The 71,930-nt window shown below is 37.1% G+C and overlaps 3 protein-coding genes across 6 annotated transcripts; all 3 read left to right on the forward strand.

The window, feature by feature from the left end:
- The first annotated feature begins 546 nt into the window (after nucleotides 1-546).
- Nucleotides 547-18,852, forward strand: itga2.2 (integrin, alpha 2 (CD49B, alpha 2 subunit of VLA-2 receptor), tandem duplicate 2). Its single transcript, XM_055039495.1, has 30 exons — nucleotides 547-601; nucleotides 2,410-2,533; nucleotides 4,379-4,479; nucleotides 4,652-4,743; nucleotides 5,749-5,863; nucleotides 6,754-6,881; nucleotides 6,959-7,107; nucleotides 7,750-7,900; nucleotides 8,684-8,849; nucleotides 8,998-9,074; nucleotides 9,366-9,504; nucleotides 10,232-10,377; nucleotides 10,489-10,632; nucleotides 10,740-10,943; nucleotides 11,991-12,121; nucleotides 12,201-12,364; nucleotides 13,399-13,550; nucleotides 13,644-13,754; nucleotides 13,857-13,936; nucleotides 14,836-14,974; nucleotides 15,179-15,262; nucleotides 15,353-15,429; nucleotides 15,532-15,615; nucleotides 15,700-15,802; nucleotides 15,883-15,993; nucleotides 16,105-16,212; nucleotides 16,722-16,835; nucleotides 16,919-17,008; nucleotides 17,216-17,332; nucleotides 17,910-18,852. Exons 1-30 carry the CDS (start codon nucleotides 547-549, stop codon nucleotides 17,997-17,999), a joined length of 3,546 nt encoding a protein of 1,181 aa, XP_054895470.1. The 3' UTR covers nucleotides 18,000-18,852.
- Nucleotides 18,853-26,261: 7,409 nt separating this feature from the next.
- fsta (follistatin a) lies at nucleotides 26,262-34,779 on the forward strand. Of its 4 annotated transcripts, none has more exons than XM_055039812.1 (6): nucleotides 26,262-26,443; nucleotides 27,636-27,833; nucleotides 27,999-28,217; nucleotides 29,829-30,053; nucleotides 31,403-31,633; nucleotides 31,740-34,779. In XM_055039812.1, exons 1-6 carry the CDS (start codon nucleotides 26,350-26,352, stop codon nucleotides 31,754-31,756), a joined length of 984 nt encoding a protein of 327 aa, XP_054895787.1. In that variant the 5' UTR covers nucleotides 26,262-26,349; the 3' UTR covers nucleotides 31,757-34,779. The 4 variants fall into 4 exon arrangements, with proteins under 4 accessions (XP_054895787.1, XP_054895786.1, XP_054895783.1 ...); XM_055039811.1 differs by having other exon boundaries at nucleotides 31,800-34,779; XM_055039808.1 differs by having other exon boundaries at nucleotides 33,656-34,779.
- Nucleotides 34,780-35,578: 799 nt separating this feature from the next.
- On the forward strand, nucleotides 35,579-56,481 carry ndufs4 (NADH:ubiquinone oxidoreductase subunit S4). The gene is made up of 5 exons (XM_055040006.1): nucleotides 35,579-35,681; nucleotides 38,453-38,531; nucleotides 54,085-54,257; nucleotides 54,371-54,444; nucleotides 56,279-56,481. Exons 1-5 carry the CDS (start codon nucleotides 35,599-35,601, stop codon nucleotides 56,380-56,382), a joined length of 513 nt encoding a protein of 170 aa, XP_054895981.1. The 5' UTR covers nucleotides 35,579-35,598; the 3' UTR covers nucleotides 56,383-56,481.
- The last annotated feature ends 15,449 nt before the right edge of the window (nucleotides 56,482-71,930 follow it).

Consider the following 71,930-nt stretch of genomic DNA (forward strand, 5'->3'; position numbering starts at 1 on the left):
TACGTCATTCCATATGTTCCGTAAGTGCCTGTCTGAAGTCCTATTATAGAGCTACTTCTATTTCACACCTTAAGCTGAACTGATATCTGCAACATGACCAAGACCAAGAAACCCCTTAAAGCGTACTTCAAAATGAGTGAGAGATTAAAAAACAAAAACAAAAAAACAGCAATCAGAGCATCAATCGAGTAATTATTGATCAAGTTCCCATCCTGACAGAGACTGGTAAAAGTCTGTAAGATACAAGAAGTATGACATTTGGTCCAATAAGATCAATTTGTCGTAATATCTAATTTACAACACACATTTAAATAATGAATAAAACATTGTAAAACATTGTTGTTCAATTCACCTGCAACTTCCCTCTCTGCTCTTTAATGCTGAACCAGTAACCTTCTCCTAATAACTAACTACTGCGAAGTTTGTGCCTGCAGGTCAGTAAAAAGGCTCGAGTCCTTATAAGGACATCCGGTTCGTCACCGCCTGTGGAGCCGAGCCTTTGACCCGCCCGGAGACGTTGTTTGATCACCATACACACATGTAACAATGATCGTGATGGATCACGTCTGGAGGAAAGTCTTCTTTGCTGTAATAGTTATTTGTAAGTATAAATCATGTTGTTGGTTTTTCTTCGACATTAAACTTTTTTACTTTTTAAGCATCGCATTGTCGAGGTCCCATAATTTGCATGGGAGTAAGTAAGTCATTTTTTAAAGAATTTCTAAGGATTTGAATTTTAATTATAAAATTGATGGGAGTTTTTTTGTGTGTGTTTCTAATAGACTTTGTTCGCATCGGATGAACGTCAGTATAAAATTCATGAACTGATCATTAATGATTTTAGTTTCTGATATGTTTTGGTTTACTTGTGATCCGCGTGGCGAAAAGTTCCACTATTTCTGTGTTTCGCAAGTATTACTGCTTCATAAGTCGCAGACATGCCGCCAGATATTGACCTCCGCCATGAGTACATTGTTTCTAATACTCAAATTAAATAAAAAAGGCACATTAATAAGTATTGGAGTCTGCGTAATGAACGTGGCTGGTGCGCTGCAGGTAAAAACAGGCGTGCAAGGCAGGGCTGCTGCTTGTGAAGGTTTTCCAGAGTTCCAGGACCAGGACATTCCTGGTCCTGGTGATTGCAGAGGGGAGCGCAGCTCTGCCTGTTTAGGCTTGTGACAGAAACAGAATGGCTCAACCTGCTTCCACCTGAGGGTGTTAGAAGCCTTTGTTGATTATTATTCTGTGAAGCCCTGCAGTTATATCTGCAGCACTTCATTAAATGAATAATCTCCTTGTGTTGCTGCTTTTTGTGTGTTCTTTTCTTGCTCCTTTGAGTCATGCTTTGCAGGTGTTAGTTATTTTTTGTCACCTCACGAGATTAACCCACACTTGACTCATAGAGGAAGTGGTGATTTTAGATGGCAACTCATTTATCAGAACAAAATTCAAAAAGCAATCTGTATGGGTTGACGATATATATGCATAATTATTTATTTGTGTATTTATTTGCATTTCTTTGATAAGCCAATATAAATTACTGAATAGTTGCAAAGACAAAAAAAGTATTTTTTAAAATAATATTTATTTATTGTATTCGGCTGGTTCAGCTCACCTTTTGCTTTTGCACAAAACTTTTTAGAATATTTCTCTCATCTTTGCATGTAGAGATTGTCATTTTGCCCATTCTGCTTTGCAGAGCTGGCCATTCTCAGTCAGAATGGATGGACAGGGCCACTCTAATGCATATAAATGCTTTGACCCAAACCTGCTATTGTAGCTGTCTGTGTGTTTTGGTACACACCCTGCTGCAAGGTGAACGTCTCAATCACAAGTTTTTTTGCAGGTTTTAATTGCTTTTCTTCAAGGATTGTTGTATATTTAGCTTCATCCAGCATCATGCTGCACATCAACTATGTTCAGCATGATGCTGAGTTGATATGCATTGTTCATTTTCCAGCTTGTACACAGCCCAAACAATTTTACATTTGGTCTCACCTAACCGGAGATCCTTATTCTACGTGATTGCTGTTTTCCCTGCAGCAAATTTTAAACAAAACTTCTAGCTTTTCTTTCACAACAACAACCTTATTCTTGCTCTTTTTCCAAATAGGTTAGATTTGTGAGGGATAAAACCAACAGATTTCATGCTGACAGATATTATTTCTTGCAGTGCAGATTATTTCAATATCTGCACTGCATCTTATTTGCAGATATTAAAGATGTTAAGTGCCTCCCATTTGTTACACAAATTTCCTCACTTGAGTTATAAAATGCACTAAGTTTTGTGGTTGCAGTATGACAAAATGTGCAAAAGAATTTAAGAGCTATGGATAATTTTGCAAGGCATCGTAAGAACTGTAAGAGTCTCAGAAGTCTTAATGGAACCTTCTTTGTTACTTCTACCAGCTGACAAGATTAGCCAATCGCAGTCCTTCAATGTTGGCACCGCAGGAGCTAAGATTTTCCTCGGCCCAGCTTCTGATGAATTTGGCTACACTGTCCAACAAGCTTTGAACTATCAAGACAAATGGTAAGAATGTGATCATTTACTAATAAACTCTAAACTGATTTTTAAGTTATGTTCAAAAGGGTTTAAGAGCTTTCTCGAAGAACTTCATTAATGTGATCAAAACAGTAAAACAGAGGAAAATATGATGACATTTATAAATACGCAGAACGATCAGTATTTCATGAACTTAAATCTCTTCACCTCTGCTTCATGTCAGGGAGAGTTTTCCTCAGTTTGGAAATCAAAGCCTGTTGCTGCCTGCAGAATGATGCACACATGGTTTTTGGTTGTCTTTCAAAATTGCAAACAAGTCTTGACATTCTTGATCCTCATCAGTTTTATTCACTTCAGCCCCTTTGATTTTTTTTCTGATACCAAAGTTTGACCTTATTAGTCATTTTTTCACTTGATCTTACAGGTTTTTATTTATTTTACAATGCCCTACACAATTATTGCCTCTCTTTTGAAAAATAATTATGAAAAAAATTATGAAATGTCTTCAAATAAGTACATTCATTAATGCATTCATCACTATGATTAATGCAGTTCTCCTCCAGTGAGTAGAAATATGTTTTTTTCAACCTCCTTAATCATTCTTACTCAAACTACAACAGTATAACAAAACAATAGAAATGGTTTGAAGAGAACTGATGAAACTGAGTCAGGTTGTAGGCCGCTTTGATCACACACACCTTCTCAACTCAGTCAACAAAGATTTTCATGGGATTTATATGGTGCATATTTTGCCTTTTGAAACTACAGTGTCCATTTCAAATACCAATTTTATGCACTTTATTTTGAGATTTTGCATTATTACTGTATTCCTCGTGATGGCATGTCTTTTGTGAAGATCACCAGATAAACACACCCAGATCATGACTGAATTCTTCCATCATTAGACCACAGAGTGTGTGGTGTGATGACAGTTATACCACACACTTTCTTTAGCCTTGTGTGCAACTCTGTTTTCACAAGATCTTGTTCTTTTGTTCTCTGGTTGATTGACCTTTCCACACAAAAACACATGAACAAGACAGAACTTCTCTCATATATTTAACAGATGAATGTGGTACCTTGAGTCATCTGGGTATTGTTTGTATGTTTATAGTTCCATGATTATTTTCCTGATATTGTCACTAAATGTTGTTAATTCTCCCACGGCACACAAAAGCCATGAGAGAGTCATATATATATATATATATATATATATATATATATATATATATATATATATATATATATATATATATATATATATATATATATATAATATATATATATATTATATATATATATGTCAACACATATATATATATACACATATATATATATATACACATATATATATATATATATATGTCAACACATATATATATATATATATATATATATATATATATATATATATGACTCTCTCATGGCTTTTGTATATATATATATATATATATATATATATATATATATATATATATATATATATATATATATATATATATATATATATATGAATTACTCTTGCTCTCTTCTTGCAGGTCATGCTGTAATATGCCACATTTGGCTAACATTTAGTTAAACAGTAATAAAACTGTTCTAGGCCAAAGTGACACTCCCAGTTTTTACAGTCAGTCACCCTCATAGAGTGATTCAATGTCTGGAGGAGTTCCTTATTGTGTAACTCAGGCAAAACCAGTGTCTCTGATCACAGTTTCTGGCTGTAAGCCTCCTTATGACACACCAGTATACGTAATGTTTTCTGTCATCAAGTCTTTAAAGAGTCACTTTTTACAGTTTTTGATGTTTATTTATGGTGAAGTTAAGTTATTGTAAGAAAGAAGTTTATATTTGCAATAATCCTATTTTCTTCAGGCTCCTAGTTGGTGCACCTTGGAGTGACAACAGGAAGGGAGATTTGTACAAGTGTTCAGTCCTGGGATCCATTAACAAATGTGACAAGCTCAACCTTCAAGGTAAACTTCAGGGTTTTGTTAAACTTCCACACTCTCCATAAATGCCTAATGAAGTCTACAAAGCTTTCTTTTTTAGTTTTTCTTTTTAAGAAATGTAAGAATCATGTTAACAAAGCAATTTATGCAACATATTCCTAATTTGCCTTTTTTATGTTTCCCCCCCCCCTCACAGATTCTGTTAGAATTCGTGATGTTACAGGTGTGAACGCCAACATGTCTCTGGGTTTGACTCTTGCTCCCAACAATACAGGCCATGATTTTTTGGTAAGTTTTTCTGTTGTTATTGCACATGTATTGTGCATCTCACAGTGCACTGTTCAGTTCATACTTTTAAAAATTGGGAAAAGCATGTCACAACTTTGAAGATGCCAAAAAAGGCAGTTTCTATTCTATTCTGTTCTTTTCTATTCCATCACTATGATTTTGCAAACCCAGATCACTGCGAAATTGTAATGCTCTAAATCAAAACTAAGGATGGACTTTTCAAAGTCACTTTCAGAATTTGTGAAAACACTTGAAAACTGATGTGTTGACATGTTCTCTGTCTAATCTGCCTAAGCTTGAGCTATTTTGCATATACCACAAAATAGTTGCCATGAACAATGGTCAAACAACAAATTGACTCAGGGGAGCTGAATACAAATGAATGGCACATGTTGTTGTTTTGCTTGTAGAAATTAAACTCAAAACTGTCATATCAGAAAAAAAGTTTGTTGTACATATTCAAAATGGAAAGAAATTCATGGGGTATCATGTCATTTTTTTTAAATGACACGACCAAACCAACATAAACAGAAAAAAGAAATAGACCTAAATATAGATGTATTTATACCCACAACCAGGTTACAGGAAGTGGTACCTAGCTGAACTACCATTATTAATCTTCATACTGCAGTATGTCTGCCCGCCAGTCAGAGCTCGGTCCTGGAACAATATAGTGTACAAAAATTACAAACCAACGCCTAATGACAGCAGTTATAACAATGAGACAAATATTTTCAAGCTGTTGTGTAATGGACTTTAGTGGTGGGCATTCGTGATTGTATAGTGGGGTTTTTTGTGTGTGTTTTCCGTGTTTTTATTGTGTTTTACAGTTCTAAGCAATACAATTGTAAAAGATGTGGTATATATATATATATATATATATATATTTTTTTTTTATGTAATTGCATAACTTTACTCACTACATTCTTCTGGAACCTTTTGGCTGCTGTGAAAACCAAGTATTTATCAAGTCTCTTGTTTCTTGTTCTGTCGTCCCTGCTACAGATGTGTGGTCCTCTTTGGGGACAGCAGTGTGGCGATCAGAACTTTTATCCAGGAATTTGTGCAAAACTCAATCCAGTCTTTCAGCCTCAACCTGCCTTCTCTCCTGCCATTCAGAGTAAGCAGCGTTTTCCCTGTAGTCACTTTATTACAAATCTGTCTCTCGTTTCTCACAACTCTCAGTCACAACAGTTACTGAACCCAACAGTTTATTTTATGAATGCATTAGAGGAAACATTTAAAGAAAAGACTTTAAAGTTTCATTTTTTTGTACTTCCGTTTTGGTTTCAGCCACTTCTAAAAGCAGCCCAAGCACTTAAAAAAAAAAAAATCTTCCATTAACTTTTTTTGGTAAAAAGTTAATTTGCTGTAAAAAAATCTCCTGATTGTTAAGCAACACGGGCACTGCATTGTTACCCATTAACCCTAGCCAACTCCAACTCTTTTACCTAGAAACCCAAGCAGAACTTTAGCACATTTTGGTAACTGATTTTACCACTATGCTCTGTACAATGCCTGCTGGCGAAGACAATTGTTGTGTTCTTGACTTACAAGACAGAAACCACTTGCTGCAATCTTTTTGGTCGTGCTTTTCAAAGATGTAAGGTTCTATAGTTGCACGTCTGTTTGCAGCCTTTTTCACGTATCAGTGTAAACGTTGGGTTGAGGGACATGGCCAGCTGTTTATTTGGACTTAAAGTGACATGAGGCTCAAAAACAGCTAATCCTGAAAGGAGCTTAACATAGACAGAACTGACCAGACTAAAATGTCATTATCTATGATTATGTGTAAAAAATATTATGACCCTGTGTTGTATAGTTCATAGATCTATCTTAACCTGTTCAAGTAAACTTAATAGGTAATTTTAATAGGCAAAATACCATCAAACAAATATTGCTTTTGTCAGTGGAAAAAAACCTAAACCAGTGGTTCAGTAAAATACATTTTTTTAGAGTGTTGTTTCTTTTTTTAATGCTACATTAATCAGCATTCCCTCTAATCTACAGCCTGTACAGGAATGATGGACATTGTGATTGTTTTGGACGGCTCAAACAGCATTTATCCATGGCCACCAATGACGGAGTTCCTGCGCAAATTGATACCTTCTTTAGATATCGGACCTCAAAGTACACAGGTGACCCTTGAGCAATTAAGTTACAACAATGCTCGAATGCTCTTTTTCAATTTTATTTATTTTTTATCTCACAATAGATGAGCGTCATTCAGTATAGTGATAGCCAAAAGGTTGAATTCAAACTGAATCGTTACACAGACAGGAGCCAGATGCTTGATGCAGCATCCAGAATCACACAGATGTATGGTACTTCTACCAACACCTTCGAGGCAATCTCTTTTGCCAGGTTGGTTCGACAGTAAACACATTTTTTTCTTTTAAAATACACTCATTCTGATTTTTTTGTTTACTTCTTAACTTAGTGGCTTGGTCAAATTTTTCTTTCTTCTTTTCTTAAGGTTTATTTTTGGTAAAACTTCATTTGACAGGATATGCATAAGACTGACATGATACTGTCATGAACATGAAGGAGTCTTTTTGAATGTCTATTATTGTTGTCATGAAGTCTCAATTGGAAAATTATGACACTTTTAATGCAAAGTTGCTTTAAAAGTTGCATTAAAAGTCCACTAAAAGTACCAACTTTTCATTAAAAGTGTCATTATTTACCAAATAGTTAAAGTTGGCCATTTTAATGGACTTTTAATGCAACTTTTAAAGCAGCTTTGCATTGGAAGGTTCATTATTTACCGAACTGCATCTCATGATAACAGACATAAACATTCATAAAGACTCCTTCATGTTCATAACAGGTGTTATGTCATGTTTATGACAGTGTCATGTCAGTCTTATGCATATATCGTCATTTTTCATCATGTTGTTTTTTCATTGTAAAGTGTCTTGAATTGGAGCTATACAAATGGTTGAATTGAATTATCTTACTGAATTGAATTATCTTATCTTACTTTTGTTTGTAACCTTACCTCAGTAAGGAAGCTTTCTCTGCAAGCAATGGTGGCCGACCTGAAGCTGCTAAAGTCCTGGTGGTTGTTACTGATGGGGAGTCGCATGATAGCTTCAAAAGAGACAGCATCATCGCTGAGTGTGACAAGCAAGGCATCATTCGATTTGGTATTGCGGTATGTGAGCAATTATTATGTACTCTGAATACTGATGCTTTGAAACAAGAAAAGTAAGAAGCCTGGAATGCGCTCAGTGGCTTCAAAATTATTGACCTCCCTGGCAGGCCTGTCACAATTACAAATTTTGATAGATGATAATTTTTTCCAGAAATTATTGCAATAAATTATAATATTGTTGTTTTGAGACAATTTCAAGTCATAAAATAGCAATGGAATAATGCATTCTCAAAAATGAACTTTAAATTCTAATGAACATTTAACACTGGAGTTGAGACACACTTCAAATATTCAAAATAAATAAATAAAACAACAAACAAAATGTATTTCTGAGTCTCTGTAAACAAAATTGTTTTTTAAAAAAGGGCTAATTAAGACCAAAACACCAAACTGAATATTTTTGTCATCCAATAAAAATAGAAAAACAATAAATCATAAAAATAGAAATTTTAATTTTTTTTTAAAGTTATTATGTGATTAATTGATTTATTCCTTATTGCAACAGGTCTAAATTTGTGTAAAAAGCCTTTAAAAAATGTTTGTTTGCCAAAGAGAATTTAGAGAAATTTGACTATACTTGTTCAGTTTGTAAAAATACCAGAATTGATGTTTTTTTTTTTTGTTTTTTGTTTTTTTATAAAATAGTAGATATTACAAATCCTAAAAAAAATAATCTCCCTGTTGAAAAGTGAACATTGGGCCTTAGCATTGATTATTGTTGTTTCTCTCTGATTAATTTTATATCCATATGTATAAGTTGGGTATTTATTTTTTGCTCCTCAGGTGTTGGGTTACTACACCAGAAACAACATAGATACAAAAAATCTCATCCAGGAAATCAAATCCATTGCCAGTCAACCCACAGAAAAGTACTTCTTCAATGTGTCAGAAGAAGCAGCCCTCTCCACCATCGCTGCGACTTTAGGAAAACGCATCTTCAACATAGAGGGTGCATGTTATTTCTATTTTGTTTTTCTGTTGATACATGATCTGTAGGGAACAATCGCACAGATGAGAAGTGGAAAGTGCACATTTCATTGCAGCTGTTGATCAGCCATCCTGTTTTTAACTTCTCTATTGTGCTCTGTTTGCTTAAGGTACTGGAAAAGGGGAAGATAGCTTCAAGATGGAGATGTCCCAGGTCGGATTCAGTGCATACTACTCCAAGCAGCAGGTACAGAAATAATACAATTGTAGAAGAAATATGCATTCAGTAATTATTAGTGGATCTATATCCATTTGGTCATTTTTACTTGTTAAAAAAGAGAATTAATGTGGCCACAGAGTCTCAGTATCTTTGTTAGAGAACCGCCACAGCTTTAAATGCCATTTTCATTCAGTGTTAGTATTTATTTTCATTCTAGTTAAATTAGTCACATTTTATTTGGAAACTCTGTGTTGGTGAATTAATGAACCACAACGTGTTGATGTTTATGACATTTTACTGGTTCCCTTGTGCTTTTAGGATATGATGATGCTGGGAGCAGTGGGAGCATATGCCTGGAGTGGGACTGTCGTCCATCAGAAAGGATCTGTAGCAACTATTTTCCCTTTCTCCGCCTTTGAGGGAACGCTTCAAGAGAGAAATCATAGCTCATTGCTGGGTACGCTTTTGAGGTTTTCATTACCACATCCTCCAAACTGAATATTTGCTGTACCATATCATGGTGTTACTCCAGTTCAGTCTTCATATTTAACAGATGTTGTGTTGGGTGACTGAATGGCCATTGAAGCTAAATGTTTCTAGTACCCACATAAATGTTGTTCAAGATTAGAAGATAAGTTTCCTTTGAATGTGAGATTTCAACAAATGTTCCCTGGAGTATTGTGAATCATGCTATTTCTCTGTAATATAAATAATCATTTAAAACATGAAATAAGAAATATTTGTCTGAAAAGTCAGGCTTTTACATTTTTTTCATAGAACATTTTTAGTACAAATAGAGAAAAAAAATCAACTTGGAAAAGATAGAACAAGAAAGTAAACACAGTCTTTCTGAACATGAAACAAATACTTGTTTAAAAAAAACCACTTACTGGTTTTGCACAGAAGTCCAGGTTTGATGTTTGGGTGGTGGAGGACCACCTGCATTAGTCGTTGCTGTCTGCTTCGCACTACCTGGTGGTACTTTCTCTTTCTGTGCCTCACTGCGACTGACAATGTTTCTTTAAATTTAACTTATTGTTTTTCAAAGCTAAACAAAACTGTCACCTGCATAGAGTGCACAGCAAACCTTAACATTGTCATATTTAGCTGGCACAAATTCAAAATATTGACGGTAGAGTAAAACAAGCATCTCTCCATTGCCATTTTCTTGTTCTCCTGGGCAGGTTATGCTCTCACCACGCTGACTGACGGGTCGACAGAATATTTTGTAGCTGGAGCTCCTCGCGCCAACCATTCTGGACAAGTCATCATTTACACTGTGAATCCCCAGAAACAACCTGTTGTTGTGGATACAGAAAGAGGGAAACAGGTATGGAGATTAGATGATGTGTTCACCTACTAAATGTGCAAAATGTGAACATTCATCTACAACCGGATCAGATTTACAATGCGACGGCTAAGCATCTGGAACTTGTTGCAGATTGGGTCGTACTTTGGGAGCGTCCTGTGCTCACTGGATGTGGACGATGATAAAATGACGGACTTGCTTCTGGTTGGAGCTCCCATGTACATGAATGAGGCGAAGAAAGAACAAGGCAGAGTCTACTTATTCTCTGTCACCAAGGTAACAATGATTTTAAAAAAGATCATCTTTAATTTTGAGCATTTTTAACTCCAGAGTCTTATCCTCTGTGCATAAGTCTCACACTTTGTTTGACTGGTCTTCTGAAGGGAATACTGAATGAGCAGGGATTCCTCAACGGTGCTTCTGGAAATGAAAATGCTCGTTTTGGAATGGCTATTTCTGTCATTCCTGACCTCGACCTCAACGGATTCAGTGATGTTGTGGTTGGAGCCCCCATGGAGGACAAGGGGAAGGGTGTGATTTACATCTACAATGGCTACAACAAGGGCCTAATGAAAGACTTCTCCCAAGTACAACACACAACTTTTGTGTTTAAGAAATACATGAAGACTAGAGTTTTTATTCATATATCTTTGAAGCTGACATTATTTATGTGTTAAACCAGTAAGCTTTGTTAACTATGTGTATGAAAAAATACTCTCTTAATATGTCCAAAATGTATCTGAATGATGCTTTTATTTACTTCACATTTAGTAACGTCTATCAAAGCAAGGTGATTTTTATATACACAGAATAATAATGTATTCCACTAAAGATTCGTTTCAGAAAAATCTATGAGAAATGATAATTAATGCAACCAAACAACTCAGCAAACATACTAAGACTGATTTACCTGTAATTTCAACAAGATAAAGGAAGACACAAAGATAAACATGAACATACTAACACTAATTAAACCTTTCTCTTCGTTTCAGGAATGTGAAGCCAAATGTTTTTCAAAAAGTAATTAAAGGTTAATACATATCAAAAGTCTACCTATTTTTCAAAAGTTTAAAGAAAAGGGGAAGAGGCTTAATTTTGGGTTGTAATCAATGAATCGTGGTTTTTATAAAGCATTTCTCACATGATAGAAATGCACTAAAAGAAAAAAAAAGAAAAATCAAATTCTAATTCATCTGAGCCAGTTTTTTATCCATCAGTTTCCAACACCTGAAGTCTGGAAAACTGCCTTTATGTGTCAGACCAGGTTGTTTAGTTTCCACAACCAACCTGTGTTTCTGCTCCGATGGGTCCATCAACTCCAGCTCTTTCATAGTTAGACAAACAGTCAGATTACTCTGAAACTCTCTAGCTACTGTTCCTCCCATTGGATTGAGACACAACTCTTTAGGCCAGAATTACATGAAGTCAGTGTGGATTTGTTTAGATTTTTATGACTGAAAAAATGAACTGTCAAAAATAAATGTGGCATGATAAAGTGCACCTGGCCATTTCCAAGAGAACTTTGACTTTCAGTACCACATAGTATCATTGTATGTCTTTTGGAAATAATTTGAAGCCTATTTCGGACACAGATTTGACTATTGTTGGATTTAACTGTATTTACTGTTTCACAGAGAATTTTAGGCTCCAAGCTGAATCCTCAACTTCAATTTTTCGGAAGATCTTTAGACAGCACTAAAGACCTGAATGGTGATAACATTCCTGACATCTCCATCGGTGCTTATGGATCCGTTGTCCAGCTGTGGTGAGTTCCAGAAAAAAAAAAAAATTGTGGGAAGACTGTGAATGTGGGAACATGCGACTGATATTACTTTTTATTTCAGGTCCAGAGGAGTGGCAGTTGTTACAGCTAAAGCCTCCTTCAAACCTGATAAAATCAGCATTTTAAACAAAGACTGTGACATTAGTGGACGCAAGCTCTCTTGCTTCACAGTGACCATCTGTTTTAGTGCTTCATTCAGACCCACAAATCCTGTAGGACCCATAGGTAAGCTTGATTCCTCAGTAATTTTAAAGAATAGATTTGAAGGAGCATATAAACTGTGCAAAACACATAAAAAGGAAGGAAATTGCTGTATCTTCACCAGACCCACACTACTTTTTTGCACAGTCAGCTTTATTCATGAGCTTATCTTTAGCATTTTTGTTTCATTAAAATGTGTCTATTTCTCTTACTAAAACTATATGAGTACCCAAAGTATGTCTCAATAGATTAGAAGTAAGCTGAAAAGAAAGAAATCCCACAGACAGGAGCCAGAATTGTAAAACTAATGTAGTTAGGATAGAAATGTTTAGATAAAACAAGCAATAAAGGAGGAGAAAATGTGTTACCTGTTGGTATAAAAAACTTAATTCAGACATTTCTAAAATTGTAAGAGCAAAGTGCTTCCAAAATGCTTAAAGTTGTTAAAAGTTCTTCCTGACAGCTCTTCGTTCCAAACATCATTGCACAGGGAAATAAAACTTCAAGGATTTCTAACTAACAAAGACATGCTTAAAATTAAAGTCAGATGTCGTGTCGTGTATAGAGAAAAAAGCATTCCTTTTATTTTTTGGCTTCAGGGAACACCAACTCCCTGCTCAACTCCTCAAAACAGCAGCAGCAGCAGCAATTAGCAAACACCTGGTGAACTATGAGTGTGCTGAGCACGTCATACCAGCTGCTTCTCAGTCCATTGCTCTTCAGAATAGTTGAAAATGGCATAATGAAGAAACATTGTTGTGAGGATGTGCTGAAGGTGGAGTTTCAGAAAGAGATTTAAAGAGATTGTGTGGGTTTTCTAATCTATTTTTGATTGAAATCAAGTCAAAATGTATTTGATTTGACAGATGATGGGTGTATGTATGGGTCAAACTCTAAAGTGTGTAAATAATAAAGGAACAATTTCGTCCAGGCTGTTCATAGTCCAAGTAATTCTCAGAAACATCTGTCCCAAAATGTCTACGTATTGGAAGGGTTCAATATTTGAATCTCAAACTTTGTTTTCCACTTTTTTGTTGATTTTGTTTCTTTAATTTCAGATGTGTTCTACACATTGACTCTGGACGCTGACCTGAAGGGTTCACGGGTAACTTCAAGAGGACTGTTTGAAGTGAACAATGAACGATTCCTGAAGGAGAAGATCAAAATATCCTCCACATCCCTATGTGTAGATCGCAGGGTTCATGTTCAGGTAAGTGTTCACACTCAAATCTTTTTGAGATTAATATGCCTTACTATTGCTGGAGATGTAGACTTATGTTTTTTTTTTTAATACAACAAACAGGAAACACCAGACTTAGTAAATTCCCTCAGTCTGAAAGTAGAAGTTGAGCAAGAAAATCCAGACGTCAACCCTGTCCTTGACAGCTTTTCTCCAAAAGCCTTTGAATTCTTTGTAAGTAAAAAATTTTGAAACATGTTTAAGTGATAAATTAGTTTGCTAATTAAAACTGTAGCACCGCATCCAGATGAATTTATTGGTCTTTCATTATTTCAGATCCCTTTCACTAAAGATTGTGGGTCAGATGAATTATGTGTTAATGATCTGGAGCTGAATGTGAACAGGCAGGGGTCCAGGTAAGAATGACACCTTACTGCAGTCTTATATAGTACAGCACACTTGATTTAACAGTCCCCAGTTAAATTTTTACTGCTCTCATTGGCTAGAGGTGTGCAGAGATCCTCCATTTCTCAGACCTATTTAGATTCTACTAACAAAGAACTTTGGTTGTTGACTTATATCTCCAAGTGATTAGCATCAAAATAAGATTGTTTTGTGAAGATTAATGTATAATTGTTCCTTGTTCCATCATGATTGTCCTGCAGCAAGTGCAGTCAGTCAAAGTGCTGACTATAATGATGAGTCATGGGTTCAAACATTGTGTTGACATATTCCTTTGATACAAATTGAAGCATCTCTTTTAATAACATCTCTTAAACCCCTGTAATTTTTACCAGAACAACAATTGTAAACCAGTTATTATATGACAAGACGCCTTGGAGTAGTACAGACGGACAGCGGCTTCAATGCTTACTGGCAGCCTTGGTAAAGATGTGGAAAAGAGCTTAAAATATGTTTCTCTAGCATAAAACACCCTGCAGGTACACTGAAGTATTTCAGCAGGATAATGTCTGGTCAAAGCAGCAAAGAAATAGGTCAGCAGATGAAAAATCAAGCTTTCTGAGTCTACATACCTAAAGTATTTGGAGAGTGAGCTCCTAGTATTTAGTGCCAATTTTCACTAAGGCATTTTAATTGAATTAATTCAAATAAAAGCCACAGTTTCAGAAAGAGCTTATCACAGCTTTTGAGAACTTCTGTGTTTCTGTGTTTGTTCTGAATGTGTGGCGTATGCTCAGTTCCTAAAACTTCCTTTGTTATATTCAATTGTCGTCACAAAATAAAAGAAAAAACTGCTTTTCATTTTTTTTTTGCATTCAGATTCATTGAAGTTTTCTGTGCGCTTCTTTTATAGCTCGAGTCCTGTTCTGTTCAGTGCCAACAACCGAGAACTGAAATTCAAAGTTGTTGTGAAGAATAAAAATGAGAATGCATACAACACACAGGTCTCTGCCACATTCTCCAACAACCTTTTCTACTCCTCTGTCACTGCTGTGAGTATTTTATGTTTCTCTGTATTTGAGTTTACTCACAAATGACTGGCTATTTTATGTCATGCTTGTATTGTTATGAGCAAATCAAACAAAATCTGCTTTGCGTTCACTGAAATACTACTGAGTTGTCAAGTTTTCAAAGTCAATAGTTATAAAACACAAAGCTATAAATATTATTGTCTGGTGTGTACTTTGTATTTGTAGACAGATGAAGTCAAATGCACACCAACACTAATAAACACGGTCACCTGTCAGGTGGGATATGCAGTATTAAAGAAAGACCAAGAGGTAATTATAAATACTGTTTTCTGAGCTGGATTTGGTTTCACTATTAATTTGTCAAACAGCTATGATTCACACCCTGTTATTTCATTACAGGTTAACTTTGAGATCACGTTTGATTACAGTTTTGATTCTCAGGAAAACCAAGCCAGTGTGAACTTTGAGGCCAGAAGGTACAAAGACGTGGAAATCCTTTAAATTCCACTTTGACTTTCTTTAAATGAACATTCATGAGTTAAAAATGAGACGAGTGATTGATCTGATATGATTTGCAGTGATGGAAAAGAGGAAAATCCTGCAGACAATACTGTGCAAATATCCATTCCTGTGCAATTTGACACAGGAGTTGTGTTGTCCACGTGAGTCTGTATTTTTTTTTCTCAGATTATCAGCAATATGAAATTAAAGAATATACCTTAGATACTTTTCCTGTCGTTTTGCAGGGAGTCAAATATCAACTTTTATGTGGCAGACTCAACCAATCAAGTGATAACGACGGTGAAAACTCTGGAGGACATAGGACCGGAGTTTACCTTTACAGTGAAGGTGCATTTAGCAAATCGACTTTATGCAGTTTTATTGTCTCATTTTATTATCTTAATGACTAAAGCAAAATGTGTTCCAAGGTCTCCACAGGTATATTCCCTCTCAGCCTCCTTTTTCTCACAATAAGTCTGCCAGTGAAAACAAAAGGTGAAAACCCACTCCTGTATTTAACCAGCGTGGAGCCACAAGCTGTGAGTGCTTCTGCAATAATGAAAATACCACCACATTTTTTTTGCCAATATAATTTACAGTAAATGGAGCGTGATCATTACATTATTGATCATCATGTTCTCCATATACAGGGAGGATCTATCAGCTGTTCCTTCAGCCCAAAGAATCCTCCACAAGTTGGTGAACAAACGCAGACGGTTTCATTCAGAGAGGAGAATCTCAAAGGCACAAAGAGACTGGTAAGTTGGTGACTCACTTTGTTCAATGTTTATCTTGTTTTAATGGTGTGGTTATGATATTTCCAGTTGTGTTTACATGAAAGTATCAAATCCTAAATCTGTCTTTTTTATGTTTACCTTATTTAGCACAGAGTAGCAAACACATTGCTTTCAGCTTTAAATGTGATTGTATGAGAGTTGTCAGCTTATTGAAACTACATATTTCTCCACTACATATTGTCCTAGTTTTTTCCAGGACACACATTTTGTACCATTCATGACCATTCGATTTATATGATTTTTAGAGCAAAATAGTAATACAAAAACAGTGGAGTAGTTTAGTCCAGTCTTATTATTTAACCTGAAATTACAAAACAAATGTGTTTAATATATATATATATATATTTCTGTCAGTATGCTTTTCATGTAGATAAAGTTCCTGTGGCAATTATGCCAAATTGATCAGTTTTTTCTTCTCCTTTTTGTTTTTGCTGTAATCGTTTTATTGTTGTTTGTTTTTAACCTGATAGGACTGTACAAGTGCAAAATGTGAGAAGATAGAATGCATCCTTAAAGACACTGAAATAAAGAGTGACTATTTAGTAAAGGTCAAAACAAGAATCTGGAATGGCACATTTATTACGGTAAATTTCCACCTTCAGATTTTTTATGTTACTGATAACTGAAATCATACTAATATCTTAAATCCACAATTTTTCTGTGCTAGGCTTCATATCAGAGCATAGATCTGATTTCCAGCCTGGATATGAAGACCCCCAAACCGGATCTTCTCATTGTCCAACACAAGCATCTGGATGTAAGTTCACATTAAGATGTTTCTGTTTGTATCTCACAACAGATTCACATCTCATGTGAATTTTCGGAATTTGAAATTGCACTTATGCAGGATGGGTTCATTTAGGCGTTTTCTATTTGTGGCAACTGTACATCGAAGAAAGCATAAGTTAAGAGTTTATTTGAGGCAGATCTTACAGTGTCCTTACCAAAACCTCTTTGTGTCCAGGTGGTTTTGCCTGTCAGCAAACCTGGAGAGAAAGCTGATGTTCCAGTTGGTGTGATAGTTGGCAGCGCCATCGGTGGCCTGGTGCTGCTGGCTCTGGCTGTTGGTCTGCTGTATAAGGTGAAGAGTTTATCAAAAATTATGGAAAATACTGAAGCTGATCACTGGGAATGTGTTCTTTATGGTTGATGGCAAAAGCAACTCTGATAATTCTGAGTAAAAGTAGTAAATTAGAGTAAAAAATAAAGCTTATTTTATTCAGTGAATGATGCATCTGTATGCATATTAATTTAAAATAAATATTTAAAAACTGGCATTCTACTGAAGCATCTCCCTATGTTGCACTATACTGAGCAAAATCCTGAAAAAGTTTTGACTTTAGACATAGATGTTATAATGGAGAATTACAGAAACCACTGTTCCAACAGGAACTAGTCGAATGGACAAGTGGCTTCTTACTCTGGTAACCCAATAAATGGGAGTGAACAGTGTTACTTTTCCTAAATATAAGAAATACATGTAAATATCCTGTGTTCCAAATGGTTAAATTAATATTGCTCTACCAACGACCTAGTATTACAAGAAAAAGCATCAAGAAATTAGGGGTCGTTTGAAACCTTTGCACAGCCTTTGCTGGGACCTAATTTCTCTTGGATTAACATTATCACAAAATAACCTCCATGTTTTTACTCTCTAGTTTGGATTTTTCAAAAGAAAGTACCAGCAGCTTCAGAAGGAGGATGATGAGGACAGACAGAATCCTGCACAAGATGATGGAGTTTTGTGAAGAGGAACCCCTTCAGCCATCTCTCTGTCTGTAAAGCTCCAGTGTTGGTATTGGCACATCTGTAGCGCAAACTGATGAAAACTTATTCACTGGAAACTGGGCACTTTAAGGAAATGGTTGCTTGTAAGTTTGTGGATGAATGAGATTATGTTCCTTAGCGCTTTTACATGGGATTATTGTTGTGCTTTGCTTTGTGAATTGTAGAGATTTGTGACAAATATGCACTGTTTGTTTTTCATCATAAATAATTTTTTAGGTTATGGATGGACTTTACTATTAGATGCAGAATTGTCGTCTGTAATTTTTCACTGAAACTGGATCCTGGATGATTTTTGGGGAGGGAATTGTTTGTTTTGTTTACCTATTTTGCTTTAAGCAGTTTGTGCCACAAACTGACTTGGGAATTAAATTTTGCATCTCAGGGCTACTTTTATATTAAAAGTACTAATATCAATGGTCTAAAAACAAGATAGAAAAAAGATCCTGTAAGTGTTCATTTACAACACCCTCTTTATTCATTGGCACTCCTTAAGATAGATGTTGAAATAGACTTTCAAATAAATTCATCTAATTGCAGTTGTATCATCAGCTGAACAAAACTGCTACCATTTCCTTCTGGCAGTTTGGTGGTTAATTTATCACACACCTTTGTTTTCATCTGCTTAATCTGATAATGTAGTTGAGTTTAGGTAAATAGCCATTTTCTTTTTGAGAATTTTCTGACTTCTGAGCTATTTTCTAAGCTATGCCACATCATATTTGTGCCCCAGGGAATCAGGTAATCATTGAGAACTAATAAAGGCAAAAAAAAAAAAAAAAAAATGAACAGTTGGTTTTCAGCATGAGATTCAGCTGCTGCAATAAAACATGGATTTATTTTAGGAACTTAAATATGGAGCATAATGTATGTTATTGCTGTGTTTAATTTAGTTAATTTTTTCGGTATGTATTGTAAGAACTAAAAGTATGATTTTACAGAGATTTTATATTATGTAGTGTTGGAACTTGATACACTGCTATTGATTATATTTGTGGTACTTGATTTTTATCATTAGAGGCATCATTTAATAGTCATTTGTTGATGAAAACTCACCATAGTTTTCAGTTAAATTATTAAATTTACTGATTATTTAGATAGTCAAATAGTATGCAAATAGATATACTAATATTGAGTTCTTTCATTACCAACAATGTGGTTATTCAAATTTAACACATCCAAATGTTACAATACATTTGTCTATATCAACTTCATCCCATGTTAAACTCTTCCACATGCATATTTTTTATTTCAGATCTCAAAGCTTGGGCTTTAATTTATCTGAGATGGTGCATCATGTCCTTGTTCTTATTAGAGGTCAATGTGTATTTATGTGCATGATGTTTTATATAATATTTGGGCATTAACTGTTTCTAAAGAAATTTTGTGGACTAGAAATAAAAACGTAACATTTTTGTCGTAAATCTGCAGTCTGAAACAGTTAGATAATACTGAATACAGTATTCCATTATATACATTTGAATATTTGTACTGATGAGGTTTGTTCGTCAGATTAAAATTACACTTAAAAATAAGATATATTCAACATGCTTCTCATTAAGTCCTCATTTTTGTAATAGAATTTTTTATTATTATTATTGGTCTGTCCTTTTCCCATAAACTGCAAACAAAATCATTACAAAGGTTTGAAACATCAGTCTGTGTGTAATTAACTAATGCAATGCATTAAAATAAATATATATTTTTGATAATGCTCTAATCTTATGAACATGGCTTATTTGATATTTTGTTATATTAATTTGAAAACATGTATTGGCACATCTTTGACACAAGGTGGCAGCAAAAAGCTAATTATAGTTTCTCCCATCGTATTAAACATCTGATCCCTCTGATTTGGTGATGTTTCAAATAAAATATCTTCGTTTTTCTTAAATGTCTCCCCTGCTGTTTGACTGGAACATCTTCAACAATCATGTGTCTTCTAGGAACACTGTACTGACATCTATATCTAAAACAACCACTTTCCTCACATTTTGATTGCCATGTTTTCCCACTGTAAGGTTATTCTCTCCCTTGACAGTACTGGAATGTGTTTCTAACTGTTTTCCTTCTCACAGAGTCAACACCAGGAACCAGCAGACTTTAATATGCATTTCTGCAGACCTGGCCAAATAGAATATGCCATTCGTCTCTTATGAGTCCAGGATCTTGAACTCCGAGTCGCTCCTTGTCAGAGGGGGGTATATGAGGTTTGATAAACGGCCGAGCTGCACTGTTTCACAATTACTCATGTGGCGCAGTGTTGTGAAACAGCTGTTAGATTCTATGTATAGGTGTACAGGGAGCGATGTGGAAATACTTGGTAAAATGAGATACAGCAAAAGTTTTTGAACACGTTTGTAAGTTCCTCCTTCTGGGACTTTCTTTAGATGTCTGGCAGCTACAGGGCCAAACAACTGGCTCCCCCACCACAGTGGGATGATTACTGCTGAATTGTTGCAACGTGAATGTAAATCAGAAATGATATCACTGCATGTTTTTAACTGCTGTCTTGATTTTTTTTTTTTTTTCTAAATTTTATTCGGGTCTTTTTCTTACTTATTCTAAGGCTTGTAAGATGAAGATTGTGTTCAGTAATTAAGGAGATAACTTACAATTAACAGAGAAATGGGAGAGTGTCTGCTTCTGTAACTTCACAGTTTTATCTTATTTCAGATTATGGTGTTACAAATGAAGGAGACTGGGTATCAAAGTAGTTGCCAGTACTCTTGCAGGTCAAGGTTAGGAAAGATCTGAGCTTAAATGAACAGCTTCTGATTTTCTAGTCCATCACCTCCAGTCATGAGGCATGGATCATGACTGAAGAAATTAGATCCTACAGTCATGAGCAGCTGAAATAAACTCTCTCCAGGGTTACAAAATGTGTCATCTAGAGGAGCTTCAGAGTAGAACTGACTACCACTCCTTGATGGAAAAAGGAGTCAGTTAAGATGACTCCTGATCACAATGTCTCCTTTCAGAGAGAACATCTAGTCCCTTTTTTAAAACAATACCTTGGGAGCCCCCAGAATGAGCTTGAGTGTCACTTGGTTTCCACCAGGAACTTCTTATCCATGTGGACTGATGATTGAAACGCATAGCAGAAAGTTTTGTATTTCCTCTGTTTTCTTAACATTTAGTTTAAAAACCTTCCTGTCAACTTTTCAAATTTACCTAAGTTAGCACTTTTCCATGGGTTTTTAGGTCTTTCCATTCGAGAGCTAATACAGAAGCAGAAAAATGCAGAACTACTCTATGGATCACCTCCCACTTTTCAGTGGATCTTTAATTTTAAAAGTTATTTAGCACCTAATAGCTTGGTGGGAATCCCCGATCTGGTTCTAAAGTACCGTGTGAAGCCGCTATCTTCCAGATTCTTTATATATTTCTAAGAATAAAATGGAATAATTTTGCAATTTATTATGATAAATGCAATTAGGCATTTTCAATCATCCTTCACATAGTTTTTATGTAGTGTACCTTCTATCCGAGGATTGGCAGCCCTGATACTCCATTTGTTTATATAGTTTTTATCATCTCAGCACTACAACGAGCACAAAAACCACAACAACTCAAAAGTGTTTAAGGGGAGGTCAGACAGTCAGGGCTCTCTGACAATCTGGCGTCCAACAACAACAAAAAAAAACATAAAAATATTTCAGCAATTTAATATGCTGTTGTTTTATATGGACCTTATATTATGCAGGTTTGGGAATTGCCAGCTGATGTGGACCTAAATACATATTGCAGCATTGAAAGAGAAGTTGCATATTAGAGCTTTTCTGATGATAATGGCATTTCAAATGGCTTTTGAGCAAATCTGTCTGTCACAAATGGTCACACATCCACATGCTGGTATGCGGTATTGGGTCCAGATGACTGCTCTTGCACAATCAGTGTTGGGGCACTGAAGAAAGGAACTTTTAAAACATAGTTTGAATTCAATGTAATGCAAAGAATATGTCATTTCAAAAGGGAAACAGGTTTAATTCATATCCAGTCACATAAAATTATATCCAGTCCTATTTTAGTTTAGATCAGTGCAACAAACCAGTCATGAAGTCTCAAGCAAGAGGTCAGAGAGGATAAACTGCCTCCTCTTTTGTTTGTGCATACTTTGTTTGCTGTGTTGGAGAAAGAATTGACAGGAGTTGGAGTCAACTCAGTGACGAACAATCATGACTCACTCTTACTTGTTCTTACATTCTGCTGTGATGTGAAAAAGTATTTCCCCCTTAATGACTTCTTTTTGGGGGGTTTTGGGGAGTTTTTTCAGGCAGCAGGATTAACTGAAATTTTTAGACCACGTAAATTTTACTGTTAGCTAAAGTTCTCTTGTGTAAATGCAAAATGTAGTTTTCATGTGATTTTTTCCTTTAATAAATGGAGAAAAAAAACCATTGAAAATTATTTTCTCTTCAAAAAATTATTAATAATATTTAATTACATATTTTGTCCTTTAAGGTATAAATAAGTTTTATATAATGTTGAAATCTGGTTGATAATCAGAAACATTTATTTCTAATAGGGCAGCAAAAAAAAAATTAAAATATCTGAGGGAACAAGAACTTTTCTCACAGCTGTGTATGTGCAAACCAAAGTTTTTATTTAAAAAATTCTGATTGGGTGTTTTTGTCATTACTGATAAAATATTTCAATGTATAATTGAAGCAAGTCTGCATTGATTGCCGTGATTAATTTAATTTTCATGAATATATTTTATATTAAACTTGAAATGTTCAGTCTTAGGACTAATTTGATTAAATTATTTTTTATCCGACAATAATATGGTCACTCTGAAAATAAAATTCACTTCTCCTTCAAGCCAGATGAGTCTGCTTGATACATAAAATCTTGGATTAAAATTCTTTGTTTCTCTTTATTATTTGAAACTGGAATTATTCTATGAGTCAATCACCAAGCTTTGTTCACCTTATCCATTCATCTGCTTATTCTCCAGGTAAATTATGTGCAAAACCTCTAGACCTGCACTCTTACACAGGGCAAATATGGATAGAAATATGTGGTAATATTAACTGTAAGTCCTAAAAATATATAAAGAATTTAGAGCTTCCCTTTTTAACTTTAAGAGATTGTGACAATGATCAGCATATTAACTCAGTTCAATTCATTTTATTCATATAGCACCAATTCTCAACAAATACCACCTCAAGACGTTTAAATAAAAAAAAAAGTTCAGTCCAATCAAACAGACAGCCTGCATTTAAAATGAAACTTAGTTATCAAAGAATGAAGTTCAATTTATGATTCAAATTGATGAAGAAAGGTTTCTATCATTGCAAACCCAGTGGACTCCACTGAGTGATTCACTTGCAGCATTGTCTCCTCCTGGATCTGCTTGTAGCAACAGTGAACAGTTGTTTGCATTAAGTCATTAAGATGACTTTGCACCAATTTCTCATGTTGAGTATGCATCTGGCTGCAGTTAAAAAGAAAACTTGGGAAAGAACTTTTATCAGAAGTCTAAAAGAACTCTTATGAAATCATAATTTCTTCAATGCAACATCAAGCTGGAGAGCTCAAAGCAAAATGTAATTTCTTTCAGCAAATGACATTTCTTCTCCTGTGATTGGATTAGTCAAACCAACATTTGGGATAAATAAATTTTCTGTAGTGAAACGATCAAACACACATCGTTTTTGTGGTCATTCCCAGTCTAGATTCTTAGTCAATGCTTCTGATGATTGTTTGTTAGAAACCGTAAAAACTGAATCCCAATGCATCTTATGCAAATATTCATAATATTTACATAAGTTGAAAAGATTATGTAATTTTCACCTTATGTAAAATTACACAAGGTGTAATTGCATAAGGCTGCTGAGTCTTACAGGTTAAGATTGGTTAATATAACAAAAGAGGAATATCAGCCAAAGGGACCTCAAGGTTCAGCAGTGGCATTAGATGCTGTGGTAAAGCTACCAAAAGTGTGTTGGCTGTCTTCTTTACTGTTGGTGATTTTGCTTTATGCTTTACTGTCGGTCCACCCTTTGGAAAGACAGCAGTGTTTAATAGTAGTAAAGTGGTTTCTTTTTATGCCTAATGATATGAAACAATCCATGTTTTCAAAGTAACTGATTTATATTTGATTCTCAACTCTGTTTTTGTCTAGTTTTATCATCACAAACTTAATCCCATCTCCCTCTGATGCTCCAGTATTTGTCCCATTTCCTTCTACAATAGATGAGTCTCTATAAAACTCCTTTCCTTCACCTGCTCAGTATCTCAGACACAAGGTGCATCTTCATCTAAATCTAACATCCAGACTTGTTTGTTGAAATTTACATAATAGGTGACCAAAGAGTTCAAGTTGATTCAGAATAGTGTGGTGACACTATTGAAAAGGGGTCATGTGTCTCTTTTATCACCATCATTGCATCGACTCCCTTTAAATTCAAAGCCCTGAATATCTTGTCACTATCTAACCTGCAGGATATATTTGTTGCTCATCACCAAACATCATATTCCACTCTCAATGTGGAGGTCTGTTTGACATCCTCACAATTTTCAGCCACAGGCAGCTTTTACTTTCTGGCTTCCTCTGCAGTGGAATCAGCTTCCTCTCTTGATGTGTGACATTTAAACAAGTCAATACTCTCCCAATGGAAAGAGCTTTTATTCATTCTTCTAATGTATTTTACTGAATGGTTTTCTGTACACTTGTAAAACCCTTTGCTATGTTTCCTTTAATTTCATGGTTTCTGTTTTCTCCTTACTGCAAAGTAATCTTTTCCATGATAACTGGCTCACATCCTAATTTTCCACTATCGCAATATTAGTTTGTTTTTATATCTTTATCCAGCTTTCCTTGTGTTGTACTTTTGTTTGAAATTTGCGATGCAACTTAAATGTAATTTATCCAACTCAGTTTATTTAAGCTGATTAAACTGAACGAAATGAATTAGCTCAGTACAATCAATTCAATTGATTTTCTGCACATTCATTAAAAATGAGCAAATAAAAGCAGTTGAAAATGTGAGCAGGTGACAAACTAATACTTGAAGAGTTAAAGAAGTTGAAGCGTTTCATAATCTGTACGCATCACTTCTACATGCGCAGTCCCGCGTTTTAATGGTTTTGTTGCCGTTTGCATGACTTTTCCTTTAAATAAAAGACACTTCCGAGATATTGTAGCGCTGTTAAGGAGAAAGATCACACCGTCCCCTGCCTGGCTGCTGGGTATACAAACGTATAATGAACTCCCCGGTGTCTGGTTCTCGCTGCCAAACGCTTCGCTCTGTACACAGGAAAGCTGTGACCAGAATTCCGCTGAAGAGGTCGCGCAAGGACTTTCTGAAGGAGTTCAGCGTGAGTGAGCCCCGTGTGATTGGAGACCTCTGTGTGCGTGTGTGTGAGTTTCATTCAATAAAATGCGGCACCCCTGTTCCCCTCCGTCTGATGCCTTCGGAAACAGGTTTGATTGTATTTAAAAGCTTGACCCGGGAGAGAAACCCAAACAACTGTCTGATCTAATATTAGCAGAGCGGCTGGCTGCAGACTACTATGAGTTCTATTATTGTCCGAGGCTCGGATGTGCTCCTGAAGGCAACGCGCACCAAGAGATTTGCACTTTTGTCCCCACAGCTGATGGAAAGAAATATCAGTTTTCACCAAGTGGTGCATTTAATATTATGATGGTAGAATGACCGGATATAGCTGCTGCTGGCTGTCGACCTGTTTCATTGTGCAGTAATAAAGGCCGTTTATTTATTTATTTATTTATTTATTTATTTATTTATTTATTTATTTTATTATTATTATTATTATTATTATTATTATTATTATTATTATTACCTTGATAATAAATATATACAACATGTAAAATAAAATATTTTTTGTGAAATATTAAATTTACCCAAAATAATTATTAATAACTAAAAATGCATAAGTTGACCCAAATATTATTCCATCAAAATTCAGATCCATATCTGCCGCCACATTTTTCTGTTCTCTTCAGTCTCCTGGCAAATCTGCCTCAATGATCCCAGCCTGTTCCGTTTCCAACACACATTTCCGTGTTCTTCGGTGATCACAGGAAGAGAAAGTTTGTGTGTCACCTGATTGGGATTGAAAGAACTTTGGTAAGAAGAAGAAGAAGCAGAAAAAAAGAAAAAATCTCCCCACCCCCACAGAAGAGGAGACCGCCCACCAGAGACAGTCAACCCGAGACCCCTTATAGATTTAAAAAGAGAGGCTGCATTCTCAGACTGACACTTATTCAACACTGCCACCTTAAGCAGATTACTTTTGCGCTCGCCTGTGTCAAATACGTGCTTCACTTTGCCTACATCCATCATGTTTGGGATGCTCCAGCACCACCTTCACCCGGGTGTTCTTTTCTTCTTCTTCTTATGGCTATGCCATCTCATGGAAGATCAAAAAGTTCAAGGTAAGCTCTTTTTATTCCCTTTTCTGTTTCTTTTTTTCCTCCTTAAACTTTGCTGTCATGCGCAAAAACGCGCGGGTGTCGGGTTATTGAAAACTTTTCATAGAGTTCTCGTTTCCCCCTGTATTATTGAAACTTCTTCTGCAGGGGTAGCGTGCATTCGGCATATATAAAACAGGTGTTATAGTGTGGGACACTTCAAAGTGAGAAATGGCAAGTTTTGCAGCCCTTTCCGCGCGCACAGACGCAGGCGTCCGTCTCAAATTTATCCAAAGACATTTTAAAAACGACTTTTGAACTTAATTGTGTTATCCTTTATCATACTGCAAACTTCTTACCGTTCGGTCTGAGTTAATAGGTGAGGTATATATATATATATACATATATATATATATATATATATATATATATATATATATATATATATATATATATATATATATATATATATATAAAAAATATTTTTTTTCGCTCACACCCTTCCAGCTTTGTGCGCCAAATCGCAAATTTTGATTTTAGATTGTGATAAAAGCAAGAACAGGGCGGACTTTTCTGTCATTTGCAGGGTTTATGTTTCAGATCAATCGAGCAGAAATCTGTATTTAATATAAGAAACCTCCAGACACACATAGTCATGCGTGTCTGCGTCGCTTTAAACGTTCGACTTGTGCCTGGATAAATTATTTTCCTGTGCCACCAACCAATTTAGGATTTTTCAAAATCTTTGAATTGCATTTATCTGTGTTTTGTCAAATGAGCGTGTCAATGTCTGGCGGATATGCATGTCTGGGATAAAGTAGAAGGCGGTTTGTTCAGTCTTGTTGCAGCCTATATACCTAAAGACTGTGGTTTTCGCCGTCTAGACGCTCCAGTTTCTGTCCGGTGGTAACAAGGAGACTCCGGGAATAAAAGAACCCCCACTCCCACTCCCTCAAAAGAATATTCTCACTTTTTTGAGGTTCGTGGCTGCATTGTAAGGGCTGTCAGTCACAGTTGGAGTAGGCAAGTGTTAACTGTCTAGCAAGAAAGAGGGGAAAAAGAAAAAATCAGACAAAATACCGCCGGGAGGGCGAAAGAGGAGGGAGGGCGCGTCTGGGATAATGCGGTCTGCGTGTGTGTGTGTCTGGTGCGTCTGGGTCAGTGGTTAGACGCTTAACGTGCGATATTCCAGTTAATAATGAATTGTCCTTTGCAGCTGGAAACTGCTGGCTGCAGCAGGGGAAGAACGGGAGGTGCCAGGTGTTGTACATGCCTGGGATGACCCGAGAGGAGTGCTGTCGGAGCGGGAGACTGGGGACGTCCTGGACCGAGGAGGACGTCCCCAACAGCACGCTCTTTAGGTGGATGATCTTCAATGGCGGAGCTCCTAATTGCATACCGTGCAAAGGTGGAGGTGCACTCATTTTCCTTTGTTTTTCCTCATAATAACCATAAAATGCACGCAGACGATCTGACTGGCGCATGCCAGCGTGCGTAAATTATAGCAGTCGAAATATTTCAAGCTTACCCCCAAAATCCTCTTCAGAATCTAAAAAACACTTTTTTCTCTTTCTTTTAGAAAGCTGCGAAAATGTCGACTGCGGACCCGGTAAAAGGTGCAAGATGAATAGGAAAGGTAAGCCGCGCTGCGTCTGCGCTCCAGACTGCTCCAACATCACCTGGAAAGGTCCGGTGTGCGGCTCAGACGGCAAGACCTACAAAGATGAATGCGGACTCCTGAAGGCGAAATGCAAAGGCCAGCCCGACCTGGACGTGCAGTACCAAGGAAAATGCAAGAGTGAGTCAAACATATGTAATTCTAAGTCACGTTTTAAAATGACTTAACTCAGCAGGGGAGCCTGCCGGGACTACATTTCCAAGCTTCCCGCCAAGCCAGAAAGTCTACAATGTAAATTATTAATAGCAATTCGATCGGAGATAACGCAATCCAATCAGTGGCAACATTTCTTTAGTAAATAATAAATATATTTATGCCCATGTAATTGTTATGAGCATAGTAGCGTGCCAATTTGAAATATTACAATAAATAAATAATCGCTTTTTTTACTAATATATGATGACAGCGTAATAAAACTCATGCTGTTCTGCATGGTTTTGGTCTGTCTTTCCAAAATGATCAGGGCTCCTGATATGACCACCCCCTTTGAAAAGTTTTTGGAGGTGCTGGAATGACCAAGGCATAACCAAACTAAGCAACGACGTGCCAGGCCAGCAGGGGGCGCCCAAAAGAGTTTAAATTTACTATACTGCTGACCATAGCTCTTATAAGTGAATGTTTTTCTCAGTTTTATATGGAACTAGCCTAAATATTCATAGATTGAAGTTAAGGACAGACTGTCTTAATGCTTAAGTTTTCAAACCAATTAATTTAAATTGCATGTGAACATAATTAAAACATTACTTTGTGCTTTATTATTTCAATTAAGAATTTATTTGTAATTTATTTGAACAATTTGATTATTGTGGTGCCTGCGTCTGAGCTGGGGTCATTCCCATGCACGCTGTCAGTAGCTGACAGTTTGGTGCTTGTCTTTTCTTCTGGACTGGGGGTGGGAATCTCTGCTTTGCAGCTAAGTATTCAACAATCTGACACATAAAGATAGGCAGCAAACACAGGTTCACTATGACAACCCTCTCTGATTGATTGATCAAAACACTTCAAGTTAATTTAGTAGGATGTGGTCAGTTTGGAGTAAATTGAAATATTGACCAATTCAATTATTTTTAAAAACTTAGTTTCATTGAGAAGTCTTGTAGTAGCACAATGAACCTCACTGTGGTAGGAAAAATCTGCCAATCAACCACTTAGGAAATGGACAGTAAACAGAAATATTTTGTTGCAATATCATAAACATTAATAAATATGGAATCCTTATATAGAGAAGCTTCCATAATCACTCATAAATGGGAACATGTGACCTTTGTGACTCTCATATTATAATTAATTCAGTAATTTTCCATATTATCATCTAAAAACTTTATATACTCTGTTCCCTCTGACTGTGATTCTGATATCTCTGAGAAGTAGAAGCAACCTCCTCATGGTAGATATTACTTAGTAAAATCATATGCCATCTTTTCTTATGAACTAAATGCTGTTTATGTAAGTAAACAATCAAAACTAAGTGAAGGATTTTAAAGCAAAAACATATTTTTCATGTCAGGAAACTTATTGTTTTTCTAAAACAGCTTAAACTTTGCTAAATCGTTACGGTTGCTAAAACATGTTAACGTGTTTGCTTGGTGCAGCAGTGGTGGCTGTTGGATTCCTAAATCAGACTTTGCTTCAGACCCTGTACAACCTGTGTTCAGTCCTGTCTGAAAGACACGACCGCCGCCTCTCCTCTTCATCTCCTGTAACATCTTTCTCCTTTCTTTGTGATGACAGAAACCTGCCTCGGTGTCCTGTGCCCGGGAACCACCACCTGCGTCGTGGACCAGACAAACAACGCATACTGCGTGACGTGTAATCGGATTTGCCCTGACGTGGCGTCATCTCTGCACTACCTGTGTGGGAACGACGGGATCACCTACGCCAGCGCCTGTCACTTGAGAAAGGCCACCTGTCTCTTGGGCAGGTCGATCGGTGTGGCATATGACGGAAAATGCATCAGTAAGTGTGCAACCGGAGACGTGAGAGCGTGAGATTTAACACCCTCACTGCGCCTCCACAGTCTCTGACTTTGAACATGCTTTCAGTGCATTATTCTCTTCCAACTGTGTATTTTCACTGCCAACATTCCAGTTGGGAGGGGGTTAGACGGGGGGAAGGAGGGGCAGAGGGGGTGTTTGGTAGTTGCTTGTGTTTGCTCAACAAATGATAGACATCTTATTATTTCCTGATGTTGGCAACACTATCTCATAAGGGAGAGAGAGGAGGAGAGGGGAGGAAGGAAGAGTGCTGGGGGCCATGAAGACATACTTCAAGATTTTTACCAAATCATTTCCTATCCAGATAGCAGTCAGTCTAAGTCTTGTACTCTGAAAATGCTCATTTGAAGCAATTTTCTGTTCCCTTCATAACTATTTACCCTATAAGGTTGGATTGTATTTCTATTCCATTCATAGTAAACCAAGAAATGCTGATGATTTTGCTAATCCTGGTTGAAAACTATTGTCTATTTAAAGACTGCCACGTTGTCAGTTATCCATCCCACTACACTCTATAGATGTTATTTTATTAGCATTTATTTTAATAAGGGAAGAACAATCAATTGATCAGTTATTTGGATGTCTTGATTGGCTCTGATTGCTGATTGGTCATATATCTCAGAATTTTGAAATGTTAATTTCCTGTTTGATTGAAAACTGTAACTTCCCCTTGGGGAACATTTCATTCGGTTCTTTGTGTTAAAAGAAAATAAAATCTTCACAAAAATTTGAATTGGTCAAATTAGGTTTGTTTGAGATCAGCAGGTAAGACCTTGCTGATTTTAAGCTAGGTGTGACCCAGGTCTAATCTTTTTCTTTTCCTTTAACAATCAGTTTTTCTTGACAATTTGTATCCGAAACACTCTCACGATCTATCATGTATTTTGTATTAATTTTTTTAGTCTGTCTCTGTTTCTTTTGTTTCTTTTTTATTCTTTCCCTTTCTGCCTTTCTTTTTTTCTTTCTCTTTTGTCAATCGCTACTTGCTCCACCTACCCTCACTACCTACATGGAACAATGGTGTTGTGCAACTTCTGAGACTGTGCTATGCCGCTGATTTTGTGTTTTCCTCAGGGTTATAGGTGACCCTCTTTTGCCGTCCCCTATGATGATTTTCTGATAGTGCCCTCATTTCTAGCAACCCAGAATTTCATGACAAAAGCATAATAAAACCTAAAATTCTGCTGTGGCTTCTGATTTCATTTTGAACTCACCCACCCTTCAATATTTTCAATTGTCCCCTTCTGACCATGCATTACAAAATTTTCTGGAGGTCGCCCCAATTGCTGATTTCCTCTTCTCTCTGTCCAGAGGCCAAGTCATGTGAGGACATCCAGTGCAGTGCAGGAAAGAAGTGTCTGTGGGACGCTCGGATGAGCCGGGGTCGCTGCTCGCTCTGCAACGACTCCTGTCTGGAGAGCAGGACGGACGAGGCGGTGTGCGCCAGCGACAACACCACATATCCCAGCGAATGTGCCATGAAGCAGGCTGCTTGTTCTATGGGGGTGTTGCTGGAAGTCAAGCACACAGGATCTTGCAACTGTAAGTAAGAGAACAAAAAGTGAAATATGAAACAAGAGAAATAAAACTCCTCCTCCCCCCACCCCATCCAAGCAAGAGACAATGTTCCCTGTTTGTTTTTCCAAAGCAAATACCCTCTCCTGAAAGTGTCCCTTCATCCCAACTCTTCCCATGTTTCCCTCACCAGCTACATCACTCCAGCTATAGGAAGCAGAAAGGACTTGGAAATGGAAGAACTTGCATGACTTTTGTCTTTGTCGCAGATTTTTTGTTCTTGTGTTCTTGATTTTTTTTTTCTCTCACATTTTTTTTTAGTATTTTTTGGAAAGCAAGTTAAGAGAAAAGTGACTGAACAATTTAATCCTATGTAAGTTGTCGCTAAAAGCCTGGGAGGAAAGATAATATTATCGAATAAGCTCAAACACTAGAAGAGACCTAGTTTGCTTGCTGTGGCACAACCCCAGAGCTGGCCCAAGGCGAAAGGGAACTGAGTTACTGCTGAGGACATCCAGGCCAGCAGGAGGCCCTCAAGAGAGTCTCAGTTTGCGTCGATGTTTGAACTGTGGATCTGGGACTGAAATAACACCCAATTTAACTATGTTTCAGATGCAAGTTGCTAACTGTTGTATTAATAGAGTAACAAAGTGAAACAGAATACTGTAAAATGCTGTAACTTTATTCATTTTTAACCTTAATGATAATGTCATTTAAAAGATCATTACATGCGCTTTCAAATACATTTGTTTTGACATATAATATATTCCATAAATATACCTCATATTTGAGGTGACATGTCAGTCAGTGGCTAATAGGCTTAGCTGTAAGTGGGCTCCCAAATCACATTCTGCTTTGGGCTCCTAAAACCTTTGGCCAGCTCTGGAACATCCTGAAACTTAAACCTAGTTAGAGTCGTAGTCATGCTAGTCGCCTGCAGAAGCAGGAAGCCTTAAATTTCATGCAGTATCTCATCTTAGAGATCACATCACTACAGCTTGCAAATTCTGCGCTCACATTGCTTGATTCTTGGAAAACTTTTTTCTTTCTGATGTTTTTCTTTTTCTTGCTTTTGGCTGTAATCAATCAAACACCCTTGAAATTTTAGCTCACAACAAACAAAAGGTGATTGTAACGTTGGTGTCGCTTAAAAAAGAACCTTAAAGAAGATCATTTGGACCCTCAGAAACCTGAAATATCTAACGTACATTCCAGTTTCTGAATATTTGGGAATGTTCTTTTTTTCTTCTTAGTTTCTTTCACCTGAAAAATCTCTTAAGTCGTATTTAAAGTATGTATTGGACTGGTGACCAACTTTATGATCACCTTGTGAGCTAATTACAAATGTGATTTGTTACTGTAACAGGAGAAGATTTTTTTTTAGCTGGCTTTTACTGTCTGCACTGTTGTAATTAAAGAAAATGTATCAGATATTTTACATCCACTTTAAGATAATGAGGGACCCTTCTTTTTTTGTATTGTCGTTCTTGCGCTTGCTTGCGTGCTTTTGTTTTTTTTCTCAAAAATGTAAATCTATGTATAAAAGCAGAAGAAAATACCTCAGAACTGTGTTAATTACATTTAATGCGTTGGCCACAGCCCTGGACGTTTGCACCCTGACCTTCCATCTTAATCAGAGAAAAAGCAAAGTGAATTGAAGAGCAGAAGAACACATTTTTTTGGGCGTTATATGCGTTTTTGCTTTTCTGGATTCTGCCAAAAACAGAACAGAGCTACTGGAACATCAGCCCCAGTGTCCTTGTATCTGTATATCCCTCCTTGTGATTCCCCTTTCAACCTTTTTTACCCTGTTCTATGGCACTGACGTGCTTGATTATATAAATGGACATTGTATAATTGGTGATTCTTGCAGCCAAGTAACACAGACTCTTTTTCATAAAAGTGACCATTTAAACAACAACTAACAAACATAAAAAAAAAAAAAACGTGTAAGACGTTTTGTTGTGAACTTTTTTGACATTCACTGATATATTCTGCGCTGTTGTGGTCCGTATTCATACAACAGCTACCATGTATTCTCCCATTTAGCCATTACAGAAGACCAGGAGGACGATGATGAAGATGGGGACTCAGACTACAAGACCTTTGTCCATTTATCTTCTCTACTGGATGGATAAGCTCCCATCAGTATAGAGGGGGGAACTTTTCTTAGGACAAGGAATCATGTCCATACTGTACATTATGTGTATGCTTATTTATTTTTTAATGAAAAAAGGAAGTATACATATAGTTCAGTCTGCTAGATGTTTATTTATACTGTTTTTGTGTTTTATAATTTATACATTTACATTGTCCGGCTTTCACTTATCATCATATATTCCCCCCGTTTTTGTTGTTGTTATTTTACTTTCTTTTTTACCATGAAGAATTATATCTGTCCAAAGAAAAACAGTGTTATTTATTTGTCATTTTACCATGTAAGTATAAGTCATCTACAAGCTGTAAATTGCATTCCCTGAGCTGTAAAAACCTGCTTGTTTCTGTCAAATCTCTATCACAGATGTTTATGTCACACATACATAAATGCATGTTTAGGCTGTGTGTTTATTTATTGGGTATATATATCAATCATTTTATGTACATAATTTTCTTTGTTTGTTTACAGCTATCATAACTGACCAAAGGGGTTCTCTCACTGGTTTGAGCATTGCAAATGGCGCAGGAATGAAATAGAAAAAAAAAGAGAGCCAATTGTGTTTCTTTTCTCATACTTAGAATATTTTCATTGTGGTTTCAGTCATTTAGATTTCTTTTTAAAACCTGAAAATGTGATTCCACAGCATTTAGATAGTCTCACAACATTGAAGCATAGTCAAGATTTTGGACAATACTTGATCATTTTGGAAACAATGTGCCATTAACATTTGTGAACTGTCTTCTTGCCAATGTGCTCCGTATTGCTCTCACAGAGTGACAGTAGGATTACTTCTCTGCAGTACTCTACTTTGTACCAGACTCCTTTACCTTGTTTGTTTTTCCATTTTTCCCTCTGATTTTTTGTTTTTATTTTCAAACATCACTAGAGAAATACAAAATTCTGTTATGAATATATAGTTTTGTATTTTTATGTAAATGTCATATGTACATACAAAGTTTGATGGTATTTGTACAGATATGAGGAGTGAAACAATAAAATCTTTTCCTTATAACTTTTTCTGAGTTTGTTGTATTTTTCTATATCAGCAGCAACTAATAGTTTAATTTTAATTTCTAGAAGGTTAACATAGATTTTTTTGTTAGAATTTGCATAATGATGTGGCAGGAATACTTCTTGCTCCATTTCTTATTTGACAAATTTAAAATTTCCAAATTGAAAAAAAAAACATTGATTGTTTTTCATAATAAAATATAATTACAAAACGTGAACCTTTTTTACAAGCCATATTAAACTATGATTGTAGACATAAGTATTTCTTTTCAAATATATTGTTTTTCATGTTTTAAAAGTCATATATACAGTTGTAACAAATTAATTAAAAATAGCTTTGTGTGTTGATAAGAAACATATTTAGTAATGTCACCTTGTTTTGACAGAAGTGTAGATTCATTTCCTATTTTTCTAAATGTATCATTCATACAAAGGTAATCTGCAATGACAAAGATATTGAAATGATCAAAATGATGATGATGATGATGATTATTATTATTATTATTATTATTATTATTATTATTATTATTATTATTATTATTATTATTATTATTATTATTATTATTATTATTATTATTATTATTATTATTATTATTATTATTACTTTTATTATTATTAACCAAGATTCAATAAACTATATCTTGAGATTTCTATATCTTTAGACATTTAAATATATATCTACAAAACTATGCTTACTATCCGTCAAAAAGGCTGAATTGATGTAAATTTACTCATATGTATTAGTTTTCAGTAATTTTTTAGAATTGTTCTTTCGTTCTACTTGTTCCATCGCGGCTACCGTACCTAATTGTTAACAACAAACATGGCGTCCTCAATGTCACTTCTCGGTTTAGGTCGTTTGTCTCTCAGCAACGTTGCCTCCAGGATCCTACTGAATCCAGCCAGGTAATTTAATATAAATTTTCATATGATTTTATATCCGTTTGTCTTACTATTTTTGGGATTATTCGTGGAATTTTCAGTTCAAATGTGGAAAACCGTCCCAGGCCGATCAATCTAGTCTGCCCCACGCTAAAAGAAAACCCTGGAAACTAACCATTTATATTTAAAAAAATAAAAAATAAATGAATATCTTTTGGGGGTTAGTTATATGTCAGAATATTTTATCGATTTCGTTTTGTCATTTTCCAATGTATCAAATAAATGTTGATGTCCTTTCGCATGCTGCAAGAAAGCTAATTAGCTGAAGCTAAGCTACAAATCAGTTTAGGAACAAACGCAATTAAACACTCTTGTTTGCTGCGTATCGCAAAATACCATCCGTAATGATCGGCGCGACACTGTGGACTTTTCTTTAACGAGGTGCGTTATGGGACAGGATGTAGTTTTATAGCCAAGTTCACCATAACATTCACCCTTACAGCAAGTTGAAGCAAAACAGCACTGAGCATGTGTCATCGGACATAAACTACAATATTTATCTACCTCATCACATTAGATTCTGTTGTAACAAGATATATAGGTCCTATGATCATTTGTTTTGTTAAAAATTCCCTTCACCAGTATTCATACAATTGTATATACATTTTAGAAACCCAAACACTTGAGAAGTACAACGTTCTTTTACTGTAATATTATGAATGTTTTGTTAATAATCAAACATGATTTTGTCTGAAGAAAAATAATTATCTCACGATTGGTAAGCCAGCAGTGACATTTGTGTTTGTCAGAGGTGGTAAGGTGAGCAGGATGTGAGCTGGTTGTTTTTTGACTAATGCTGAGAGACATACTATGATCTCTCTAAAAGGAATTGTATCTTGCTTGGCTTAAGTTATCTTTTACAAAGTAGATGTAAATAGTCTACTACCTCTATTTTTTTAACACCCGGACTTTGTGGTAGAAAAATGACAAAATAATATGTCACATTTTACCATGACTATGACATACAAAGTATAAAACTTATGTGGTTGCACAGATTTTATGCAACCACATAAAACTGAGAACAAAACATAGTTTTGCAGCTTTTAATTTAATTTCATTTTTTTACAGCACTTTAAGTCGTTTTGGTAGAAGTACACCTTCACGAGACATTTTCACTAGGCTGAAATTTTTTCTTTTCTTTTTTTTTTTTTTGCAAAAATGCTCCTAATCTATCAGATTGTGAGTGCATATCTGTTGCACAGTTATCTTCAAATTTTTCTGGGCAGACTTTGGCAGGATCATTCCAAAACTTAAATTTTCTTCTGATAAAGACAGCTTGTTGTTGATATGGGTTTATTTATTTGTTTTTGGTTATTGTGCTTTTTCTGTCAGCATTAACTAGTATTTGGAATTGTTTCTACTCCCACCACGTGAGTTATATAATGAGGTATAAGCAGATTTTAATTTCTAAATAGTGTTTCCTTAAGTGGATGAAAGGTGGTGCTTCTTTAGCTCCTTTAATATCCATGTTGTTTGCGACTGAAATCTTTCAAACATACAAGTGTGTTGCAAGTGAAGGACAAGTGTAAATAAGCTTCTTTCAGACAGCTAATTGGCACTATGCAGCAACAATTAGAGGGAAGAGAGGTTCTCACAGGGCATTGTGCTCAGTGCTGCTTACAGTTGGGAAAAAAAAAAAACATATCTCCAAACTTCTTTTTTGTTTCCTCTTAAGATATGTTAAACTGTAGATCAAAGCTTGTTGTTATTTTGAAACCTTGCCTCTTAGTGTCCAGAAATAATTATTTTTAAATACCAGCTGACAGATCAAAACATTAGAATATCGCTCATTCTGCAAGATCAGAAAAGAGTTAGAAATTAATTTAATCCTTGCCATACATTCGAAGGACAATTTTGTTCATAATTAATTTTTTGTTGTTTCTATTGTTTTGTTTATTTATTTTGGATTTTTAAAATATCTTCCACTTCCGGTGTTAAATTTCTAGAAGAATTACAATTTTATTGATCTTTCAGAATGCTTTCTTGCATTATTATCTTATCGTTACCACTATATTACTTGAACATGGTCTCAGAACAGCAACATTGCAATATATCACAATAACTTCTGGAACAATTTATAATCTTGCAAAATTTGTTACTGTGAAAAGCCTAACAGAAAAAAAAGAGAAAGAAAAGAAAATCCAAGTAGTGCATGCTCTAAGTTTTCTGATTAATTAATGCGACAATGTGCAGCAGCGTTGCTGTGGTACAGATTGGTTTATTAGTTTGATGTAAGCAGTTGAGGTAAAAATTTGCAGTTACTGGCCAAACAATCAACGCATTTCATCAAGCACAGCACGCCTTTTCCTTTCTCTTTTGTGAAAAGTAAAGCTACGCTTTTGTGGCCAATATTCCTACAAATTGTCTTGGTCATATTTTGATAATTAGGACATTATGCTGAGTGAGCTCTTCCTTGGCTGAGTGGCGATGGCCGCTCAGTGTCAGGATACGGCTGCACTTTCACAAAGAGCTCCACAGTCCCCGCCTGCCAGTCACCCAGCAGCCAACAGTAAGCACGTCCCGTCATTAGGATGAGAGCGAGGCTCTGCCAGAGATTCACCAGACAGAACTAATAGGTGGCGGGGGGGATTCCTTCCTAGCCGCTTCCTTTTCACTGTACCCTCACCCCACCCCGTCCTCCAAGACTGTCGGTGGCAGCAGAATGCCACTTGTTTGTGTAATTTCCTGCTTTGTGGTGGGCCGTTGAGTGTAATGTCCATTCATTGATTTTTCAGGTCTGCAAGCACATCAGCATCAAGACTGGCAGAGAAAGCAGAACAAGACACGCAACTTATTACTGTTGATGAGAAATTGGTAAGAATCTCTGCTTTTCAACGTGACACATAGCTGCTTTTTTTTTTCCGTCTGATCTGCCGTCTGCCAATTATTTTCTTGGTAAACAGTTGGAAACTCTTAATCAGCTTCAGCAGGACAGTAGGCTTTTGCAACAATTTGATGGCAGGTTTCGTCATTAGTGTGCATGCTCAACGCTCACATTAATCCTTTTGGCACAGCCATCCTTGTTATTACAACTACTGAATAGCTTACTGGGTGGAATTTGGGCAGCAATTTGGCAGAATTTCTGCAAGTAACGCTCAAATCTAGTTTCACTTATAATGGAAAAAATGTAGTTTGTAGAGCAACAAAAGAATCACAGATGATTCATTTCTTGACCCTTTTGGTGTTTTCTTTATTATTCAAATATATGTTGATATTGTACAGTTTTGTGGTTGTCCAACATTACATAAACCAATAAGGTTTCATGTTATATTGAGCACAGAGTGAGAGAAATGTAACATTGGTTCATCACATCCAGCAGCAGCTCTCTCTGGGCTCCACTGTGCCTTACCGCAGGTTATTAATGACTAAATATTGACTGCGATCATTAACAGTATCAGTCAATGTCGCAAATTAACTTTTTCTTTTACAGGTCAAGCAGGGTGTTAGATGAATATTAAATAGGCCAAAAAATAAATTGTCTGTTTGAGCCTCACATTTTGCATTCAGCAGATTCTCACAGGAAAACTAAGAGGCCAGAGTCTAAGAAATTCTGGTCCACAACTCTGCAAAAAGTTTGATAAATACTGCTGTATATTTTTGTTGTTGTTTATTCATATATGAATTAGTAGGATTGTCACTCTTCTGTCATGTTTAAGATTTTTTTTTAATTTGAACTACAATATTTGCCTCCTTACTGATTTCTTTTAGATTTTTTAACTCACTAAATGTTTCAGATCATCAACCAAATTTGAATATGAGACAAACATAACTCGATTAAATACAAAATGCAAATTTAAATATATGCAGAATTGGAGTTAGAATTAAGATATACTGACGTTTACAAGAATTTAATAGAAATGATCCTTGTGGAAAAAAACATTTTCCTACTGAAATAGCTTACTGATCTGATACCTACCAAGCAAGCCTAATTGTGGCCTTTATTCACTTAGTGATGTTGACCTGGGAAAGACACGCTTTATTTTGCTGCACTACAATTCGTTGCACAACAGGTTGACAAGAAAGCTTGATTTGATTTGATTTAATGTCATTTAGATTTTAAAAATTCAATCTGTGGACAGAGGAAACTGGGGTCGATAGGAAGTCATTGTAGTTTCACATGTGACTTGCAAGTCTTCCATGCAAACTTGTAAATATTTAAATTAGTAAATTAGTATTTGACCTCAGTTTGGCATTTGACTTCTCAGACATTTGTACTCTCGCTGACCGATAAATGGAAGCAGATTTATCTTCTGCTAAATTTCCTGCTCTGTAATTCCTAGGAGTTACCAAAGAGGTGACAAATCCATGGCACACAGAATTTTCTAGAGGATAGATATAAGTTAGGATTTTGTAGCCTGTATTATAAGTTTGAATCTATAGTTTTGCATGCTTATTAATAAAACAAACTAATACATGTCTTTGAGCAATTCAGGAATAGTGCACAGATTGTGAATGCAGTTAGACACTATTTATTTTTACATTTAGGTAAAGATTTTTGCACAAACATTAAAATATTCACTTTGAAAGTATTCATCCTTTGCATTAAATGTTTTGCTTTTGTTTTGATTCATAGTAAATATGACCGCAAACATCTGGTGACTTTACTCGAAACAGATTTTACTCGTAGTGTTCAGGAAAGGAACAGGCAGGTCAGAGCTTTACATACTTTTTAATTAAAACATGAACTCACCTCTGCATGTTTTATGTTTTGGACTCTTTTCTCATGGATCTAATGTTGGTTGAAAAAGAAAAAAAGAACAATACAAGACGGATAAAAATGTGCAGTTTTCCGACCTGAACACAAAATAAACTGACGTTTGAAGTGGCCAAAGTTAGCGCTGTTCCAACTGCTTGGAACAAAGCATGTTAAGTTTGTAGTGTCTTAGTGGAGCACGAAGGAGCTAAAAAATAAGTGAAAAAAAAAAAAAATTAGTTCAGGAGGAATGAGGGAGTCTGTTTTAGACTTTTTTCTTTTTTTCTTTTTTTTTGAATGGCCAGGGGGCAGTGTGAGCAGCATCGGTGTGCTTTTGTCTCAAAGCAAAGCTGGCTCTACTGGCAGACAAACCTTTGGCTAGGCGGAGTGTCTGTCTCTGTCCTCTCAGTAGGGGCCGCCGAGAGGACCAGCAGAGACGAGAAAAAAGGGCCTCCAAAACACAGTGAGGGATTTTAAAGAAAAGAGTTTGCACAGAAAGAAAAAAAAAAAAGTTTGTGAGACTCAATTGGAGGGGGGGGGGGGGGGGGGTGGACAGTGGCCCACCTCAGTGTTGTTGGTCACAGAGCTTCCTTTGTGGCGTGTTGTTGCTGGCGACGGCGGGAAGTACTCTAATGCTCACCCAGACGGGCCAAAAAGAGAGGGCCTCAACTGTTTACAGTGCAGTGGTCTCAATCTCACATGGAAGAGGGCAGCAAGAGTGCTCTTCCTGTCGGGTATTTGGGAGCATGTCGGAACTCTCGTCTGCCATCAGCCCGTCGATAAGTGAAAATTGCTTTCTGTGGAGACCAATCGGCAAAAAGATCTCGATCTTCTGAGAGGTTATGTCGGGTGAGGGCGCTCCCTCTCTTTGCCAGCCAGAGGAGAACATGGCATTCTGCTTAATTCATTTAGATGAGGCTGCAGTTTTGAGCAGGGCAAGTGATGCTTTGAATTCATTCCAAAAACTGTCCAAATGTTTCTCTCTGTGATACTCGATTATCTTGTCCTTTGTTCTCATCTCTCCAAGAAAATGCAACCCCTTACTGGAACTTGCATCTCTACAGGTTTTCTGTCCTTCTCTATTACACTCAAATTTGGGAGGTGAAGGACAAAAACTTCTGTCTCTCCCACAATGCGAACAAATTTATCGGAAAAGCTCACTCTATACTGACTGTCACAGAGAACAATAATTAGTCATTGAAGCAAATAAAATCAACCAATTTATACTGATATACCAAAGTAAAAACCTCTTGAAGTGTTTAAGCATTTCATAATTTTAAAACCTTAAACTTATTTTTAGGATTTTTATGTTATAAGCTATTAAATTTTTATTTTACAAACAAGAAAGGCGTGATGGAATTTGCAATATTGGCTCAGGTGCTGTAGACTGGATAGAGAACATTTTTAACTGGACTCATGTTGTGTCTTTGACTAGGTCATTCTAATGCAAAAATATAATTCTGGTTGTGTAGTTAGGGTCTTTCAAGACTAATGCTGCAGCAGCATTTCTTCTTGGATTTTAAAAGCCAAACTCTACCTTTATTTTATTGTTTCAATGTAAAGAATTTCTTATTCCCTTATGAAAACTTTCTCTGCCATTTTAATTTTAATTAATTTAAACGTCTGATGTTTTTTCCCACTTTATCAAATGAAAAATGTGAATTATGACATTATAACTAACTAAACTTTGACTTGATTGTCAGACGTTTTGGACGGATCCCAAACAAAAAAGATGCGTGATGGAGCTCCAGTGCCCGGGGCTGTTCCCCGGAGCGCCCGGGCCGACGCGCCTTTGTTTGTAATTACTGTTTGATTAAGCATGCTGGGCAGCTCCCAGGGTCCGGCTGGCTGGCCACTGATACACAGCTTTACAGGGAATGTCTGTGACCTCAGTCAATTAGAGTCAGCTCCTTTTTGCTTTAACACTCCGGCCCCCTTCTGCAGAAACAGCCATAACAGCTGCCTCAATAAGCAGCACTTTGTAACCCCGCTTATTCACAAGTGTCCAAACGTCTACTACTCCTGCTTCAGCCACGACCCACTCCGCTCTCTCTCTCCACATAAAGATAACACTATAATCTTAAAGCACTTGTTGAAGCCTTGTTATAGAGTTCTCTAAAGGCTGTGGGGTTTTACAAGACGGAGGAGGACAGTTATTAGGCTGCGAGGAATCGACGAAGAGGAAAGAAGGTGGATAGAGGAGGAGGGGGTATTAGATTAGTAGGGCCATTTTATTCCTGGCATCCTTTGTTTAATACAAAATTCTTCGTTTCTAGTGAATCTCAGTCCACACCACTTGCTTGGCAATTGACATAACATCTGTGCACAAGATGTTGGGTTTGACTGCGGTAAGGTGGTTGACTCAAAAGGCATGTTGTTGGTTCTTTTTAAAGACCTAAATTAGAATCACATTGAGGGATCCTACGCCTGTCAGTCAGCATTTATCTTGACTGACAGGGTTTCTCATGTAGGATGATTTTAATTGGCCTCAAAATGGAGTCAACTGGGAGTTTTGGTTCACCTTTTTTTTTTTTTTTCCAAAATCTGGATTGCCACAAAAATCTTTCCTCAAAAGAAAAGCTGTCACATGGAGGAGAAAATTGTACTTTTAAAAAATGTAATCTTTTTTTTAAAAATGTTATTATTTGCAAACAAAAGAGTAAAGTCCTTCCATATGCAGATACGTGAACTTTACTTGCATCCTACTCGCAGTCCGGGTAACTCATGCATGTAAATATGCGTCGCAGCAGCACTTTGAAGTCTACAGTACAGAGGTGAGTACTTTCAGATTCAGACCACTCTTGCAGACGGGGTGACCTACCATGGAGCAGACCACATTCACTACCCCGATGCCCCCCTCCGTTTTTACCCTTCTCCCACCCTGGCTCCCTCCTTTGCACACAGCAACTTAAGTGTCTGTTTTGTCTGGTTGAACCTCTCATAAGGCGCGTTTATCCAAAAGGGGGAAAAAAAGATCTCACAGCTCAAGTTTGGAGTGTAGAGGGTCAGAGGATGTTAGTCTTTGAAGAGTACCAGACAAGAGGCTTTATTATGCATCATTCAGTAAAAGGTATTTCCTTTATTAGCGCTCTCTTCCATTGAGAACCAGCCTCTTAGGAGGACTCTTCTGCTGACAGTAAGGGCTTCGTATTGGAAATGTCTGGTTGTGTTTGCAGATTGGAAGTGGAAAAAGGTGTGTCACTTCTGTTTGCCTACACTTGCATTTGCTCGTTAGTGATAAAGGCAACCGACCGCTTTCAAAATTTGTTTGTTCCCTCTCAATTTTAAAAAATCTGACAAAGGTTCCAAATATGTGCTCTGAAGTTTTCCTCATGAGTAAGAAGGTAAACAACTAAATGAGTAACAGAAACAAATGGTTCACAGCTATGATGCCTGACTCATATGACTATTGCATCATTATAGGGCGCAGGTAAGGAGAATTGCTCCATCATTTCTGACAAATCTTATTGATACCATGCGTGTAATCTTATTAACATACCAGAAAATAACTGGACTTTTCTTCAACTTCATAGTAAAACCTTTCCTCAACAACCTGCTACCCTTTGCAAGTCAGCTTGCTGAAAAAAAGACTAACTCTTCGCATTCTTACAAGAAATATGATAGTCAGCTGTTGAAAAATGTTTTCAGTAACAATAATAATTTGGAAACAAAACCTTGTTGATAATTAATTGGATGGAGGTGTTCTGAGGTCTCATAAAGCTGTGGTTTCAAAATGTTCTGTTCTGTTTAATTTGGTTTCATGTGATACAAGATTAAGTTCTGGATATGTTTTTGTTTTGATTAGTTGGACAGAACGCAGAATAACAATGCCCCTCCTGCACTTGTTGCTGTCCATTGCTGTTCAGCTGGCGGACAGAACATTTAAAAGAAAGATGGATTCGGCTGTTTGGAGATATCAGGGACTGCAAAAACAAATAAATAAAAAACACAAACAACCATGATTTTAACACAATATTCATCATCCCTGTGGCATTTTATGCTAGATTCTCAGTAGTGCAAATTTAAAAGCTACTCATAAATTTAGGAGTTCATTCATCATGTTGATGTTACTTTGATGCATCAAGTGTTATGAATAACACTTCAGTAAGTAAGTAAGTCATTCTGTTCAATTACTTTAGGTAACAGGAGAAATTCTCCTATATTTTGCTAAAAATAACTGATTAGATGACATACAGTTTTATTTAAAAATATACAGGAGATTCACATAGTTGCTGATTTATTTTTTTAAAGAAAGAAGAAAACTGTATAATGTAACTCCAAATTATTTGTGAAAATCCATCTATTAACAGGATTTTTTACATATCTAAAATACTCATGTGCAGCTTGCAAAGCAGAAATACGGGTCACAGTGCTACTTGACATGCTATTGACCTGGCGTTTGCAAAGCAGCCAATTGAGGAGTACTACTTATTTTCCTGGTGATTGGCTATACCACCAAGCACATAAATAACAAAGACTATAATGCTCCTCCTGTCCCAAGACTGTTTCCGCTGGGCGTATTAGTTTATATTAATGTATATTTGATGTTTAACCTGTTAAGAATAGGCAGTTCTAGAGGAGGTCGTAAGTATTTGCAGATTTTTGTTGGTTCTGGCTGTCGTCCCTTATGCTGTGGGGTAAATGCTGTGAAATTTTCACTTAAGGTCTGAGAATCTCAGAACTTAACTAAAATACTGTTACTACATAACTTTAAACAATTCTGAAAATTGCTACCGAGTCGGTTTCCCCAAAGTTATACGAATTAAAAGTATACGAAACAGAAAAGTACAATTTCCAGGAATTTGTTCCATCACCTCCAACTAAGTTGTTTCACCTCCTATATAGTATTAAGATGTTCCCCAAAAACAAACAGGCATGCCTTTATGCAACTCTTCCCTGGATGACCTTTCCTTTTTTCCCCTTCTTCCGATTCTCACTAGGCTGTGTAATGTGAGATCCGAGATGACCCTCGAGCCAGCTGCTTCTTGCTCCAGTGTTGGATCACTCCCACACATGAGCAAGCAACATAATATTTGTTTCTATTAGACGTCCCCCGCCCCCTCCTATGTCCAATCAGTAATTGGCACGCTTTTTACTTTTCAAAGTCGTCTGAAGGTGGGAACCGGCGGAGGCTGATGAGTGAGCCTCTCGGTCTGGGTGTGGGCCGGCCGGTGTGGGGTTAAGGGTGATGTGTTTGGGCTTTCAGCACATGCTGACTCAACATCATTCAGCAAGGCTGACCTTATGGCCCCTTTAGGCCGCTGAGCTGCAGTTTTGGTGTACAGGTGTTCGTACTGTGATGAGCTACAGCTTGGTAGAGGAGTCGCTCTTGTACAAGGTCCTCAAAAATGTTGCTGGTCATGTTTATTTGTCTCTATCTGAGACATTTCAGAGCCAGCTGGAAATATCATCTTAAATAAATGAGTTTTTAATGAGTTTTAAAAGTTGGACAACTGAGAAGCCTTTGTTCAGCAATTGCAGTCATGTACCAGCACTGTTGTAGTTTTAGTGTCTACTCTAATTTAAACTTGGAATAAAAGTTACTATTCTGCCAGTAATACAGTTTGTTTGAAAGATACATAAACAACTGGTCACATCCAAACAACCCTCATATTTAAGAAGTTTAAAGAACGGTCAGTGAATGGCATTAATCTCATAATAATCATATTCGGAATGGTTAAATGCTGAATGTGTAATGTCTGTTATAAAATATTTAACTGAACCAGTGTTTCTCCGTTCGGTTCATCAGGGACCAGTTGTATGTTTTAGGCACTTTCCTTCAGCCACACACCTGACTTGAAAAAGTGGGTGATTAACAGGCTTCTGCAGCACTTGATGACATGCAAAGGAGGTCATGCAATAATTGGAATCAAGTGTTTTGGAACAGGCGCATCCAAAATATGCAGGGCAGCGGCCCCTGAGGACTAGGATTGGGAAACACTGATCTAAACCAATAAGATTATTAGATAAACATGTTAATCATGTTGTTTCTGTCAGGATTATTCCTCTGTGTTTTCATTTACCCCAATAAGCTGCAGTTCATGGAGAGGTAACAATCATCATAACAAATAAGGCTGTCTTCAAGGGTCAGCAGATGAGAAGATTTATCATTTAATTATGTGAACTTGTTTTTAATTAGATACGTAATTCTGCTTTTTCCTAGTGGTTTGAGTACTGCTCTGTAAAGTGCACTTCACAGTATAAGTTTGGGGGATTAAGAGCAAGGCTTTCATGCAATTTTTGGAAATATAGAACCTTTATCATTAAATATTAAAAACAATATATATATATATATTTTTTTATGGTTTAAAGTTCTTTTTAATGAGATTCCACAGTGGCCAGAGTTGTTGGCTGTAAGGAGCCCAGAGGCACACAGCATTTCTCCTTTCCTACCTGTTGCTTTGCACTGCCAGTCAGCTGGCTCAAAATACGTTGCTATAATTTTTCATAGCTTTTAAAAAAAAAAAAAAAAAAGACACATTTGACTGACAAAACATTTCCTGATTGTTTTTATGGATAAAAACAGTGAGGGAGGTAAAACTCTTACTTATATTCAAGAATGCAATCCTTTAATATGCTATGTAATAAACTTCCAACACAAGGCATAGTTATTATATTTCAGTTGTTTTCAAATAAAAGCAACTGAACCACACCATGGTTTGTTTTTTATTATAGTTAGAATAAAAAAAATTAAGTAATTGCTCAATGCAAATGTAGTTTTACCTTATATACAGACAATCTCATCTGGGCTCATGCCTGTTTTTCTTATTTATATGGAAAAGTTAAAAATGTTAAATTCTGAGAAAAAAGTAATACATTTATCATTAAAATTAAATATGATCAAGTACTTAAAAACAAAAATGCAATTGAGGCACGCTGACATAATCTACATAGAAATAAAAGCACAATCATTCAAAAAAGACAGCTTAAATACAAACTAAGCATTACATATTTTAAAAGTGGCTTAAAAATGTTGAATTGCTTCTTCACCTCACCTTTTCTTCTTGTTTTATGACATAAATAATAAAACCAAACAACTTGGACAATTTCTGTTCATGAACAGTAGAATACAGAAGAAAAGTATTCACTAACAAAGCAGGTTTCTATTTTTTTCCCCAACTTTTAAGAAGTTTCTTTCTGGTAGGAACAATTTACAAATTATTTATTGGCATTACAGCAATCATTTTGCGGAGCACCAGCTCCTTGAGGCTGGAAGGTCTCTGTTTAATCACCCTAATCTTTAGTTCCCTCCAAAGATTCTCCATCAGATTATGATCGGGATATTGAGTCAATAAAATTGCCTTTAACTCCAGTCAGAAAAAAACATGCTGGTGAAATAAAATAAGAAAATAACTTTACTTTTACTCTGACAGTTTTGAAAATTAAAAACAAAGAAAATAAACTGGTCCAATGATTAGAGAAAACCTAATACAATTTAAAAGACCTTTAAAAGTCAAAGCCATCGGTCTCACAGTTCTGAAAGTCTGATTAAATTTTTCTCCTCCAGGCAGCAGACATTTCCACAATCCAAATTATTTTAAGTAATTCATCTGATTTGTATAAAGACTTTCTCAAACACACATCCAAAAGTTATATCTGATTGTTCACTTTCTCTTCCTTTTCCATATGTTTTATTGTTGGCAAGCCACTTATAGGTCTGAATTACATTTGCTGTCTTGGCGAAGAAAAGCATAACACACCACAAAAAATCTCCTCTTTCATTTGGACCGGTCTGCAAATAATATCGGAAGGACTAAGGAGGCCATGTTTTAGATCACCGAGAGGAAGAAATCTGGGTTTAATATTCCTTTGTATAAACTGTGGGAAGTGAACTGCAGGAAATGTAGATATTCACCTGCAAATCATCTGAAGCTGACAAGATGTGTTAAACGGTACGAGGGCAATGGTGGCTGGAAGAACACTTAGAGGAAAGGACAGTGCGACTGCCCACATGTCCAGTTCAGAGTAAAAAAAAAGTTGCTCATTGTTGTCTATTTTCTTTAGCCGGACAAATAAAACAGCTGATATCACCTTTACGCAGGTGATATGAAGCACATCAGTGACGTAAGGCCATCAAATATCTTGATTCACAAAGATGGAGGAATAATTGCTGCTTTTGTCTTCTCTCAAACATTATTTGAGTGGACCTTTGCAGACATTCCTATTTTTTACTTTGAAACCTGAACACTACACTTCTGCTGTTTGCCACTTGATCCCTGAAGCTAAAAATAAAGCAACCGACTCTGAGAATTTAGGTGGCAAAGTCCTGACTCCCTTTTTCAGACAGATTCCTACTTCCTCTAAACAGACGGCAGTTAATCGTCTCATGCCTACATGTCAGTCTTCGCTTTGCACATTTTCTATGTTGTCTCTTTGAAGAAAATGTATTAAGTGAACATTGATGGGCAGACATGGGCAGAGGCACTGGATTCTGTTAAACTATAAACAGATGAAGGTTTGCAACAAGGCAAAACCTTAAAACTTAAACACTTTGTAGACATAGGAACCTCTGCTGAATGCCTGGTTACATGTTAATATTTTTCATCCAGGTCCATTTTGTGTCCAACTATGCTTGGCACCTATTTGGCAAAATGATCTGTGACATTCTACCTGTAAAAGTTTGCTTTTTTCTTCTTGCGAATGATGATAGCATGATAAGGGAAGTTTAAGACTGAATTCTCTGTAATATAATCAGTGCATTGGCTGGTTAGTAATCGTGCAAGGTATGAAAATGAGTGAATATTTGAACTGCAGTCATAATTTCTCTACTTACAGCTCATTCAGCCCATAGTCAGTATTCCTCACACTTTAGTAGGTATTTAAGATTAATCAAGGACTTATTTAGGTCTGATTTGTTTATTTTCAATATCACATTAAAAAGTTGTCTAGGATGCATTAAAAACTTGTGTGATGTAAACGGTTAAGTTCTCCTTAGTTTGATTGAAGACACAATTCTTTCACAGCAATGAAGTTTCCTGTTAGAACTGTTTCCCATCTCACAGTTTCCTTCGTTAAAACAGATTCTGTAAAAAGCATCTTCTCAATGTCCAATTCATCATACACAGTTGATCGTTTTTCTAATTAAATGAAAATCAAAATGTACTTTTCCATGTATACTTTTTCGGTCTGTTTCCGTTTTGTCGTTGTATTTGTTTGCCATGTTGTATATTTTCATGGTCTTTATTTTGTGAGAGAGCCTTCAGCATTTTTCAGCCTTCATTTTGACACTTGTTCACATGTCTGTTACTAGAGAATGAATTTCCTGGATCACTTTGTGTCCAAAAGCGTGAGCCAGCTGAGCTTTTTTTGTTTTTCAACTTGGACCAACACGACATTCAAGGAGGAAAGAAAACTCAAGACTTTTACTCCAAACATTCCCTGCCAAACGTTCCAAATATTCGACAGGGAATGTAATGCAGTTTCAGTTTTATTGAGCAACATGAGGATCTAATTGTCTCTAAAAACCCTAGCTAATTAGATTTTAACATTACTCATGAGTGCTACAGGTGTTTGGTTTAGCATTTAGCACCGTCAGCTCAAGATTCCCAAAGTTTAAAGCTCATATTATCAACACCCTTCTTTCCAGCAGTTTTTCTTTCCTCCAGACTAAAGCACTTTGAGAGTTCTTTGTTGTTTACCCAGAAGTGTTCAGCTCCAGGTCTCGGTTGGAGTATTAGGGGTACCAGCTTTCAGCAGCCTGGTGGGCCGGCAGCCCCACAGCGACAGCCTCCTATGCGCTTTTATTTGGCCCGTAGCCAGGAGGTGTCAGAAATATTGACACGCTTTCACGTGACGAAGACTTTGCCAGCCAATCTTCCCCACCCTCCTTTCTTAAAGCCCGCCATTCTGTCTGCCCAGCCAGGTATTGTAGGGCCCTGTGAAGGCCTTCTGAATAGTGTCAAACTTGATAGTTCTCATTTTGCTTCCTGTACATGGCAGAAGAAAAAGTGCCCACCGTGTGGGTTTTCCTTTTGTGACGACCCTTTCTAGTCCTCCTGGGAACACACCACATTCCAGCCACAATCATCCCCCCCTCCTTTGTGAATCCGGGCATTGTGGGTGAGCCTGTTATGCCGATAACCCTCCTACCTCTTGGGTAGGAGGGTTGCAAGAAGAATATCATAGAGGTCTAGACTTGTATTTCTGCATGCAAAGCTGGATAATGAGCAGAAGGTTTTCAGTGATTTGGCAGAGTTCTTGTTTTGGCTCTGTTTATGTGCAGATCCACTCCCTACAATATGATTTAAGGTCTGCTACATCTGGACAAATTACCACACCGGTGTACCATGCATGGGCCCCATGTGTCAGTTATGGTTTATGTAACTACATACGCGGAACCATAGTCTGACCTGCTAATCCCAGAGGCATCATTTCTAGCGTGGCTCAAAGAAAGATTTTCCTGCATCCAGCCACCAGAACTAAGTCAGCAAAAAGAAAGTTTCTGATTGCAGATATGATTTATTTCATGTTTAAATGTATAGAAGGGTAAGTTTTTGGTTTTTGTCTCCGCTCCGAGACTTTAAAAGGCTTCTATTCTCCCATTTATGCGATTGCAGATCTTTGAACACCCTTGAAAATAAAAACTAAATTCAAGACACATTTCCGATCACCAAGCTGGCGAAAAAACATCATTTTTGCTGCTATGCAACACTATGTTGTGTGTTATTGTGTCATGAACCATTACCCTCTCTGGGTGAGGAGAACATGTTTTCCTCCTCTTTGTGACAAGAAGGAATTGTTAAGGTTAAGTAGATAGGGCAGCCGGAAATAATTACCAAGCACTTGTGAAGTCCAGCCTCCCCCCATCCCTCCTCCTTTTGTCTTTCCTTTTCCTTTCATTTTAACAATCTTTTCAATGAGCAGATCTTGTTTATGATTATATTCAGGCTGTACTTGCCTCTAAGCGCAGCAAAAACATGTTTCACTAAAACAAGCTGTAGTTTCGCAGTAAGACCTGTAATTTACTGGGCTTAGATGCTATGGGAGGCTCCTTGGCAAGAAGAAAGGCGGGCTTTTGTGTGGAGTTCATGGAAAATGACCCCCTCTCTACAAATCAACTGGCAGATGACAGACAATGATGAAAATTGGATTCTTTGAAGTTGTAATGGCCATTGAAATGTGTAAAATTCTTGCATTGAAAGGAGAACCTCCTGGAAAGGCCTCAGTCTTTGGGTGGCTGCTGCCGGCGTGCTGGGAGGTTCGTCTGTGTTTTGTCGCCGACTTCCCAGTGCTTGTTTGCTAATTCCCTGAAGAATTGGACCAGATCTTTGATAGGAGCCTGAAGGGGCTCCCAGGTCCCACCTACTCCAATTGTCACACTGGCCTTCTTTCTTTCAGCCTGGTGATAAACATCTGGTACGTTAGGCTGTGGCTGCTGAAAAGCAAAAGTTGAAATGAATTATAATGTAAATGTAACTTCTGCTTTTCCTTTCTAATATCCTCCAATATTTAAGTTGGTATATATTTTTTATTTAGTCCTGTTTAAGCTACCTATCCCCTCTCAAGAGAGCCCTTTACTGTAGGCTTCGTTTTAAAGATGTTTAGGGATGTCTTTATCCCGGATTGTACATTTGGGTCGATTGAATACGAAAATTGGAACATTTGTTCCATTTTCAGCTGGAGCAGTTCATTTTAACACTGCACTGTGTGAAAGCAAACCAAACCATTTGAACAACTTGTCCACCTCCCCACCTGTTGGTGCTCCACCAGCAGCCACTGAAGGAAATAAAGAAGGCATGAGCGCAACTTCTTTCTTGACAAAATGTAAACGAAAATGGAGTTCTGTCAGATTTTAGTGGCTGTGGGATTTCTTTTTGTCTTTGGTGAAAGACCCTGAGCCATCCCCAGTGTTATTGCTAAACTTTTTTTTGGGTTGTATTTGACCCAGAATGCTCTGTAGTCTTACATCTGCTTGCATCCATAAAGGATGTATCCATAAAACATCCATAAAACTGTATCAGAGTTTACTTCAACCAAACCAAGACCTAGGTTTTTAGGCGAACCAGAGTTCAACTTATTTGATTTGCATCAGAAATCTATTTGATAAAACTAAAAGTCCACTTTAGACCTAAAACCACTAGGGTCAGGAATAATAACTTAATTGTACTTAGACACATATAAACATCTCAATGCAGTTTCCATTGCTTTAAGCTGGCATATCCAGCAGTATTTAGGTAGTTCTTTTAGGAGGATAAAGTGATATTTCTGCATAGTGCATGATGTTCCCCAAAAACAATAACAATCTAGTCCGTCATTTGTCTGTTATATAGTATTGCAATTTTGCAAAAATATTACTTTGATTAAATTCTCAAATACACAAATAGTCATTAAATCAAAAAGCTAACCAAAGGCAATTTGTAAGCTTAGTTTTAAATATATTTTTAATCACCTAGAAAAATTCATTACAAATAATTCATATACAGTTTTAATTCAAGAAAATTCAGCTACTGTAACTGTTGAAAAATACTAAGTGAAATCCATGAGCTGAAATTTTTGTGGTTGAGGACAACTTGGGATATGTAGTAAAACTGTTGGCTGGAGCAACAGTACATTTCTATTTTTCTGCTTCTTGTGAACTGCACAGATCAAGAAATAAAAAGAACCTAAGGTTAAAATTCTGGCAGGTCAAAAAACAAGAAAAGGACAGATTCAAAATGAGAAATGTCAACAACAAAAAATCCATATCAATGAAACGATAAAAACACAACCAAAACATTTCGCTTGCTTTATGGCACCTATAAAAATGTTCACTCCTCAGATTTATAACAATTTACTGTTCTGCAGCGTCCCTGTTATGTAAAGTGGAAATAATTCTCTCCACTCTGATGATGGACAAGAAAAACATGACACAGTTGATTTGCATATTTCCATTTCAGCTGCCAACCAACATTTTCCTGAAGTCAAGACAGTTTGTTTTTGGGCCTCAAGTTTGGGATTACCTCCAGGTGACCTCCTGGAGCAGTCGGAGTCATATTTTTGGCGCCATCATCAATGCTTTTCAGGAAAGACTAAATGTCTGTATCTATGGCAACAAAAACCTGTAACTGCTCAGTATCAACCCATTTTTCCAACTTACATCTTTTTTTTGTTTTTTTACAAAAATCAATTAATAATTAATTTAATATGACGTGGAGGATTTGTAACTTCAAGTTGGATCAGTGGGACAAATTGACTCATATGTTTTGCATAAATGATGTGTTTTTTTTTTTAAATGGAGGAATTTTGATTTCAGTTAGATTTATGAAACATAACTTAGCTGTTGTTTTTCTCATTGGTGGTGTTTTGACCCACAAATCAACTCATCGTCCCCTCCATAAAATCTCTGGGAAGTCTTTCTGTCGAATTTTATATGGAAGTCCGTGTTCTGCCAAGGGAGCCAAAATGTGAATGTAAAACGCCCAACACGGAGAACCTGACTGCTAAAGCTTCCTTGTGAACTGACGGGAATCCTTGCCAAAAGAGAGCTTTTTATTTGGTCATAATCATATTTCTCTGTTTAAGAAGCTTCAGCTGTTTCCTTTAAGCTCAGTCAAAAATGGCCAAAGTCTGTGCATTTTTATAATGTATAGTTACGTTTTCCACCAGCCACTAAAAACGGCCCTTACTTTTTGTTTCCGGTCGAAAGCTTGCTTTTCGTCACCGTCTGTTGTTTTTCTTTTCTTCCTTTTCCCTCAGGACATCACGACTCTGACGGGAGTCCCGGAGGAGCACATCAAAACCCGCAAGGTTCACATCTTTGTCCCCGCCAGAACAGCCATGCAGTCTGGCATCAACAGCACCAAGAAGTGGAAGATGGACTTTGACACCAGAGAGCGGTGGGAGAACCCTCTGATGGGCTGGGCCTCAACGTAAGTCCATGACTTTGAATGAATCTGGATCTTTGCTAAGTGGGATCATAATCATTTTAATTGTGTCCTATGACGTTTCTCTCCTGGGATGTTTTCTTTCCTCTGTGTTTAAGGGCCGATCCTTTGTCCAACATGGTGCTGTCGTTCTCCTCAAAGGAAGACGCCATTGCTTTTGCTGAGAAAAATGGTAAGATCCATAAAAGTGACAGAAAACAGAACAATAAAAGCTGTGAAGTACGTAAGACAGTAGTTCAACTGATTGCTAATATTATGCTTCAGTATAAACTTTTTACTTATTATTTTGGTTTGTAGTGCATTCGGTAAGTAATTGTAATAATCATGATCAGCTACATTTTTTTTGTATTTTCCCTCATTATTTTCTAACTTCACTGAAATAAAATTCCAGTTTCAGTGTAACCTAATGACATTTTACAAAATTTATTGACAACTTTAGATGTGTGAATGAACCAAATGTAAATAGTTTTTATGCTTCACCAATATATTTACGTCTTTAAACACTTTCTCACTTCAGAGCTTTGCAGGTCAAATTCTTTCTTCTGTGTGCTTTGATCTCCAAAAGTATTCACTCTCCACGAACCTTTAACATTTTCAGAAATCTCAACATGCTGCATTAAGAACTACTGATGTGTGATTTTCAAAAATTTGAACTAAAAATCTGAAAAGTGTGCAGTGCATATTAATTTAACCCTGAACCCCTATATTCTGACACTCTTAAATCAAATCTAGTTGACTGGCTGCCCTAAGAAGTTCCCTCATTACTAACCGCTCCACCTTTGTGTAATCTCGTCTCAGTTACATCTCCTGCCTCTGGTTAAGGATCTGGTGATCGCTATTACTCTGCATTTCACAAAAGTGGGATTTATGGAAGAGTGACTAAAGGAATGATGATGAATGAAAGTCGTGTGAGATCTAATTAGCCATAGGAAATAAAAGTACTCATTAGTGCAGGCCTAACGAGACCAAAATGAAACTTTCCCTGCATGAATAATGCAGCATAAGGCTGAAAACCACCTTAATACGTCATTCGCACTTTCGTACATGGTGGTGGCCCCATCATGCTGCGGGGAAGGTAGGCATATCTATTTCTAGTGCAAGAAAACCTGTTAATGGCTGTTTGGAAGTTTGCCATCCTGCAGCACAATGACTCTAAATATACAAGCAGAGCAACATTAAAATGATTTAAATCAAACAATATTCATGTGGGGCAACGGTCTATTCAGAGTCAACATCTATCAAGTTGAGAATCTGTGGCGAGATTAAAAATCTGTTCTCAGACGTTCTTCAATAAATGTAGCTGAGCTCCAGCATTGTCAAGCAGGAACTGGCTACGAAATAAAGTCGTTAAAGACACATTTTTAAAAGACCTGCAGTGAAAAATTTCACTCCAAGGAACTGAAATTTTACTCTTTTCAGATGTTCATTTGTAGGAAATGAAAAAAAATTAAAAATATGTATTTTTATTTCGCAAAAATGTACCATCGTGTTCTATCACATAAAATCACAAATTTTACGGTTGGAACATGACAAACTGGGGAAAACTTTAAGGGGCGCGAATATGTGAAGTCATATGTGTAAATGAGCATAATATGGGCTCTTTATCGCTCAGATGATTCGCTGTTGTCAACACACCGACTGTCATCGGAGAGCAGAGAGACATTTATATCCGGATTTAAAAGAAAAAAAAAGCCTTCAAAAAACAGAGGCACAAAAGAGAAAAGGTTTGGAACGATTCAGTCTGAGCTGAACAGGCAGTTAAACATGAGTGATGTGTTTTCTGTCAAGTTGACTGACTCAGAGAACCAAACCATCTGGGGAGGCTTGTTGAAACCAAGGAACTGGCTTCTTCTGTTTATTGCGCCACAAATACAGATTGGTCTGAATACGAGAGTCTGTATTCAGACGTTCTGAATACACGCAGCCTCGTCGGCGCTGGAGCCCGTCCAGCGAACGGTCGGGACGCTCTAGCCCATTCGCCACTTACTGTCGTTTTTGCCCGCCAGGTTGGAGCTACGACGTCACAGAGAAGAGGACCTCAAAGCCCCGGGTGAAATCGTACGGGGCGAACTTCTCCTGGAACAAGAGGACCAGGAGGTCCGCAAAGTAAACCGAAGGATCCATCTGTTTCCTGTCCCGACCTCCGTGTGTCACGCTGTGGACTTGTTTCATTCTTGTCAATAAATGCATAATTATATATAAGAAAACTAAACAACTGGGTCATTATTGCTTTCACTCTTCAAACATTCACCTCATTAATTGACTACCCGACTCATTCTCGCCGATTAATGAGGTGTCTGATCTCCTGGTCGAGTTGTGCAACAGCGAAACAAAGTGGTACGTTTCACTGCATTGAGGACCTGTTTAAACACACAGATAAATGTATCTGGAGGCCGAAGCCGAGGACATTGTTTTTATCCCATTTCCCAGATTGTTTCATTGTTTGGAGAGCGGCAAGAGAGGAATTTTAAATGGGAGCTTTGAACAGTTTTACAACATCTGTGCAGTGAAGTTACCATTGAGCACAATTCCAAACTGTTAACTCCCTGGAGGCTTTTAAAGACCCTGGCACACTTAAAGGTGAATTTTGATTTCCTTTGATGCTTTTTTTTATATAAAAGAAGAAATGGTTTTAAATTGACATAAGATTAAACAAGTTCTCTTCAGGTTCTTAAAATGTCCTAAAAAGACCTACAATTAATCGTCTCCATTTATGCCTTCAAAGTCAAGGAAGGTTTATATATAGAGCACACTTCAGCAAGGAGGCAAGTCAAAGGGCCTAACATGGTAAAAACAACACAACCAATTATAAAACAAGCAATATTGTGTGACCTTTTCTTAAATGCAATCACCGTAATCATCCATTATATTAATTAATGTTCCCAGTATTATGAAGTAAAGGTAATTCCAAACAGATTGGTTTTTAGCCTTGATTTAAAGGAGCTCAGCTGTTTTTTAGATCCGAAATAAACCAAGATTTTCTATTTTGGGTCTAAAATCACCTTCAGTTCCATTTTTAATTTGCATTTTTATGCTCTTTGTTCCCTTTTTAATGTAACTTTTATTAGATATTTTAGAGAAACGTACTGCTTGCTTGTTGTGAGTAATTTGGATGTTGTTAAACTCTCTTAAAACTCAAAAGTCCAAATATTCCATTTCCTCCATAAAGCCTCATAAACATAATTCACTCATCTCTGGTGTATATAATAAAACTTTAATTTTCTACTAAAGTACAAATCTGCCAGAGGGAAAATGCAAACAGTCAATACAAATTCAATATTTGAGTAAATATAATATGAAAAACACAAGTGGTGTGGTGAGGTCACTGACCGTCTCCACAAGGCATGAAATATCACTGCAAAAAGAGGCTGGCAATTCAAAGTGCTATTTCCAAGAAAATGAATGGAAAGTTGTGTGGAAGGATAGGGTTTGGATTAGACGGATGAAGAAGCAACAGAGACTTTTGCAACCTTGAAAGGAGTATGATGTAAAGTCCATTTAAGTGTTTCTGAGGTTCACCAGGTGTGGACTCAGCTGGAGGTGTTCTGAGGACGACTCCTCTATCACTCCTAATGCTAACCCACTCCTACACCAGAGCCAAGATTAAAAGCATCACATCACTATTATATTTCAACTGTGGGCAGGGTCTTCTTTCAGAAGGGTCGTTTTGTTCCAAACACTCCAAAATGTTAGCTTGATTTGTTCAGACTACAACTATAAAAGTTGGTAAAAGTTTTCACCTGGCCTAAATGTTTTTTTGCAGCTTTCCACAGTGCTGTGGCATAACATCCTATCTGATACTTTTAAACTCTAAGCTCCTGTTAGCGTCTGACTTTAGCTAGAAGATGTAGATAAGAAAACATCAGCATCCTTAGAGGATAGCTGAAATTGTATTTAAATAAATCACATTTATAATTGATTGCAAATGTGAACTGGTCACTGAATCCTGAAACAAAAATATTAAATATTTGTAGACTTACACAACTGATTTGTTTTTCAGTTTATTTGTACAGGATACAAGTGCCCTTAAAAGTTTTTTTTTGTTTTGTTTTTTTGTTTTTTTTGTAATGTCCTAGTTGGGAATAAAGGACTTCCAGAAAACAAACTGGGGATAAGGAGATCAGTCAAGTTTTATTTGCACATAAATCATTTCCATGACACTTTGACTTCCATTCCTGACTTGGAGCACAAAAACGTTTTATTTCTTGCTTCATGTTTTAATTAATTTACCGGGGTAAAAGTTGAAATTGTTGGAAAAGCCGTAAATTCTCAGCGCTGCCCAGCTCCGCTCACTCAGCATCACACTCGTTGCCAGCTCTTGTTTACGCTCTTTGTGCTCAGTGAACAGTGGTGTTGCTCTGAAACCCGGACTGCGTGACTGCACTGACATTCACACACCAATCATGGGAGCCTAATTGGTATAGACCTTCGTTAATTAACGCACTGCGTTGCAAGTCTCTCACAGCCTTGCGCTTGCTATTTATTTTGCTCCATCTCTCAGCACATCAAACGCACCGATCTGATATGAGCGTAATGGCCCAACTGAACAGTGAGGGCATGAATTGCTTTTCCCCTTTGAAAAGCGCTCAGAGAAGAAGGAGAAGGAAAAAAACAACCTCTTGGCACAACTTTGTATCATAAAAGTTGAAAGCATTCCACCCGTCTTGGCCTATAAGCACAGTAAATTATGTGAAATGAGAATGGCAGCGCAGTGGCATTGTTCAGAACCATCATTACAACGCAAACATTGGCGATAAAGCTGCTCTGATCCATCCGACACTAAACATTGGCTCCAAGTGATGAGCAGTCCACCGAGTCCAAACAGCTTAATAGCCTTAGAAGCAATACACAGCCACAGAAAAACTGCCTGAACATGCAAAGATGCTTATCACATTGAACATGTGCATTTATTCTTGGAGTTAAATGCTCTTGTTTAGTTTCTTGTGGCACTCTCCGATGCAGGCTGTTTCAGTTTGTCTCTCCCTCTGTCACAATAGAAATGTCACATTATTGGAACAAAAAAAACCCTCCTCAGCCTTCCTACTTTCCAGATCAGTGTCAGCGTTGCTTTGGAAAACACACTTACGTCAGCATGTGCCGTTTGCAGTTGTTTACCTCCCACCAGGATCTAATGAGAGCCTGAAACCAGTGGTGTCAGATCACATGTGCCAGAGCTAAGTGCAGCAACAAATAAAAACAATCGCATTCAATGCAGAACATCGGGAAATGTGTTGTGTATTCTGTGATGTTTCCTCCAAGAGTAACAGGGTGCGTGCTGACAAACTTGTCAGCATCTTCTGGAGGTTGATTTACTGGAATTTTCCTCCAACATGTGTGGTAGTTTTCCATTGTGGTGGCTCTCCATTGGCAACCCACTCTAAATACGAAAGCTTTGCACTGTGGATTACTGAGTGCATGTTATCAAAAAAAGTATTGATTTCAGTAATTCAATCAAAAATTTTACCTGATTCAGATGCTTATATTTTAAAGTGGCACATTACACCGGATGCTTTTGCACCTTTTTCAACCACACTTTATCCTTCCACTTAACTTTTACAACCCCACCAGTTTCTTTTACAAAGTCATTCTGTGTTTAACTCTCCTTGTTGAGGGTGTCAGTGTGTTCCTGTTAAGTCTCCTTTCCCCGTCACTTTGAAGCCTGAAACCTTTTATCAAAATCATTTTCTGCTGAATGAATGGGGTTAGGAGAAGTAATAGCTTCTTGATTTCAGAAGCTATTACTTTAGGGCTTTGTACACCTGTGCAACCAGGCCATTGCACCTGTTTTTAAATATTATTTGCCTTGTCAAAGATTTTTTTTTGTTGTTGTTTAATTCCACAAGGAAAATCCCACATCATCTGTGGGTAAAGTGATTTATATTTGACTTCCTTTAGTAATTTTTAATTCAGTTACTTAAAGTGCTATATTTTATTAAGATGAATCATATTTTATGAACAGTGAAATGCTTATCTCAAATGGTAGCCAACCTGTACATCTAAACAGGATTTAGAGTCAATTTAAGTGGATTCTCTGCTTTCTTAATATATTTGCACACCGCATAAGGAATCCACATGTGCTTAGCAAATTAGCAAAACATTTTTCCATACTTGATTCATGCAACAGCAACAATAAGCCAGGCACCTGCTCGTTATATAGTGTTTTATAGTGTTTTCAGTTACTAAAGCAGTCTTTAACTCTTTATAGATTAAGCAAAAATTGGCCTCACCAGCTGGAAGACGTAATAAAATGTTGCAAAGGGTGACGGGTTGTTGTCAGAGACCGCCGAACGGCCCGTCAACTGCTAAAACACTCACGAGGTGATGTAATTTTACAGCTCAAATATGATTACGACAAAAAACAACTTGAGCTTACCACTGCTCATCATGTACTGCCAAAGAGCTTTTCACCCTCTGCTACACTGATTAAAGTCTCTGGCGATCCTTGAAACATCTACTGTCAACAGTGATCAGTGGCCAAAAGTGATCAGATGAGTGTTTGTGAGGCTTTTACGGGACATCGTCAAAACAATTTTGGGCAACAAAAAAAATGTAATGAACATGTTTTGTTTAACAAATAGACATATCGTAACCTGCTCAAACATAGTAGGACACCTTTAAGGTGTCACAAACTTTGGGAAAATTCAAAACTTCCTAATCATTCAACAGCCAGTAGAACTACGTATAGTGGCAATACCTTTAAGCAAAGTTTTGGGATGGCAATGGCTTGGATGACTGCAGACTGGAAGGTTCCTGGTTCAAACTTTTCTTACTTCCTCTCATTGAATAGAGTCGGCGTGCATCAGAAAGGACATCTGGGGTGAAAACGCTGTGGAGGTAGCTGTGAGGCTGCTGTGCTGTGGCAACACTGTGGAGAGAAATACTTAGCCTCTTATATTGTTGTGTATGAGTATTTCTTCCCCACTTCTTTATGACATCAGTTCATTAAGGTTAGCAGACAGTTCTACATGCACAGCTCTCCTTATCTCCTTCAACAGAATTTCTGGACTTTGACTAGACCACTGAAATATCTAGCACTAAAGCTTTAGCTTTGGATAGATGGTCTTCCATTTGACATTTGACTGGCGGAGCTTATGGTCAACTGAGTGACTGAAAAGTGACCGGGTCCCATGAGCAGAACAAGCCCAAACCATCACCATCATGACTGAATGTTTGCATTTGGTGCTGATAATCTGTGTTCTGTTTGATCAGACTTAGACTCATCTCATTTGTCCAAGGGACACAGTTCCAGAAATCTCATGGCATATGAAACTTTGCAAACATATCCCTGCTGGATCCTTGCATGGCTACAATGGGCTGGTTTCTATCTGCAGCAATCAGTGGACAACAGGTGAGAGAACTCTTTGAACGGGTTGCCAGTTCATAACAGCGGGACCAGAAGCACACAGAACAGACAGCCATTCACACACAGGAACAACATCCAAACACAATAAACTAAGCCTCCACCTGGTATCTGAACCAAGAGCGTTGTTGCTATGACTGCTAACAACTTCACCATGCAGCCCCTAACAAACGTCTTACATATCGGTTTCAGAGAGAATATTTTTTTCTCTTGGCCACCCACCTGAAAAAGTCTTACTCATCTAGTCTGTTCCTAACATTCCCCGCTGTGGTCTTTAAAATGTAACTTCCCAACTGAGATTTGTTTTCTTCATTCTCCTATTAGCCATGAATTTGCAGGGGTGTTTACACCTGGGAAGATTGGCAGCGCTCCTGGATCATCATTTTCTTGTAAAAAATGAAAAAAACAAAACAAAAACAAACATCTGTTTGTTGTTGAGTTCTTTCTACTTTGGAATGTTGTTGATAAAAACCTGCACGTTTCTGAGAACAGGTGGTTATACTTGGTGATGACCAACTAATCTATTGCATTTGTTGAGAGCAGATGCTGCAAGCAGGGCTTCCAGTGTTTCTCCCGATTGAATTCCTGATTATTTTATATCAAAACTCTTCACTGCCTCCTGCAGCTGAGCAGTGACTTTCTTCAACAAACAGCAGAGGACAGAGGAGCCAATGTCAGCTGAAAAGAAGCCACTATTTGTTAAGCTGAGTACAGTACTGACCTAATGTTGGCCGAATCAGAGGTAGCATGCAAAAAATAACTTAACTTTTGCAGAAGGATCACCAGAAAAAAATGTAAAAATAAGGTCAGGTATGCCCTTGTACTGTTAGGTTTTCTTGTTTTATGTGTGGTCTTAAAAACTTAATGGGGCACTAGTCGTCCTGCTTCCAGTGCTTCCCATCTTTTTCCCAACTTTACTGCATTAACTGAGGGAGGGATGGTTTTTAGCAAACAGATTTCTGTTGGAGGCTTGGCTATTTGGAAAAAAAAAAAAAAGGTTGCTCATCCGTCTTGAATTGTTTTTATTTACTTTAACAAATGAAACTCTGCAATTCTCCCACAAGAAAAAAGAAAACAGAGCTCTGGCGCTCGTACCGAGCATCATTAAACCCGGCACTCTGCTTCGACTCAGCAGCTGCTGGTGTCAAAAGTTTGAGTTTAAACGTTTCCTAGAAACTTAGTTGTTATCAGCGCTCTAAATAACACACACTCACGCACACACACCCACATGCACACACATTTACTTTCATAGGCAACCTTTCTGTCACTCTTCGCAAATGTTTGAGGGTTTCAGGATGTTGTGAAAACTTGTGTTCAAGAGCAGAGATCACAGAATAAATAACTGGATCTTCTAAATAAAACCTAGTGACAAGTAACGCCCAGAAGTACTTGATCTAAAATGGACTGTGTTTGATTATTCTGCCTTACAAATATATTTATATTACTTGAATTCTTATACATTTTGTCACAGAAAAGTTAGGTTAGATTATAAAATAATATCCCAAGCAGTTCTCATTTCGCTGCTCAATCATCATCCAGTCATATATAATGTATCTGCTATGATAAGGAAAATATTAAGAAGCAAATAAGTAAAGATGTAATTCAGGAGGTCATGGAGGAACAATTACAGGGCGACAAATATGCTGCCGGGCTGGAGGTTCACCTTTGACCCTAAACATCCAGCTGAACTAAAACGCATTTATAAATTAGAATTAGAAGTCAAAATCCAAATCTATTATTCAAAATCTGTGGCAAGATATACAATATTGATGCCAATTCACAACAAATATTGTCTTAAGATATTTAAAAATTAAGTAAAAGGAATGTGTCAAGCAGACAGATTCGGTATCAGTTATGTATATTTTATTTCTGACTCTTCACAAGATCAAAACAGCCACACAAAAAGACAACAGAATGAATAAGCATGAATAAAAAAAATCTTTAAAACATCCCTCTGCCCATTATTACTCAGTTCCTATAAAAAGGAGTGGACAGAAATAAGCATTTATATTATCCCACCCACTTATTCATTTTATGTTCTACTCAAATTTAATGCCAGTTAAACAATAGCAATAAACAATTAATGAATTCCATAGCAAAGTAAATCGAAACAATAAAGTAAAATCAATAAATGGTGAATTTTAAATAATGTACAATCCCTTTATGCATAATTTTAAACTATTGTATGTTTGCACGCTGCTTTAGCTCAATATTTAAGCTCATAAAGACCTGTCCTAAAAGAATGTCATTTCAGAAAAGCTTTGGCTTTGAGGTGAAGGGTTAAATACAAATGCATGTCGTACTTTCCAGATTCCTATTTGTAAACAGTTTTCATTCTGCTCCACAGCAACATCAAATCCTTTGAAAATACTCCTCTTTTATTTCAAGAGCTTTTGGTTTTTCTCCTATTTTCAGAAGAAATGTGTTAGCTTGAAGACAGAACAATATGCTGCTTGCAGCATAAGATGAAGTGCTTCTTTCAGCAGACCTCTGAGAGTGTAAGGGGTTTATGTGAAAAAAACGAATCTACAACTGAGAGTTTATTTTAGTTTCTCATTGCAGTGATGATGTTTCTGACTGCACTGGGTTTTAATTTGTTTAATCTGGCCTATAAAACACATTCCTGTCTGCTCATTTCTTTGCAAAAGAACCTCCTTGATGGATTTTCCTGAAGCATTGCATTGTCATCATATACAGGGCTGTTGTAGACACCTAAAATATTTATCAAGTCACAGTAGAGGGGAGGCTAAAATACTCATTCACGGCATGAAGAAAAGCCAAAACATACAGCCAGAGGCATTAAAAAAAATCCTCTACAAAAGGAAGAACAAGGAGTCCCGATCAGAACATCCTGCTGTCTGTTTGGGATTACAGGGTCACATCAAAGAATAACCTACCTGCCAGAATTCTTCAGAAAGAAGACGTGAATAAGTGCATGTCATGATGGGGGCAGCAGAAACAGAAGTATCCAAACCTTTTGACATGACAGGAGAAATCTCACACCTCATTTACATGTTGTCTTTTACATGTGATCTGCATGATTTATAAGCCAGACCGCAGCTGGAGCTGGCTGAGCGCGGATCATGACGGGACGTTCGGACAGGTGTAAAAGCAATCTGTGCAGCGAGAACACACTCTGAGAAGAAAAGTAAAACTTAATCCCACAAGTTGAGAGGTCAACTCTCAACTCCCTCAATGCTCCTCAAATCGGAGAAACCAGACCGACGCAAGTAAAGCAAAACTCACCATGAAAGTCGATCGCTTCGTTTCTGTAAAAAATGCAAAAACAAAAAAAGACAACAGAAGAAAAAGTAACTTGATAAGAAAGCTGATAAAGACGCTGAGTCTTTGCTGGATCCAGTAAAGACTTGAGAGATGCGTTATCTTGCAAGTAATTTTTATCTTGTCCTCCTGGGTAGATTATAGAAATTGAAATAAAGAAACGGGATGCAGACCTTAACAGTCGGTAATGAACTGTGCTGTGAAAAAGTATTTACCCATTTACTGATTTCTTCTTTTAATGCTTATTTGTCACACTTACCTGAATCAGATCATTAAACAGATGCATATATTAGAAAAATATCAATATGGAAGCGTTTCCATAATTCTGCCATTAAATCATTTTAAATTATTAAATTATTTTATTTTCAAAAATGTAAAAAATTGACTAAATAAATGTTGTTGTTTTTTTAATTATAAATTGGTCTCCAAAATAAAGTTGACCAAATGTGTGCAAATAGTCAACAAGAGAGTCAGGCTACTAAAAATGACAATGAAATCACCTTCAAAATAAAGTTTAGTTAAAGGAGCTGAACTCCTTTTATTCTTCAAGGAGCTTTTTTAAAATTCTAGCAGAATCTTGGTGTCTGTATCATTATTTTAAAGCTGATTATAGGATCAAAATGTTAAATATTTTTGTGGAGCAGTGAAGGCCTCTCTGCCTGGCAGTAACTACTGTAATTGTGCTACTGCCACTTGCCAGGACAGAGAGTTGGATTTTTGTCACCATCCTTCATTCGGCAAAATCCGATTCCTCTGCCTCTCAAGAGTTCTCCAGATTCTGTCCGGCTGTAAGACGGTTGCCTGTCCAAAGCCTTATTCAGGAGATCCTGCAGAGTTAGATCTCAACTCTGGTTTGGCTTTTTATATTTCAATTTTCTTCTCATCAAGTTCCTCTTATGTGACTAAGCTTGGGCTCACTGTGCTGATGAAAATAAAATCCCTCCTCATCTTCAGCCTTACAGCAGACCCCTGAAGATTTAGGTTCAAAATTGGCTATTAATTAAAACTTTTTCTGGTACACCCATCATAAAAATAATAATAATTGTAATTTATTTCAAGATTTGGGATGTTTTGGATGTTGACTTTGGAAGAACAATCTTGTGTGTCACAACCTGAGAGCTTAGACCAGGAATATGACAATTGCAGAGGATTATTGTCGCAGTTGGAAAACAACAGGGAAATTTCGCAGATCCTTCAGTGTTACTGTTGGCGGCTTCCCTGGCCGATTTATTTATGTTACTCTGGAGAAACTTGTGGTTTCTGTAGCATTACTATTGCCTCATATTTTATCCAACTATTGATGACTGCAATTACTGTGCCATAAATAATGCTGTTGAAATTTATAACCCTGACTGATACCTTTGAATAATAAGATCATTTTGACTGTAAATTCTCTGCAAACTGTGGATTCAGCTAAAGGACGCAAATGGACGAAATTCAGTAAATGCTTGAACACCTTGTTGCAGATTTGTGTTTTTTTCAGTTAAACTCTGTGAGGAAAATACCACTTTTCATAACAAAGCAATTTTTGTGCTCTTCACTCATGGGAAACAAGAAAATGCATTTACGCAAATGTCAATATTATGACATTACGTGAGGAAAAAATTAATCAGACAGCCGCAGCTGATCCAGAACGTTGCTGCATGCGTTCCCACTAAAACCAGGAAGATCGAGCACATCACAGCCTGCAGCTCAGAGGATAGACTTTAACATGCTTTTGTTAGTTTATAAATCACTGAACAGCTTAGAACCACAATACATTAAAGATCTGCTGTTACCGTAACAACTTTCCAAACCACTCAGGTCTTCTGGAATTAATAAAAAGTAGGTTTATTATCCTACTTACAGAATGTTATCAAAAGTTTCTTTAATTTCTCAAACGAGCCTCGTCATATTCCAGTTTACTGAAATGTTCCGGCAGATTTCATTTCAGTAGAGTAGATGTGTTGTTGTAAAGCAGGAAGTAGCTTCTTAAAATACTAAAGAAAAGAATAAAAAGGTTAAAAGAGCCACCATGGCAAGAAGACAGAGCAGATATTTATGCATATATGTGGGATTTCATTTTAAAAACTCCATCTTTGTGTTAATCATATAAGTAGCTTTTTTATGTTCTGAAATTTTCCTTTTTAGGTTTTATGAAGTATTTCAAGACATCAAAAAGGTATTAGATCAAACATGATTAAACTTGATCTCTGAACAATTTGTATCCTGAGACAGGATTTACGAAAAACGCTTCACTAAAAACAGGCAGAAACAATTTGATACACACTGCAGATATTAGCGTTGTTCTCTTCAAAGAGCACCGCTCGCTGGTACAACGCCCCCACCCACCTCTGCCTCTCAGGTCTCAGGCAGGAGAAAGGTTGGGGTTAGGAAGCCCCTCTCCTGGGACTGAAGGCATCTGCACCATGACGCATTCATGTTCCGCCATTTACCGGGTTCTGTATTCATCTCCTCTGCTTTCCCATTCACACAACTATCATGTTGGACACACAAACCAACGCAGAGGAGAAGCCTCCTCCTGGAGGAGATCAAAGATGCTACAAGTAAGTCCTCTGAGTCTGTGTTAATGGCTCTCTGATGCTGAAGTCCACAGTTTGACGTTAATGGTCAGAACAGGCCACTCAGGTGCCTCTGCAGGCCTCTGAAGACAAGTAGCTTTCTTGCGCATAAATTACTTTAAATTCCAGTTTTTAAACCTCAACGCTTGCTTTATGTCATTGAGGAAGCATGTAGGTGCCTTAAGTATCAAACTAATGGCTACTTTAATGTCTTTGCTGCTAAATTAGGGAAAAGTTTGTAAAAATGTCTGGAAAAGCAATTCATTTAGCCCAGCGTTTGAAAGTGGCGGGTGGCGATGAATTGTCCCCCAAAGAGTTAATTGATGGAGAGGAGAAAAAACCTTTGGGGAGGGAAAAGTTCACTTTTCTCCCTCTGTCCCGTTTGAAGGAGATGTGAGTTGGCAGGGCAGGAGAGGCTCGAAGATTAATGCCGCCAAAGGGGGCTCTGACAGCCTTTCCGCTGGCTGCAGCTCTCTTGGGTGGCCCGATTGGTCTTGGATGTCACTTTTGCTACTTAATCTTGTGTATGTGAACCGGACTGATTCAGAAGGTGGGGGGAAAGTGGGGCTGAGGGTTTTGGGAGGTTGGGGGTGTGTCTTCTAGACAACAACACGAAAGACAAACTGTGAAGAATGCGGGAATGTCACTTTGTTAACGTTTAGCAGATGATGCTCTGGCTTTTTTTTTTTTCTGTGCAGGTTAAAGGAGCTTTGTGAAAGTTTCATTCAGTTTTTGTACATCTTCTGTTTTGCTGGACATTTATAAAAAGTCATTTCACATTTTATTTTAAAAGCTAATCTAACCGTTTATCAACATACAAGAAACTGAATAATGTGAATTATTCCGTAATAATTAATTGCAGTTCTTGCACCAGCTTCTACATTCAGTTTAATAATTATAATAATTTATTTACATATGTGTTACAAAGTGCTCTGCATTCCAAAACGTCAACTAAAACAGCATCATAAATGATACAAGAAACACAAAATGTATGCTAAATCAACGAAAAGACAAACATTGAAGACAAATGAAATACTAATAATTTAAGATAAATTCTAATATTTATTATAAAAGTAAGTTTTAACCACTGACTTAAAAGAAGATTTTTAGGGTTCATTTAAGTTTTTCTTGATTTCCTCCATGTCTGAACGGTCGGATGTCTGTATATTCATCAGATCTGCTTTACTTTCTTGTTCCGTTTCGTCTGCGGCTCTCGGTTCTGAAAACCCGGCTGAATCTCAGGGCAGATCATCGTTTCTCAGCGGTGGCCCGAATCTACAGAAATTACTTCTGCAAATTAGGCAAGCTACTTCAGCGGAGGGTTTTAAATCCCAGTTGAAAACTCACTTTTATTAGAGGGCTTTTGAAGAAGTGGGTGACTAACATTGCATGACTTATTGTTTTTTATTTTATGGCTTTAAATTATGTTGTGGTCATTGAGCTGTGCCCCCGCTGAGCAGCACCTTAAGAGCAGCCTGGTGTTTACAATGGATTTTAATTACGGGTGTCAGACTGAAGATTTTTAAATCATGAATCATTTCAGCAATTATGCACTAACTTGGACAGGGCATTACATTTGTAGCTTGTGGTTGCCGTGCTAAAACTACCACGTTGCAACTCATTAAGGCTTCTCTCCTAAATTTATATCCATTAACATCTTGAATCTAAACCTTTATTCAGTTTCACAACTCGTTAAAAGTAATCTAAGGATAAAATCAAACATATGATGTGGTTGAATATATTTAAATGACCAAAACCAGAACCGCATGCTCTGTGGGATTCCTGTGACCACACAATTGTTGGCCGAAGGGTTCAAAGAGCAGACATATTTCTTCCTTCTGCTGATGGTTAATCTTATTAGAGGATGTTTAGGCTATGTCCTCAGCACTGGAGTAAACAGATGGGAAACGCTGCCACATGACACCAAATACTGGACCCGACTGCTGGCACCTCAGAGCGAGCAGAGCAACCAGCAAAGCAAAAAAAAAAAAGAACACTGAGATACATCAGCTCCCAGCTAATGGACACTGATGTGTAAGCTAAATGCTAAATAAACATTAGCATATTTTCTTCATATTGAAGGTGTTTCAGATTAACACTTTTAATGAGTTAACTTAAAAAGCTTTAGTCTCTCTTTTTCTAAAAAAAAAAAGACAACTTAAAAACCTATAGAGGCAAAGATGCATCATGACCAAATGCTAAACAAGTTAGCTCTTTAAGCCAAACTAAACTCAACCTTTTGACATTTAACCCTAATCCCCAACACTTTAAACACTATTTCAGGCTGCGGCTCTAATCTCATTCACGCTGCCTGACCCGTGTTTGCATCCACGGCTCGCCGCCGAGCGGAGCTGAATCATCTCAGCACCTCCTCCTGTTCCCATTGTTTACTCTGATCTTATTTGTGACTGACTCTGCAGTTTCCTGTGCGAGTCAGGGAGCGTTCTGTCACTGCTGTGGGCGCAATGTTAAATATGCAGTCCCACCAAATATGGCCCCCGGCGGTTATCGGGGACTCCTGGCCTGCCAAAAAGTTTGGTAAAACACAGGTGTTCCCTCTCTGCGAATCGACCTTGTTTACTGCAGCGTCCATACACACCAGAGACTCGCTTTTTCTTCCCCTTTTTTTGTTTTCACATGGAAGGTTTGTGTTTTTGAGAGCTGCAAGCTGCCCACATAGTGTCGTCACTGGAGCCGCTTTCCTCATAAACTGTTTAGATTCAATGAGCTAATCCACCTACAGAGTTTGGCCGGCTGCCATGCTGCTCGCCAAACAGGCCTAAAGCTTGGTCACACCGATGGAAACCATTAAATGTTTACTACAAATTATCAGCTGATAAATGGCCTTTCCTGCTACGGCTTGTTTGTTTTTCGAAGAATCAGACCTGTTGTCTTTGCATCAACCTTCCAGATCAATCAGCTCTGCTCTGAATGGACCAAACATGGAGATATAGGTTTTCTCCTCTAATTTGGAACAACCCTCCAAAAAAGTGTAAAAATGCTAACTAAAACCCAATTTGTTTGGAGCTGCCTTTGATTATTAAAACTGGAACATCACAAACTGTGCAAACTGTTTTTGAATCTGTTATCACATTCCTCCGTTTTGCAGCTGCAATTCAATGTTCAGCTTTTTTTTAATTATTTTCTTTTTGTCTCAGAAAGCACTTGAATTACCCTGTTTCTAAAATGTGCTGTGCAAATACAATTACCTCGCAAATGTTCAAACAATGGCGCTTACAGGCAAAGTTATGAAAAGGATCTGAAGTGAAAGTAGATCTTTGTAAACTTCCATGTCCACATGTTTCTGCAACAACAACTACATAAAACCCACTACAACCTCTTGCCTAATTATAGTCACCTAATAACACAATAGAGTCCAGACACTGAAGTGCAGCAATAAGTGAACAAACATCATCACGAAGACCAAGAAACACAGCAAACAAGTCAGGGATGAAGTTAAAGACTAAAAACAAAGAGAGCAGCAGCAGTGAACAATAAATACAGACTTATAATTTTATTATATTTTGTGGAAATATTGTGAAGTGATGATAAGAGCTACTTATTTCTTTATAGGCAACTATACGACTGTGACTGCATGACCCAGAAATCATAGTGCTGCAAACACAAATCAGAAGTTGTTTTGGTCCCACCATGTCCAACATAAATCAGGAAACATAGTGGTGGCAGAATCATGCTGTAGGAATGAGGCTGGTCAGAGCTGAATACAGGACAATCCTGGAAGAAAACCTGTTTAGTGTTTTGGCAGAAAAACAATAAACATACTGGGATAGCCACAACGAGGTGTTTGAATTGCGCAACACACCCTAAAAGCCACAATTCTTGCAACTTTAACTGCGATAAGAGGAAGTTCTACCAACGAAGAAATCAGGGGTCCGATCATCTATGAACAACACAGCTTTCCGATTCCATTCAATATCTTCCACTTAATCCGGGGTCGGGTCTCAGAGGCAGCAGGCCAAACACAGAAATCCAGACTTGCCACTCCCCGGCCACTTGGGCCAGTTCTTCCGGGAGAATCCCAAAGCAGAGAAACACAGGTCCTCCAGTTACAAACTACTTTGTCTTGGTTTATCAGTTCAATTAAATCGAGTTCTGTTTACTGGAATAAATAAAATCTGAAGGCACTTTATAGGAAAACTGAATTATTTAGTCCATTCAATACAACCATACCGACATTGCGTGACACTTTATTGTTACCATCTCTTTGCACTCTGAAGTTGTATTTTACGAGTTCCCAGTCAGAAAACCAACATGAACGCCTACTGAGTTCAAACTGGGAAAATCAGAGTTTTCTGAGCAACCAAGAGCTTTGTACAAATTATGGCTGAACCAAAACATAATGCAGTGCAATTTGTTCTAATATGCTGTTTATTGTAACTTCAAATAGTTTGTGTCTCATTTAAACCAAAGGGACACAGATTGGTGTGAAATACA

The sequence above is a fragment of the Poeciliopsis prolifica genome, unplaced genomic scaffold, assembly GCF_027474105.1.
Source record: "Poeciliopsis prolifica strain line A6 unplaced genomic scaffold, Auburn_PproV2 SCAFFOLD014, whole genome shotgun sequence".
Taxonomy (NCBI): Eukaryota; Metazoa; Chordata; class Actinopteri; order Cyprinodontiformes; family Poeciliidae; genus Poeciliopsis; species Poeciliopsis prolifica.

Excerpts from the sequence above, each read along its gene's own strand:
- itga2.2 (XM_055039495.1), top strand. The coding sequence starts at position 547 with ATGATCGTGATGGATCACGTCTGGAGGAAAGTCTTCTTTGCTGTAATA. Across the intron at positions 4,480-4,651 it reads TGACAAGCTCAACCTTCAAG|ATTCTGTTAGAATTCGTGAT; the intron begins GTAAACTTCAGG and ends CCCCCCTCACAG. Across the intron at positions 13,551-13,643 it reads ATCGCAGGGTTCATGTTCAG|GAAACACCAGACTTAGTAAA; the intron begins GTAAGTGTTCAC and ends TACAACAAACAG.
- ndufs4 (XM_055040006.1), top strand. The coding sequence starts at position 35,599 with ATGGCGTCCTCAATGTCACTTCTCGGTTTAGGTCGTTTGTCTCTCAGC. Across the intron at positions 54,258-54,370 it reads CTGATGGGCTGGGCCTCAAC|GGCCGATCCTTTGTCCAACA; the intron begins GTAAGTCCATGA and ends TCTGTGTTTAAG. Across the intron at positions 54,445-56,278 it reads TGCTTTTGCTGAGAAAAATG|GTTGGAGCTACGACGTCACA; the intron begins GTAAGATCCATA and ends TTTGCCCGCCAG.
- fsta (XM_055039808.1), top strand. The coding sequence starts at position 26,350 with ATGTTTGGGATGCTCCAGCACCACCTTCACCCGGGTGTTCTTTTCTTC. Across the intron at positions 26,444-27,635 it reads GGAAGATCAAAAAGTTCAAG|CTGGAAACTGCTGGCTGCAG; the intron begins GTAAGCTCTTTT and ends TGTCCTTTGCAG. Across the intron at positions 28,218-29,828 it reads GTACCAAGGAAAATGCAAGA|AAACCTGCCTCGGTGTCCTG; the intron begins GTGAGTCAAACA and ends TTGTGATGACAG.